Source organism: Paramacrobiotus metropolitanus, unplaced genomic scaffold, assembly GCF_019649055.1.
Source record: "Paramacrobiotus metropolitanus isolate TYO unplaced genomic scaffold, Prichtersi_v1.0 Parri_scaffold0000086, whole genome shotgun sequence".
Lineage (NCBI taxonomy): Eukaryota > Metazoa > Tardigrada > Eutardigrada > Parachela > Macrobiotidae > Paramacrobiotus > Paramacrobiotus metropolitanus.
Window position 1 is genome coordinate 42,620 of NW_026570306.1, and position 65,940 is coordinate 108,559.

At 44.6% G+C, this 65,940-nt stretch overlaps 5 protein-coding genes and 1 long non-coding RNA gene across 6 annotated transcripts in view; 4 read left to right on the forward strand and 2 right to left on the reverse strand.

The window, feature by feature from the left end:
* LOC129596136 (uncharacterized) overlaps nt 1-332 on the forward strand; it is a 682-nt gene extending 350 nt beyond the window's left edge. Inside the window, exons 3-4 of the long non-coding RNA XR_008691386.1 lie at nt 43-165; nt 224-332. This is a non-coding gene — a long non-coding RNA (uncharacterized LOC129596136). The remainder of the gene's footprint in view (nt 1-42; nt 166-223) is intronic.
* Nucleotides 333-22,056: 21,724 nt separating this feature from the next.
* On the forward strand, nt 22,057-26,427 carry LOC129596130 (N-lysine methyltransferase SMYD2-B-like). The gene is made up of 7 exons (XM_055493320.1): nt 22,057-22,366; nt 22,723-22,866; nt 23,308-23,420; nt 23,486-23,750; nt 25,315-25,428; nt 25,568-25,917; nt 25,986-26,427. Exons 1-7 carry the CDS (start codon nt 22,175-22,177, stop codon nt 26,293-26,295), a joined length of 1,488 nt encoding a protein of 495 aa, XP_055349295.1. The 5' UTR covers nt 22,057-22,174; the 3' UTR covers nt 26,296-26,427.
* Nucleotides 26,428-28,735: 2,308 nt separating this feature from the next.
* On the reverse strand, nt 28,736-32,988 carry LOC129596110 (uncharacterized). Its single transcript, XM_055493292.1, has 4 exons — nt 31,711-32,988; nt 31,382-31,475; nt 29,026-29,796; nt 28,736-28,954 (listed from the first exon to the last, which is right to left on the reverse strand). Exons 1-4 carry the CDS (start codon nt 32,690-32,692, stop codon nt 28,831-28,833), a joined length of 1,971 nt encoding a protein of 656 aa, XP_055349267.1. The 5' UTR covers nt 32,693-32,988; the 3' UTR covers nt 28,736-28,830.
* A 13-nt stretch (nt 32,989-33,001) lies between these two features.
* LOC129596111 (uncharacterized) lies at nt 33,002-46,343 on the reverse strand. The gene is made up of 3 exons (XM_055493294.1): nt 46,197-46,343; nt 37,034-37,090; nt 33,002-34,264 (listed from the first exon to the last, which is right to left on the reverse strand). The coding sequence occupies exons 2-3, from the start codon at nt 37,077-37,079 to the stop codon at nt 33,567-33,569; spliced, it is 744 nt and encodes a 247-aa protein (XP_055349269.1). The 5' UTR covers nt 37,080-37,090; nt 46,197-46,343; the 3' UTR covers nt 33,002-33,566.
* A 1,219-nt stretch (nt 46,344-47,562) lies between these two features.
* LOC129596131 (uncharacterized) lies at nt 47,563-50,724 on the forward strand. Its single transcript, XM_055493321.1, has 7 exons — nt 47,563-47,693; nt 47,883-48,045; nt 48,452-48,567; nt 48,633-48,891; nt 49,256-49,372; nt 49,445-49,800; nt 50,253-50,724. The coding sequence occupies exons 1-7, from the start codon at nt 47,680-47,682 to the stop codon at nt 50,560-50,562; spliced, it is 1,335 nt and encodes a 444-aa protein (XP_055349296.1). The 5' UTR covers nt 47,563-47,679; the 3' UTR covers nt 50,563-50,724.
* A 4,504-nt stretch (nt 50,725-55,228) lies between these two features.
* Nucleotides 55,229-56,005, forward strand: LOC129596141 (uncharacterized). The gene is made up of 2 exons (XM_055493330.1): nt 55,229-55,460; nt 55,884-56,005. The coding sequence occupies exons 1-2, from the start codon at nt 55,264-55,266 to the stop codon at nt 55,987-55,989; spliced, it is 303 nt and encodes a 100-aa protein (XP_055349305.1). The 5' UTR covers nt 55,229-55,263; the 3' UTR covers nt 55,990-56,005.
* The last annotated feature ends 9,935 nt before the right edge of the window (nt 56,006-65,940 follow it).

Consider the following 65,940-nt stretch of genomic DNA (forward strand, 5'->3'; position numbering starts at 1 on the left):
CGCTACATTGCTTAGATTAAAAGTAATTCAAAAACTTTTCAGTTGGTTCGAAATCCACGAACTCACTTACTGAAACTCCAGGGATCATATTCTGTCGCGGAGTTGGAGAAATGTCTTCACGATAAGGTGTTGAAGCTCCAGGAGTTTAAACAGACACGATGCAAGGTATGCTTACAAAGCTTAGATTAAGTTTCCTATGTTGATCTCAAATTAAATATCCCAGGTGGTTTGCTGGAGTGAAGGGAAGGTTTTGAACAGCAATGCCTTAGTAAGTGACTTGATGGAGAAAAGTTCACAGGAAGGAGGCTTAGTTAAGGTAAAAAATCTGAAGCAGTCATAGCATTCATTAACACTAATTAATTTTTGTATATTTTAGGAAATATGCGACGGCAATATGTGCGGGAATGTGGATTATATTTTCTTGCAAAGCCATCCATATGGCACAAATAACGGTTGGCAAAATTTTCTGAATAAGGTCCTTGCTGCTGAAGCGGAACTGGTGAAATGTCAAGCCAAAGTGCAAACAGCAGACGAGCAATGGTGGATGGATAATCTCATGGGGAAATTTCTTGAGGACGTTCTGCCCAAGTTTCAGGAAGAAGGCGTGCAACCGCGAATGGACCTGATACAGGAGAGGTTTTCCAGCTCGGCGTTTGTGCTGAACGATGAGCTGGTACGTCGATTCTTGGTAGAAGGATTAAAAAATGGATTGCTGCAAAAGCGATTCATTAACGGACAGTATGAGTATCATTTGAACTCTAGCGTAAAGCTGTCCCGCGGATTTGCTATTACGAATGCGGAGGAGTTGCGAGTAGCATTACTGCAAACCGCGAAGGAGCTGCAGTCGCCCGAAGGACTGGGTACTGAAGAACTGAAGATGGTGTTGAAAAATTCATGGGATATACGCCTGGAAAACTGGGAGGAGGAGGTGTTCAAGGCACACAAGCAGCTGTTACAAGAAACCGTCTTCAAGAAGTATCATGAAACAAAACCATCTAATACCAATCCTGTTACACAAGGAGGGGGTAAGTTTGCAAAATAAGATATTTCATCAAGTGTACAACGTTTATCAATTTATGGAAGAATTTTTTTACAGAAACCATGGACGCTGAATGAGCGGCGGAATTAATGGATACATGTTTGAATGGGGAGAAGTGACTTTCAGCATAGCCGTTGCCTTATGTAATTAGGATTTTTCAAAGATTAAGTCCGAAAATATGATGCGTTTATTAGAAATTCATTATTTGATACAGGAAGTCTTACATTTGTGCTTTTTTAAAGGAAGTTCCAGCGGCGTGTGCGGTGTTTGATGATTTACTAGTTTTCTGGCTTTTGTGCGTATTTCTGTATAAATCTTCAGTTTGGAAAACACTGATGCAAGTGTATAGGATTTAGACATCGAGATTATTCATTCACCAGAACGTCCAAGAAAATTGCTTGGGTTGTGAAGCATTAAATCACAGGCATGAAAAATGGGTGTTCAGTAAATTACAACTGAAATTTATTCATAATGATGATCTTGCCAACCTCGCATTCAGCGGCTTGTTTGACTTGTGAAAATAAATTATAAGCCATTTTATTTCTCTAAAATTAGAAATAGACAATTCAAAACGATGTATTGCAAAGCATTTGTAATAGAATCTATATTTCAAAAAATTCTAAATTATATTAATTTTAAAATACATCCATTTAAACCACGGACAGTTCTTGAGTTTTGCAAGTGCTTACAATGGCCAACTGTACCGGGCATGAACGCATAATCCACTATTTAGCCGATCTTTTTCTTTACGACTGTAGCGCCGCAAACGACTGTTTTCTGGTACAGTTTAAGATTATGTAATTGTTGGGAATTTTGACAAAATTTGTTATATGCCAAATTTTTTTCCAGGTGTTACATGAGTTGATGGGATTGTAATTCCTGGATGTATGTCATTGGAATAAAATATTAATAGTAAGCTGGCTAAGAACAGTTGGAAAAAAAACAACTTGATTATTTCCAATGCTTTTTATATTGTGATCTACTTTCGAGGGTTTTCGGAAAATGAAAGCGTCAACCATCGACCGCATCGAAAAACCCATTTCGAAATTATATTCCTACCTGTTTGCTCACGGTGGTGACATATGGTAAAAGCGCATCAATTATTAGCGAGGTTTAATACCGAATCACGGAGTGTTACTATTTCTTTGTGTTTTTGCTATACATCGCTTTCGTTTTCGTCATTAGAGTATTGAATTGAATTCATTGATTCACAAGTGCATTGAATTCATTCAGGAAACAGTGAAAATATCCGAATTCATGTTAATAGAATGATTTGCCAGTATATCACCACACTGTGCAATCGATCTAGGCGAGAATTTATCTCAGTTATCTGCTCTGAAATAAGTGGATTAACGGCTTTTTAAATTTTTAATTTGGTTGTTGTGTAGTAATGTAAAGTCTTAACGTAAATAGGTTAAAAATTTTGCCGCAGAGCGGAAAAGCTTTGGTTTTGCGACAGGTGTTACTTTCAGTGTTTGGGAGATGAAACGTGTATATCTCTGGTGTTTAATTCAGTTACTGCTTATTTCGGAACATAAACAGCTTTTAAAAAATCACAAGCCTCTTGCCCTAATAATTACTAGCAGGCAAACGCATTTTCTTGTCAACTTACTGCCTTCGTAATACCAGATTACTTATGAAATAAATGATAATTTTTTGTAATGTACATTCCTGTACCTAATGACCTTTCGCTCGCTGTACGTTAAAATGGCGCTTAATTGTCCTAAAACATGCTGTAATTCGAAAAGGCGTTGTTTGCTCACCGTTCTCGGCCAACTGACCTAGCATATTCACAGTATCTATTGCAATGTATCGCATGCAGGATCCCGAATATCGTAAGAATGTTTTTCTTTTGTTTATTATCAGGAATATGAAAACTGAACTTTGCACAAGTATAATTAATACCATTGAATGCAACCAATAGACACCTCATATTGCAGTTAAACCACTTAATATGGTAGTAAAACCACATTGTGGTGTTGCTTAATGAACCAAGGCTACAAGAAAAGGAAATTTGAACTAGCATATATAATTTACGCTAAGGAATGACACATGCAAATTGGACAACAATCCTAATTGATATGAAATATTTTACAACGAATTCGTTTCGTTGATCAAGTTAAATTTACAGTCGGTCTGTACATTGTAGATGGTCATAGTGGTGACATAAGGTAAAAATTCATTTGGTATAAAGAGCGCAATGGTATTAACTTATATAATAAATGTCATTTCATATTTTCATTGCAAAAACATTGAAATGAAAAATTATAAAAATGTGGACTATATGGAAACGCGTGTACTGTTGAAGCAGGCAAGAAAACTAAGTCAGTTATGTTATTTGCCAAGATATCACCACATGTATCTTGCCGCATTTCGCGGAACAACCTTACTAAACGTACTTATTGAGATGTGCAAGTATTGATGTCTTTCTTTCGGCGAATATTCATCAATGTTTTAAGGCATTTGGGTAGTTTGACTCAATCAAAACTTCTTTTCTTGCGGTAGATAACCCTGCACTAGATGTTTCTAACAATAACAACTATAAGTGGAACTTTGGATACACAACATAATATGCAACGCGTGAAATGGGCTAACTTTTAAGGTAGATGCAAGGCTGTTCAGCAAATTACATTTTCAGCTGCAAGAACGTGCTCGTACTCAATGTCACTGAAGTTATTATTTAGATTTGTTTATATTTTGATAAAAGGAACGTACGTTGCTTAATTACACTAATTTCTACGGTAATTAGTAGTAACTAATCTTATTAACAAAACCTCGTAAAATATTCCAAATATATTTACTTCCTACGTTTCAGTTTTTCATAAGTACCATCATCTGGACTCATATTCGTGGGTCACTTCTTGTTTAATCACATAAACAAGAAGCGCATCACATAAAGCCTAATTCAGCAGTTCGGTACAATCTTTCACGCTAAAACCCATAAATAACTCGTCGCAAATAACCATTATTATTGAATTTAAAGGAAAATCGAAAATTAGGAGTTCTGTAAAAAAGCACAGGCACTGTGAAATGACTTTTACACATTCACTCACAAATCCTTTCCTAAAAGGACGCGTGGCAACGCAAAAAATTATCAAACTTGCAAAAAATCCATTCTTAAACACGATTTTCAAATTCCTATCTATAAATCCGTGACTTGTCCCGGTCCTCTCTATCGCCGAAACAGTTGACGGAGACAATATCTTCATGCTCAGCTCCGCATTATGTCCATTAATCATTCCTAGTCCGGTCCGATACCATTATTGAAATGAAATTTTCAGGACCAACTTGCATTAATCTTGATCAGCTTTGTTCCTGTACGAGTTCATACATACGTCCTATTTCCGTTAAGCAGGAATGCAGTTTATCCGATGCGTGACCTATAAAAGCAGATTATTTATTAACAATCTCAAAACTGTTTGAAGATTAGCTACACAAAGCTTATCTTTAAAGTCTCCAACTCGCTAATGACCTTCCGCATCCTAGTGTTCCATATGAAGACGTTCGTCGTATTTATTAGCCCAGGGATTATCCACTGATGCAATTGCGCCTTTTACGGCGTCGTAAAAGGTACATTCATCCGTATAGAGTCGTGCAAACGTGATGATAGCAAAGCAAGTTTCCGCAGTAGGAATGGCATCCAGGTGCATGAGCGCACCAAATTTGACTTTAATCTTTGGAGCGACGTTGAGGTGAATCGTTCCGGTGATGTATATGCACAGTTTCTGCAGATCTTCCCAACTTAACGCATGGATTGTGTTCTTAAACCATTCGTATAACTTCAGATCATCAGCCGATGCGGTGTCCGAAAGGTCTTCTAAGCTGTTGACAAAATCATCCGCGTTTTTGATCACTTTATACAACAGCTCCGTTTCGATATCGAGAAAATTTCCAAGATACGGCAGCAGTTCCTGCAACCAGCGTATAATTTATTCCGAACTGCAAATTGTTATGCCGACTCCGTAATACCTGTTTTAGATTCCCCAAGAAAAAGCCTTCCGCTATTAAGTCAAGGTTATGTTTGCGCTTCCCGCACAAATCCCAGTCGACAATAAGCAGTGCTAACTCTTTCGGATGAATGTGGTAAATACTGGATTCCTGAAAAGAACTTTTTGCATATAAAGAAAAAATATGAAAAGTATACAAATGAAAGCCCTGCAATTTTACCGGGAAGTGTGTTCCTTCCTGCCAGACCAACAACTCTTCAAGCAGTACCGGATTCGTCTGACGAGACAACTTCTCGGATTCATTCAGCAGTTTATTAACTATCTTCCCGAGTCCTGGACTATTGGAATAAATTTCACAACGCTCAAGTGGAAGGTCCAAAAAATAACGCAACACCGACTTTCCCCGCCACTCAGGCCATGGACCGTGGTGAATAAACATGTGGAAAATGTATGTTCCAAAGGCTTTGAACAGTTCTCGGTTTTCTTTAGTCACGGCAGGGACGGCGGTGGGAAAAGCAACGTGTTTGTTTTCGTCGAACATCGGCACTCCCAAGTGGGTACAGAACATCATTCTGAATTCATTTCCAATTATTGAATTCCCTTCAATCCAAGGACCTTGAGCATCAATTGCTCTAAAGAAACAGTTAATCAAAATTTGAACGAAAAAGAATTCTATCCTAGCAGTAATTATATCAGTAACTACCCATCAATATTGAAGTACGTTCTCCGAAAATGATCCGTTTTATAGGTAACGCCGATGCAGTGCTTCACCCATTTTTAAAGCTGTATTTTCTTCATCAACTTTGATTTCCTTCACACGGGAAAAATCGTACTTGGTTACTGTGCCCCCGGTAACGATCGACGCAATGATTTGCCTGATTTCTGCCGGGCCACTGTTATTAACTTTTTCCGGAAAATCTTGTGCCAAAAGTTCGTCTCGAAATTTCAGGTCCGAATAATCATCAACTTCAGGAGCGTTAGAATGCTGTTTTTTTGCGGCTGCATCCATAGTAGGTGTTACAACACTGGCTTCGTTTGCGCCAAAAGCAGCTGTGGCAGACGGCATACAGTTGCCGGAAGTACAGGGTACTGGACTTTGGTCCGAGATGGTAATGACTGGAAAATCTTTTTTTGGAACCCGCATACCTTTCTGTTCGCCATCGTCGTCTTCGGAAGGAGAGGAATTAAACATTCTGTCTTGGGCCGTTGAATACGAAGAAGAAAGCCGACTGACACTCAACGGAATACTTGCCCCACAACCATCATCATCAGTATCTCCAAGAGAGTTTGATTCCTTCATGGTTTTGTAATCGTGGTCAGATTCAACATCGGACGAGCTTTCTTGCAGCAAACCTTCAAGATAAAAAAAATGAATGAAAAGGATGTTCCTGATTCATTTTCAATTGCGTAACATGTACGAAACATTTAGCTAACCGGAATTACCACAACGTCACCACACTGTTCAATGATACTGCACACACTTTTAACTAAAAATTTCAACTGTACAACCAATCAACTTACTATCGTCGAATCCACAATTTAGTGCAGACATTTTTATCCGCTCCTTCTGTAAAAAAATTGTATTTTGAACAAATGCAAGTAGAAAGTTTTTATCTTCTAACCTCACAAAATACTTTGGCCGATTTCTCGTCGAGCATAATCCGACCGCTTGTTGCCGCGATGTAGAGCCTTGCCGCTTGATCCTTCGAATTAAAATCCTGGTACCTGCAGATAATTTTGCGTAAATATTAGGAACCGTTGCTTTGGAAAGAATGATAAGTTTACTTTTCAATTTCCGGATGACCAATTCTTTTATTTCCAAAAGATAATTCGCCAAGGAATTTTGATGTCACTTTATGCTCCGGTTTACATCGACCTAGCATAGTCCATGGCACTCCCCGAAGCATCGGAAATGTCGATTGGATTTTCTCTTCGATGACCGGCGGCGTATCACGGATATCGAATGTAACGTACTGCACCAATCTCTGCGTGGCTAGATAGCGTGTAACTGCACCTTTTCGCCTAAAATTACGCTGTTTCAACGCATGCTCTCGTTCCATTACATGTTTAAATTTATTACTTACAATTTAGAATCATTGGGTGGAAGATTTCCGTCTTTTTTCGGAAACAAGTATACACGACATCGGGAATTTCGGATGAACGTACTTGCTGCGGCTTCGGTAGACTTCCGGGGCCCAGGATGGATTACTCGTTTGTAACGTCCGATGTTTGGCTGGCTTTTGTGGCGGTCTTTCTCGGTAATCCTTCCACGGTTCCAGCCATACACCGATTTTGGCAACGAAACAGAACGGCTTCCGCTGTGAGCAGACCGAATACCTTCAATCTCCTCTTGGAAATACTTTGACCTCAGCAGCGATCTTCCTAAGTTACGTCGATCTTGAAGTCGCGAATCTTTGTGAATTGGCTTTTTCTGCAATCTTGGGAACAGGCCGGACGTCATTCGCTTACCGGTGTATGACGATTCGTCGTCCGATTCAGCTCCGGTCTCCGAAGCCGGCGATTCAAATTGTTCAGCTTTTTCTCCTAAATCACTTTCCCGTCCATCTTCTTCATCAAATTCATAAATGTCTTTACCATAACTAGTTCCATCTTTTTGCGAAAAATCAAATGATTGCACTTCTGTTGCGGCAGAGAACACCGAAGATGCCACCGAAGTTTCCCGTCGTGACCCATGAGACTGCACCACATTTCGATAGCTCGCATCAGTTTCGGCACCTGAATTTACCGTCGCTACAACCCCCGACGTCAATTCTGTCCAATTCTGGATCTTGTGTGCCGGCAACCAGTGTCCGCATTCCGTTTTCGTACATTTAACCGCATCCAATCCGGTAGCAAAGGTATAGTTTCCTTCCACAGGAAACTCACATGGACACAATCTGCATCGCGCTATTTTGAATTCTTGATCGTCTCCCATAATTACGTCGCTGATCAAAATATAACAAGTTAAATTACGAAGGAACAAATAATATAATGAAAAACAAACAAAACATGAAAAAAAGACTTTTTACATTACAGCCGATCAGTTGGCTGTAATCAGACTAATTTCTAAGAAACCTGACCAACGGACAGCCGGTCAGATGATACTGTCCACAAATAATTTTTCTGAACTTGTTGAACGAATATGAACAATTGGAACAATGTAATCTCATCGCGGGAAAACTTCATTCCCCTTGCGATGCCCAAACTACAGTCCCGGACCCCAAAACTGATGCTCGCTTCGCAGCTGCAGGCGTACATTTAGCTCAGCACTGCAAGCTGCACGCGGTGCACGACTACGGACCGAGTACCGACTAACAGGAACTTCAGCTACACTATTGAAGTACCTGTATTGCTTTTTTAGGTATCCTTTTCCATATCTACTTTGAAAGCATCGTTTCTGTTTATTTATATCTGTTTTTCTTATCTTACATTCCTCAACCAGTATTATGCCACCCATTAGGGGAACCTTTAATGGATCTTACTCGCCAGCGATTGTCAGTTACAGCGGAGTTGATGATTTATCACCCATCAGCTACATTCCCATCGCCCAAGCGGGATACTCAGGTGGATTCGGGTTCTTAGGTAGACTTTATTTTGTGTGTTTATCCGATAAGTAGAATGCTTGAATTAATATTTCAATCGTTTAGACAGTCGACCAGCAGTATTTGTAAGAAAAACAGCGAAGCGCAAATGAATTGAAATGCACTGATATCGTGCTTTTACTAATAATTTTACCGGATTTTTTGCGTCTTTTTTTAATAGGTGGGCCAACCGTGTGGATCTTGTGTGTGCTCATTTTGTTCATTTGTTTTTCCGCCATCATGCTTATACATTTGGGATTCAAAATGAGGCAGGTTAAGCTTATCCTTTCAAAAAACCTTTCTGGAGAGGGAAAGCCTGAATCCTTGAATTTCGCCACCGTAAGCCATAGTTCCAATGTTTTCCCGTTCAGCTGTCTTTCTGTTGTACTGCTCATGACAATGTATTTGTTTTGCAGAGTACCATCACGACCACACCACAATCCAATGTGCTTTACCTACGAGCAAGAACTGATCTGCTGTATCTTACTTATTCTCGTACGCGCCATCATTTTGATGATATTTTTCCGGAATTTATCCGAAAAGTTAGCCAGGGCCACTTTGGAATCGTTTCTGAAATATCAGTGTGTCTGCCTAACGATCGAAAGCCAACAAGAGTTGCTTTGAAAACTTGTCAAGGTAAGACCGTTAATCGTTAGATACATACTTCTTCAGTTACAGGCTATTAAACTCCATAAAATTTCCAGTGTGTGTCATACTGAACCGTTCTGTTTCCAGATTTGTCGAGCGAGACAAAAGTCTGCAGTCTACAGCACAAAATTGCGACGCTAAAAGCGATTCCCGAGCATCCAAACATAATTTCACTCATTGGGTATGTTGATGATAGCATTGTGCCCTATTTCCTGATGGAACTTGCTGTCGGTGATTTGAAAACTATTGTATCTGCGATTTCGCCAGCGATCTTTGAATTCCAAGATGATTGGCCAGTATTCGTACAGTATGCGATTGATATTGCCACTGGTATGGATTATCTCCAACACCTGAATATAGTTCACCGCGATTTAGCAGCCAGAAACGTGCTGTTGTCTCACAATGGAAACATAAAGATTTCCGATTTCGGCCACTCCAGAAAAATTTCCGGCAAATATTACATAGGAAGCGAAGGAGAAGAACTGGCTTGGCGCTGGCGCGCTCCTGAAACCCTGGAAAGCCGTTTGTTTTCCGCATTTTCTGACACATGGGCATTTGGTATTGTGATGTGGGAAATCTTTACTTATGGTCAATTGCCTTTTTGCGATGTGGAATCTCCAACTGTTCTGTTTGATCGCCTCGTGCATGGACAATTCCCGCCGCAACCAGCATTTTGCTCGGACAGACTGTGCGTATTTTCAGCATACGTTTGTAAGTTATAATAACTACGAGTTATTTTTTAACAGATACAACGTCATGCGATCTTCGTGGCATCTCATTCCGGATCAGCGCCTCAGCTTTAGAAAAGCAATCACATTGCTGCAGTCAGCAAAAATCTGATGAAGAATGTTCAGCGATGATAGTTGTTCAGCGACGGAGTTTACTTGCAGTGATTGTTATAGATCTTCAGTTATTTCCCTCTCGTGTATTAACCAAAAATTTTTAACCTAAATTTTCTGTTGACTTTCTTCTTCCTATATAAACCGAGCAGTCGACGATGAATACGCGAAACCATTTTTTTACTTGACTTGATGCAGCGAGTTGGTTTAATTGACAGCAAACTGTAACTGTACTGAACTTGTATTATAATATACTCATCCAACTAAAAATTTGCACGAATGAAAAATATGACTCTGAACGTGTTTCTCTTTTAACAGTTCTGAATGTAAAATTATTTGTAGTCAGCGCCTCAAATGTAACCTGCTCCCCCAATGTTAGGAAAACTTACCGTTCAAGACCGAACTGTAACATTATGTCCTAATATTTACGGAAACTTGATTGTACGCATTTCTTGTCTCCATTGCAAAATTCACAAAATAGAAGTCTGAAGCAGAGATTTTAGCTAAATTTAAACGCGAAGCATAGGTGTATATGGATCCATAAAATTATAACGTGATGACATTGTGGTAAAACAATCAATTTCTAATTTTAATATTAATGAGAAAAGATTAACGTTCCAAAATCTGTTTACAGCAAAGCTAACAAATTAGCAGTGTTTTAGCATGCATTTCATCCTTTTAGTTGTTCATACAAAATAAAGCCTATCCGGTTTGCAATATCACGTAACTCAGTAGGCTTGCCGTTGCCGACTAAAAACTTAAATTTCATTGGGTTTGGCATCAGACGGTCAAATGATTCGAATCATAATTTTGTTTTCTTTTCAAGATCTTTAAAAATTAGTGAATATTACTTACATGTTTTCCTTATTCATATGCTTGAGCCATGGAAAATTTCACGGCAGACGTTGCACATTTTACGAATCATGCTGTATCTGTAATGCGGCGCATTGATCGTTTGATTTCGACAAATTCTACGGAATATGATGCTCTAGACGCATCTTTTGTGGAGCTGGATTATATGAAAAGGTAAAAGCCTTCGATTTCCTACAAAGCCTTTGATTATATCTGCGTTTTTTAGGTTCACAGCTAATGCAATTGAAAACGTGGCACAGGAATTTGTTGATCAGCTAGGGTCCCTTTATGATGCCCTAACAAATCAGATGTCCAACCTTGCGAGGATCAACCACGTCAACGAATTAGGAGATGACAACGTATTCCAGCACAGTGATTCAAGAAAAAGAAGGAAGAAAGATTGTGGTTTCTTGTGAAATTTTAACGATTTTACGGGAAGAAGGGTTCACGATCCCGCAGATTTCAAAGTTTTTAGGCATTTCAACTCGAACAACAGATCGCCGATTACAGGAGCACAATTTGACAAACATGGTCAGAAATAAGTACTTTACTATTAGTGAAAAATATACGTAGTGCGCCGAAAATTTCCTTTGTAGTACGCTGAACTGACGGACGAGGAGACGGACAACATCACAAGAGAAATTTTAACGGAATTCCCACGCTCTGGATATCGGTTTGTTCAAGCGCGCTTTCAAGTGGCTGGATTCGTAATCCAACGACGACGCATTCGATCTAGCATGGCTCGTGTGGATCCGTTTGGCATTGCCCACCGGTTTTTCCGCTTTATTCCACGTCGCCGATATTGTGTAGCTGAACCAAACGCTTTATGGCACATGGACGGAAATCATAAGCTGGTGAGATGGGGATTTTATGTTCATGGAATTATCGATGGTTTTACGAGACTTGTTGTTTCCTTAATTTGCGAAACTAATAACTGCTCCACAACCGTGCTTAAAGCCTTTCTCCAAGCCGCCGCTTTACACGGCATCCCTTCCCGAATGCGAAGTGACAAAGGCGGTAAGAAAGGCGGTATTATGAAGAATTACCACACTGTATATTCAGTGTAATGGCTTCCTGTATTTTCTACAGGTGAAAATGTGTTGGTTGGGCGCTGTATGGAGACTCTGATGGGTGAAGGTAGAGGAAGCTTTATCACTGGAAAATCCGTGCACAATCAACGAATTGAGCGGCTTTGGGTGGACCTCAGGGTACTAGCGCTGGAAAACTTTAGAGCAACCTTCTATTTTATGGAGAACAATGGGATACTAGATTTAGATAATGAATTACACATACTAGCTTTACACCTAGTTTATCTCCCCCGCATTCAAGCCAAACTGAACGATTTTCTGGCAATGTATAACAATCATAAATTGAGAACGGAACGCTCTCGGACCCCGCGGCAGGTGTTTATGCAAGGATTATTGGAAAACAAGCTACAAGGCATTCCACCGCAAAAAGTCATACGTGATGTCGGTGCACGAAATGGAGAAACCTGCAGAGAGTTTTTGCTCAGGGAAGCGGCCGGAATAAACGTTACTGATATTCGCGTGAGATATTCTGCGCAGATCGAGCATGTGATGCAAAACGTCAACCTTTTCCTTGTAGATGGAACTGATGGAATAGACTGCTACGTTAACGTCGTGCAGCACCTTTTTCATTTTGAGCATGCACTGATTTGACATTTGAAATGCCGTTATGTGGTGTAGATTGGTGTTTTTCATAAAACTTCTTGATGTCCTAACGTGTTTTCTGTTTGTAATATTTATTGCTGCTCTGTGACCATTACCGTAAATAAGCACGTGAATAGTGGTGACATGTGGGGAAAAAAATTAAACCACGAAATACATAAATTACTTTGCGTTGCAGTAAATTTAATATACAACTGCGTTTTCTTTAGCTACACGATTGTAAATTTTTATATTATGTGCAATGAAAGCACATTCCAAAAAAATACCAAAACAAAAAATCTTAACTTTTTTAAATTGCTGCATTAATTAAAACAGCTGTAGCCCTCTTTCGAACTTTCAGCTGAGCAACCCTCTACTGACCAAGAGTCGTTGTTGCAGTCTATAAAACCAATTCGATTCAGACAGCCCGGGTCAATTTCGCAGTTACTACCCACAAAATTCCAGCCACATGAAGTGTAGTTCCTTTAACTGCCTTCTGTCGGAGTCGGTGTGAACGGCATTATAACGCCATCCATAATTACAATATTATGCTGTAGAGAAAAAATACACAATCTGCTGTACTAATCGGCTTTCTTTATTTACCTCGATTTTAGCATATTCGTTTTCCAACGACAAAGCTTATAAGGAGCTTCAAATCATAAAATCCTAAAACAGCCAATTCGATCAAGAAGATAACAACAAACAAATGCATCAACTTATACACGTGTTTCCATTATAGGGTGCCAAATAAGAACTCCAGCAAATTCGGGTCGAGAAAAATTCTCAAATAAGAAAAATTATCAAAACAATATCTGACTTATTCTGATTTAGGTTTGAATGCTTTTGTCTTGGGATACTCCACGCGAGTAATCAAACCGCATTCCTTTTTGATTGGCAACAGCTTCGGTGCAGTTTGGTTTTTATAAGCGCCATCTTTTGCAAATTCTTTACAAATTTGTCTCCCAATCTTGCCCTCTTTTTCGGGTGCGTCTCCAGATAGATGTCGAACGACCCCATGCACCGTCGTAAAACTTTTCTCTTTCCCCGCTTCATAGCAAAATGGACATAAAAAGGTGGTCTTCTTTTTTATGGTTCCGTTTTCAACTTCCTCTGGTTTTTGGCCAAAAACCGGATAACTGACATTTAAGTTTTGGCAAGCCCTTGCAGGAACTTCATCCGGCATCGTCACTTTGCCCGACTCAAAAAGGTATGGCTCAGGCAAAACAAAACCTGACCGATAGATTTTGCATCCAATTTTGACAAATCTCGATCCACCGGACGAAACCTTTTGCAATCCGTTGTTTGTTTCAAGGTGATGCACTAAAAGTCCGGATTCCCGATCAATCTCCTCCTTCACGCAACCCTTACAAAAGACAACAGGAAAGTCAGCTGGGTTGTCCACTGTTAGAATTTCATACAGCTCCACGCAGTTTCGCTACATTCTTTCACTTTATATATTTACAAATTTTCTATTAAACTACATACTTTAAACATTTCCGCACATATCTCTAAAGCAGTTGCGGAATCTTCCATCTCAAGAACTTCTTTACTATGAACCGACACCTGGAATAGATCAACAAATCATCAAGTTTTAAACACACGTTCTTACATTTATCAGAAACTAAAAAAAAACTTTGTAGTCACCATTTCTTTTATTTTGTGATGGTCATGCCGTAAAGCCCACCTTCGCAATGAGCGATTTTCGAGGCATTCGTCACGATTAACATCCGGTATAGCTTCACCCCGATACTCCGAAACAGCTTTATAAAACAGATCCTCGTTCGAAAATTCGTACAATCGTGGCCAGGCGCATCCACGGAATCGCTCCAGCTGTTTCTTGTAAGCGAAGATTCCCAAAAAGTTATTCCGTTTAGGCAGTGCCAATAAGTTGTTGTTGCTGTCAACCTAATATTGCGATTCATTTGACCATAATGCGCTATTAGAAAATTTTTAAGGTTTCCGAAATGAGACCGTAAAAACTATTACCTGCTCTGCTCTGGTTGACTCAAAATAAGTAGTTTATAAAGGCCGCCCAGACTAGGATCGCAGAATTATTTCGTATCCGTAACCATCATCATTATAAACGCCAGGGTCCGCTGGAATCGGTTCTCCAATAAACTGAGATACTGCCGCGTAAAACGATGCGTCCGAATCAGAAAATCTGTAACACGGAAACAGTTCTTGACGTAGGCATACCAAATAGGTAACAAATGACTGGAAATCATTAAAATTTTCTCTTGTTAAAATCATTGGATGCTGGACTTTTATCGCGAACTAAGATTAATTCGAAGCACAAAAGCACACACATTGCTTACTGCATCACTTGATTGTTTCAAGCCATCGCGCTGTTATTTAGGAAGTAAACAACTGGCACACTGTACGCATCCAGATTCAGTTTTTGCCACCATATCACCACAAGCATGCGTCTGCTACTTAATATGAACAAGGAAATTTTTGACATAAAATTCCGTTTTTGCCACCATGTCACCGCAAGCAGGGCGCCAAAGAGAACTGCAGTACAAATCATCAAAGAATTCTGTCTGGTTCTATCGACATCAAAGTGTTTAAGAAAGTCAAACAGAAAGGCATATCAAATTTTATAAAGACAGTTTCATTTTCCTTGAAGGAATAAACTCCACATAAAATAAACACCGCGATCAGTTATATCACATTCAGCACGCCGCTTTTTCATAAGGCACACTCATACTCTAGTTTAATCAGTCACCCAAAAATCAACAGTATGACTCTACATTCTATCACAAAGCTTATAACAATTTTTTCAATACAAAAAAGACTATGCAATCCAAATCTGTTATGCTTTCAGACAAAGACTTTTCATAAGCCATCTAAAACAAACAACAAAACTCAAGAATTCCCATTCTCAACAATAATAACAACCACTACTTTGTGCGGACGTGAAGTTGCAGGTAATCTGTTTCCATAACTACACCATTTTCCAGTCGAATCCCACGCCGGGAAGCAACAGGCCACCAACTGGAAGTACACTTTTCCATCTCTTTGTACTCAGGACACGGATGTCTTTCCCGGTCTTTCGCCGTAGCTGGACTACCGTAAACGTGCCGTCCTAATCGCCAGTTCGTTTTTGATTCGGTATGGTCTACGATTTTAGTAGAACAATAAGGGCAGACAAGAGTTATCTTTTTTCGGCTTCCGTTTTTCGGTTCATTTCCCATCTCCAGATAATCGAAAATAGGATACTTTGTTTCTTTTTCCCCAGGACCAGCAAAGCTCAGACCTTCAGCACCTTCCGGGACTAACACTTCGAACAAGCACAGCTGAGGCTTAATAACACCAGCTTGATAAATGCCGTCAGTTCTCTTTAGTAATCCAAATCCTTGAGTAGAAATTGAGATTTTTCCAGTTCTGGCCTCATATGTGTCCAGAAATCGCTTTTCTAAATACTCCGCACCCGATGGAAAACATGACATGAATAAACTTATGATACAAACATGATATAGATCAACATAAAGATTTTTTAGTAAATAAAATGAACATTATGCTCCTAAAGTCAATTCTTCACCACCAAGGGATGTTTTCCTACCGAACATAATTCCTTTGATATTTCAACTGGTGCTTCTGCAGCTGGTTTCTTCGTTTCCAGTTGGCAAAAGTGTTTAGGATCAGCTAGAGACCAAAGCGCTAACCGCGTGGAACGTAAATCTGAGGAGTCTGAATCAGTTAAATCCGGGATGTCTTCCGCTATAAAAGTCGAAACAGCATCCAAAACGTCTTTCTCCGATGAATATCTTTCAGCGCATGGCCATTCATTCAATCGGTATTTTTCTACTGCCTGCTTAAACGCGTATCTCGACACAAACTCCTCCCGCGACGGCACTGCCGTTTGAAGTTCTGGATTCAAGCTTGCATTAGGTTCAACCTATATCACAAAAAATTCCCAAATATAAGCAGTCAAACGTAACCGTAACTCATACTGCGAAAACTTCAGTGAACTGGCCTCAAGGTTTACAATCACCATCGATTTCAGACTTACCGTTTTTCTAATAAACGAAGAAGCTTTCATGGAACCATAGCCCATCCGACCGGACCATTTTCTGAGCAAACTATCATAATCACTACCATCCCACGTTTCCTGAGGGTCCTCCGGGATGGGTTCTCCCAAGTAGTTTGATACTTCCCGATAAAACAATGACTCCGTAGGATAATCTGCAAAACGGGAAACGGCCTTCCCCTATGCAGTTCTAAGGCTGCTTTGAACTGTGGAAACGATTGATAATCCCTCTACGTGGGATTGTATCACCACACACTTCCATAACTGGGACATTTATGAATCTGATGTACCATCGATAATCAGACCCAAAGTAATAGCACACGAAATCAAATTAATGACAAAATCTTAAAAAGTGTTTTCTTTCCAAAAACGTACATTTAAGGAACCAAGTTTAAATTTGCAGTGAAAATCCACAATCGTATACCATTAAGGAGTAATGAGAATTCCGTTACAGTAGTTTTACTGGTATGTGGTATTGGAAGACTGGAAAGGTTGAAAATTTTCGAAGTCCCAACTCGATGCCTCAAGAAACGGAAAAAAATTTTGATCGCACTGAACGAAATTTCGAACCGATGTCAAGCCGAACTGGCGTGGTCGGCTCTCCATATAGCGGTCCTCCAAATTCAGAAAAATTTCATGTTTTGTAAAATGGTTGTATACTATCGTAGTATGCTTAAAAAAATATTTTCATCTGCCATGGTCAAGGGGGCGTAGTCAGACAGCATTTAAAAGTTTGCGTATTATCTCATGCTATGCAATGCAGTGAGCGGAGTTATTCGTAATTAGTTTTATATTGAATTTTTACTGTAGCACCGTGAACTTTTGCAGCTGTCCAGTTGTGATGTAAACCATGCCCACGTGCGGCGGCTCATGTCATTGCTGCCTGAGTACACATTTTCGAAAATTTTTTATCAGTTAGTATTGTATGTAGTAAACCGTGCAAAAAACTTCTTTTACTAATTGGCAGATATGTACTACTGCACTTCATAACAAATTTTCAAAAATATGTATTTAGGAAGCAGTGACACGAGCCGCCGCACATGGTCTTCGTTTACATCACCACTGGACAGCTGCAAAAGTTCGCGGTGCTACAGTAAAAATTCAATATAAAACTAATTACGAATAACTCCACTCACTGCATTGCATAGTCCAGTTTATTAAAGCAGGATTCTCTGTGCGAGACCGATCCCGCCTCCAAATCTGATTGGCCAGAACTAGCCTCACCTTTCTGATTGGCCAGATCTTACTGTACGGCTTTTAAGCTTTTACGGCCTTCTAAACATGGGCATTTACGCGTTTGCCTTACTAAGCTTTCGAAATCTTAGTATCTGTACTAACTTTGCCTGGCTATCCAGATAGGACCGATCAACCAGATGCCTCCTCCAGCTTTCGTCCTGACTAAGTTTTCAAAACCTTAGTACCGTAGCAAAGTTTTTTTTTATTTAGCCAATTCAATTAGATCCACCAGAACTACCAAATTTGCCAGATCAGCCTGAACTTCCAGTTCAGCCAAAACTACCAGATCAGCCGGAACAAACGAATCTGTCAGATTAGCAGCAACCATCAGATCTGCCAGAACTTTCGAATCTACCAGAGTCAGCCTGAACTAACTGATCAGCCTAGACTACTAGGTTTGCCAGTCCTACCAAATCTGCCAGGTTGGCCAGTACAACCAGAACCTTAGCAGAGCTACCAGAACCACCCGGTACCCTTTCTTCTAAGTCTTTGGTCACCGATGGCCACGCGTGCGGTACCCGCCTTATTAAGCCTATGGTCACCGAAGGCCTTTTAAGCCTTTGGTCACCGAATGGCACGCGTGCGGTACCCGCCTTTTAGCCTTTGGTCACCGAAAGCCACGCGTGCGGTACCCGCCTTATTAAGCCTTTGGTCACCGAATGCCTTTCAGGCCTTTGGTCACCGAAAGCTTTTTAGGCCTTTGGTCACCGAATGCCACGCGTTCGGTACCCGCCTTATTAGGCCTTTGGTCACCGAAGGCCTTTTAGGCCTTTGATCACGGAATGCCCCGCGTGCGGTACCTGCTTGGTTAAGCCTTTGGCCACCGAAGGCCTTTTAAACCTTTGGTCACCGATAACCTTTTAAGCTTTTGGCCACCGAAGGCCTTTTAAGCATTTGGTCACTGAAGGCCACGCGTGTGGTACCCACACTTTTGGGCTGCTTAAAACCGTAGCCGTGTCAGCGCGGCGCGTAGCGTCGCGCGTCTGCTTGATCCCGCCTCTAAACCATTCGACCGATGATGCCTCCAAACCGATCCCGCCTCCAAACCATTCGGATTGGCCAGAACCAGCCTTACCTTCTGATTGGCCTGAACCGGTCGTACAGCTTTTAGGCCTGTACAGCCTTTTTGCGTTCGTTGCTGTCAGGCAGAAGCCTTTACTTAGCTTTCGAAACCTCAGTACCTGTACGAATTTTTACCCGATTAACCAGATCTGCTGGATCCTACCTTCAGCCTAAGGCTTACTAAGGTTTCGAAACCTTAGTGTCTGTACGAACTTTTACTTGATTAGCCAGAACTACCAGATCTGCCAGAACCATCAGATCCTCCAGATCACACAGAACTACCGAATAAGCCAGATGAACCAAAACTAGCAGGTCAGCCAGACCTACATGATGAACTGGAAGAACCAGGTCTACCAGATCAGCCAAAAATACCAAATCTGCTGGATCAGCCTCAATTTAAAATCAAACAGAATCACCCGCCCCTTGAGATCAGACTGTACTACCAGTTCATTCAGAACCATCCAGAAGTGCCGTTCCAAACTTACTAACATTTTAAATGTTAGTTAGTTCTCTGGAAAGGTTTGTAAATTATACTTTGGACAGCTCAATAAATCAGCCAGAACTGCTAGAAAAACCAGAACTGCCAGATCAGCCAGAACTATCAGAACCACCAGATCAGCCAAAGCTACCAGATCTCCCAGAACCACCAGATTTTCCAAGTCAGCTGTACCACATCAGACTTTACCAGATCAAACTGTACTACCAGTTTGTCCTGAAGCATCCAGAAATGCCGTGTCCAAACCCACTACTCAGCTTTCAAAAGTTTATTAAAACCATGCTTTGGAAACCTGTGTAAGCTCAACTTTGGACAACTCAATAAACCTACTAAGCATTATAAATTTTAGTAAAACTATGCTTCGAAAAGCTTCGTGAACCTATGAAGCTCTGAAAAGCCTAACGAATCCTTCCCGCACCATAGCGCAGCCAGTAGCTTTGCGTGCGGTCCCATCCGCCCTTTTAAGCCTTTGGTAACCGAAGGTCTTTGTAGCTTTTTGTCGCAGAAAGCCTTTTAAGCCTTTTGTCACCGAAGGTTTTATAAGCTTCTGGTCACCGAAGGCTACGCGTGCGATATCCACCGTTTCAAGCCCTTAACAACCGAAGGCGGTACCCACTTTTCTAAGCCTTTGGTCACTGAAGGCCTTAGCTTTTAGTAACCGAAAACCTTTTAAGCCTTTGATCACTAATGGCCTTTTAGGCCTTCGGTCGCCTAAGGCCACGCATGCGGTATCCAGTACTATCCGCCCTTTTGAGCCTTCGGTAACCGAATTCTTTTAAGCCTTTTAACACCAAAGGCCCTTCAGGCCTTTGTCCACCGAAGGCAATTAGTCACCGACGGCCTTCTGGGCTTTTATGAACTGAAGTCTTTTTAAGCCTACGGTCACCGAAGGCCTTTCAGGCCTTTGGTCATCGAAGGGCTTTTAAGATTTTGGTCCCCGAAGGTTTTTAAAGCCTTTGGTCACCAGAAGCCTTTTAGGCCTGCGGTCAGCGTAGGCCTTTTAGGCCTTTGTTAACCGAGTATCTTTTAAGCCTTTGGTCACCGAATGCCTCGCGTGCGGTACCCGCCTTAATTTGTCTTTGGTTACCGAAGGCATTTCAAGCCTTCGGTTACCGAAGGCCACGCGTGCGGTACCCGCGTTAATTTGCCATTGGTGACAGAAGGCTTTTTAAGCCTTTGGCCACCAAACGCAACGCGTCCGGTACCTTCTTAATAAGCCTTTGGTCACCGAAGGCCTTTCATGCTTTTGGTTACCGAGGGTCTTTTAAGCCTGTGGTTACCGAATGTCACGCGTTCGGGCAGCCTTTGGGCTTTTAGGCTTTGATTACTGAAGCCTTTGGTCACCGAAGGCCACGCATGCGGTAACCGTATCTAGCCGTTGATCACCCGAGGCATCTTAAGTCTTTGGTAACCGAAGGCCTTCTAAGCCTTTGGTCACGGTGGCTATTTAAGCCTTTGGTCACTGAAGGCCTTTTAAGCCTTAGGTCACTGAAGGCCTTTTCCGAGGGTCTTGTGAATCTTTGGTCACCCAGTGCCTTTTAAGCTTTTGGTAACTGAAGTATTTTAAGCGTTCGGTTACCGAGGGTTCTTTAATTTAATTAAGCCTTTAGTCACCGAAGCCCACGCATGCGGTAGCCGTCTTATTTAGCCTTTGGCCACCGAGGGATTTTAAGCCTTTTGTCACTGATGACCTTTTAGGTCTTTGGTCACCGAAGACCACGCGTGCGGTACCCACATTTTTAAGCCGTTTAAAACCGTAAGTTACTTCAGCGCGGCGCGTAAGCGCCGCGCGTCCTGCTTGTATGTGATAATATGCAAACTTTTAAATGCTTTCTGGCCACGCCCCCTTGACCATGGCAGATGAAAATATTTTTTTAAGCATACTACGATAGTATACAGTACCATTTTACAAAATATGAAATTTTCTGAATTTGGAGGACCCCTATGTGCCCTGGTTAGTCGCTTATTTACGTTTACAAAGCATTCTTGGAGATTTTGGATTTTGTGAAGCGTTGATCGTGAAAAATCGTTGAATTCATTTCAGCCACCGATACGGTAGAACGGTAGAGATGCCAGTGTTTTGTCTTTTTGTCAGGCATGGCCATGAGTGGCTTGGTCACTTCAGTGTCGTAGCCAAAAGTGCATGGCGGTAGTGTAATTTGTTCACTCACATTATTTTATTCGGAAGCAGTCACTCAGCCATTCATTAAATGTTTAAGGAAAACTTCTCAATTACGTAAAACGAAGTAAACGAATAATAACCACCCAAAACAGCTACGATAGAAACAGTTCTTAACTTACCACAGTAGTTTCCATAAATCAAAAGAACAGCTTTCATTAACCAGATGACACAAGGGTTGGTAGTCCGTAGTACTTCAGTACGCAGTAGTACGCTTTCCATCAATCCAGCATAGCTACACTGGAAGCTGGAACACTGCATCCGGCATATCGCACAGGGCAAGCGCCACTGCTGCGCCAGATTAACAGAATTAGAAAATTCTTTGGAAACATTTAGGGGGGCGAAGGCGAGATGGCCTCCAGCTGGTTGACTAAACGTCTGTACCCAATGGGTAACGTACCCAAGGGGTTTTCTTGTATTACTTACAGTAAATGAGAAAAATTCGTAACGAAGAATTCAGTTTCCAGTTTCACCCTTGAATAAAAATTCAAATACTATACGTATTTTCACTTACCAATCTTGGTTTCTGTTTTTTTTTCTGATTTTTTCGCCTAAGCTTTTTTCCAGTTATTCTCAAGGGCTAACCACCAAACTGGAAATGGAGACCTCACTTAGCGATAGCAGCCGCAGTTATTCTAGTGGCGACCAGATCATGTCGTGCGATCCGCTGGTGTGGCTGATGTATAGTACAGGCTATAAGAAGCGCTGTGCTTATTGCTTCCAGGAAAGCCAGGAACTGCGCACCTGTTCTGGATGTCAATTGCATCGCTACTGTAATTCGGCCTGCCAGGTACACTGACTGCTGAGTAGTTTTCATGCCTGAAATCTGAAGGAATTCATGAACACTCTTGCCCATAACAAAAAAGTGGCGACATGCCAGGGGGCTTTGCTTCAGTTATTGATTATTCATACGAGTAATCCTGCCATTAATTACGAGTAATTATTCATACGAGTAATCATACGATTCATACGAGTAAACGCTGCGGGTACTTCTACAGCATAACGCAGCATTACTGCACTTAACATAAAAAAATTTAATTATTCATGCTGGCCCATTGCTGGGATAGCTGCTACCCCCCTCTCCCCGCCTTGAGAAAGCGCCGTTTATGACAGTTGTCGTTATATTGTGGGGTGGGCTTAACACAGGCCGCTGATTGGAAAGTGGAACACAAGCTGGAATGCGCCATCATGAAGAAAATCAGGAAGGGGTCGGAAAGCAGGTCTCCGGATGAAGAGGACAGCTGGTCCGTCCCTCCCGAGATCACCGCCAAGTTGGCCAATAAAATTAGGGTAAGAATTTAGTATCAGCTTGGAGTGCCTCGGTGCTGTTTGAATGATTGTTACTTTACTTTTGAGCATAGTAACTGCTAATATTATATGCACGGTCAAATATTTTTTTCTGATACTGTCTGCTGGGGTTAAATCTACGAGTACAAAGTCATGAGCATGGCGTTATAATAATTCTGTTTTATCAGTTTTTTTTAATGCCTAGCAGATTCCTTTTATATTAAATACTGTCGTATTATGTACATATTCGTACGGATTTAGGCGCTTTCCTGGCCAGATACCGCAACTTGTGGTACGTGCTAGTCAAGGCTTGAACGTGTTAAATTACGTTAAAATATTACGAAATCTGCATACCTCACTCGCTCACAGTAATCAAACGACTGTATGTGAGCTGGGTATTCTTTTAACATTTGCTCGTTGTAACTGGTTTCGATCTTCTTCCAGTTAAACGCGATGATGGACATCCCGGGAATGGGTCAAAAGTCTGTCAAAGATCTTCTACTCATGCTGCCGGCGAATCCTGCGCACCTGGACGTCGAACAAGAGATGCACTCGGTGTACAGATATGCTTTTTAACTGTATGAAATGATTACACAACAGTTCAGTAATGGTCGTGTTACAGGTTGCGCGCTATGAAGTCCAAATATTCCGTGGTAGCCGGCTTACCAGCAGCGGAATTTCTTCCCTTCTACGAAATTGTGCGCTACAACATTTTGACCATTTATGGCTCACAAGGCATGCCGATCGGCTTCGCCGTGTATCCGCCAGCACCGCCGCGACGGATGGCTCCGGTTTGCTGGGACATTAACGTGGTGCTGCACTACCGCGGACGTCGGCTGGTCATGCATGCCGTCGAAGTCATTCCCGAATATACCGGAACTGAAAATGTAAGGCTAAAGTGTCCGAACCGGAACCCAATTAGGTCAGGAAGCGCGCTTAACTATGAGGTATGAAGCATAGAGCGTTTGAGCGGGGATTGTATACAACTGACCTTGCGTTATTAAAACAATTAGATATGGACGACTTCGTACACGTTAAATTTTCCGAGGCATGTGTTTTTGCTTGTATCCACAGTATCCCGCCGTATCCAACGGTATCCTCTACATATGCCTAATGTATCCTTACAGTTTTTGACTTGTTTTTCCTTGTTGCCGTATCCCACCGTATCTCTGCAGTATCGTTTACGTATCCCAAACGAAACCCGCTAAAAGGCCTAAAAAACCTAAGAAAACATAGAAAAAACTAAGAAATTAACGGGATACACAAAGGATACATGGAAGATACACAATGGATACTGTGGGATACGCTAGCTAAAAAGATGACCACATTAACAATATTTATATATGCAATACGTAAATATGTAGTGATGTTTGAATGCGTATCGCCTTCGAAAACCACAGTATCCCACAGTATCTTTTACGTATCCTTCATGTGTCTTGCTGAATGCAGGGTTGACTTTTGAGGGTCATAAGCAATCGCAGTATCCCAACGTATCTTAACGTATCCTTACTGTATACGTCGAGTAACCGGATAATATTTTCAGGCCTCCTGGAATACATTTGAAATGCCGAGTAGATCTGCCGAGATTCGGTGGGATACTGCAATGATTAAAAAAAGTAGATAATTGGGAGGATACATAAAGGATACGTACGCTAGAGGATACTGTGGAATACGGTGGGATACCGTGGATACACGTGACAACACATGCCCGAAAAAATTTAACGTGTACTAACCGTGCCATAGGTGTAGATTGTTTTATGGTCTAACGTCCTCGCGCTACGAGACATAGCCGAAAACAGTAATGACAGCTCAAAAATATGACATCGCCGTTAAAATCAGGGACTATTGGCTGGGGTAACTTCCTGAGAGCAGTACCAAAAGATAGAAAACTGTCTGTATAAGAATCGTTAATGGACTCAGTCGCACTTTAAAGGGACTTTAAAGTTTTTGTCGCCGGACTTCTGCTCAGTTCAAGGTAAAAAACCTTTGAAGGAAGTTGTAGTCGTCCGGAAGTTTAGGTCAGTAACAAGTGAGCTCTCCATTTTCTGTACAAGTTTACAACCTCCGAGTAATGTTTTGCACAGCCTCTTGTGGCATCCGAGGATATCGTACAGTGCGACAGGTAGAACGAAATACGCATGTTTAAAGGGCTAGAGCATCCGGTCGATTCGGAAAGGAAGATGTTCGGGGCGAAACACGTCAGTTGTACATTTTCCCACTTACCGCTTTTTGTATAAATCCTTGAATGGAATGAAGCGAACTAGAAACGGTGATTTGGGGTGGTAGTACTGTATGAATCGGTTGCTCGTGCGAGTGATGATGCTCATAGTTAAGTTTGCGAACAGTCTGAACGCAGTCTGAACGGGAATGTTAGCTGGCTAGGAAACTAACAGATATTCCAGTGGTGACCATAACCATTCCAATACATAAATAAATTTGTTATCCTTGCAGCTACGATACACCGACACACGGGAGCCATTTTGCCTGACACGAGAGGCCCGTCGCGTTCGATTTGAGGAGCGTTACGGGTGTCCTTGTACGTGTCACCGATGCACGGAAGAATATGTACGGTACTTCCCAAAATTTTTTTTGGCCGCAGTGTGCGATAAAATAGTCTACATGCAATTTTTGTCGAGCATGCAAATATTGTAGTTAGCTGGAGAAACGAGTTTTGTTAAGTGACCGTTGGCACGGTTGTTCTTAGGATGGTGAAATTAATTCGTTGCGCTGCGTAACGGTCGGATGCACCAGTCGCATTCCCAGCGACAGCCGTGCACATGGACCCTGCTCGGAATGCGGCGCCATCAACAGCGACCGGCTGATGCACTTCCGTCGGTTCCTCGAGGATTTTACCTTTATTAGGGAGCACTATACGATGACCTTCCACGGAAAGAAATTTACCGATCTCTGCGAAGAAGTGGACGCAACCGGCATCCTGCAGCCGGATGCGCATTTCCGTTATATCTGCGGCTTGCAGTTATCAAGGAAATACTTCGATGAAAACCGCTTTGAAGACGGCTGGCGGGCGACGCAGGAGTTGATTGACATTGTGCGGTAAGGTTTGCGACTTCTGCTGCTGCATTTAAGTACAACAACCGCAAAAATTTTTTATCTGCCCTTAGAAAAATCCATCCAGAGTATTCGGCTTATCGTGCCAGGTTCCTGATGTCAGCGGGAAGGTCGAGCGTTGCAGCATTGTCCCAGCGACTATCGAATGAGCGAAAGCGGCTTTCGAAACCGGCTAAAAGAGCGCTGGATGCATTAGTCGGACAAGTGTGCCATCATGCCATCGAATATTGTAAGGAAGCCAAGAATATCTTAGTTAAGGTGTATGGACAGGAGTCCAAGGAGGCTCAAAAAGCCAGTGCCGTGTTTGAAGATGCGATAGTGAAATTGCACCCCATTGAGCTGGCTTTTCACCGCAAAAAGTGATTGCTGGTACTTGATTTTGCCTTTCTGTCAGATTCAACTGTTCTGTTCGTATCTGCTTTTGTAACGTTTTTGGACTTGGCTGGCTAACCAACTGAAAATAAATTTTTAATGCGTTTGTTGGATTCATTTATTTGTCGGAGGAATTTATTCACATTCTGTCAGGGAGGGATTCTGTTCGCTCACCTTAACTTACGATTCGCTGTTGTGCCTTGCTGTTTCTGGGCATTTCCTGCAGATTTCCAGCCGAGCCTTACTGGCGGCAGAATCCGTTTTTTGTGTGGCGACAGCATCGCCAATAATTTATAAAGTCCATCTTTCCGGGTTGTTCTGTTGAGGGTGTACGCGTAATTATCCAGTGTCGTGTGGCAGTTCTATGCATGCTAATATCATTTCGTTTACCTTTTGCTTTTCGAAGTAATTCGCATTCTGCTCATGGTAAGAATGAAGTGATAATAATCATTTGAACGGAATTTTTACTGCAACAAGGAAACTTAGCGCTACATTGTATACTCGTACAAACAAAAAAGCAGCAGAGAACATGGGGACAAATATAGTCCGATGGAATTTGCAACAAAAGCGAAAACTGTTTGAATGTTTCCAAATTTACAACTAAATTAACAGGCAAGGTTATTTCATATTCAGCGCAGAGTAAAGCCGTCAGAATAACTTCCACGTTAACAGCTACCGGCTCGCTATATCTTGCTGATTCTGACTGCGACCGGGTGGAGCTCCTGGAGATCCCACGACAACGCCCAGATGGGCAAGTCTAATCTTTGGGTTTGAAAATCTCACTATCAAGGCACTGGCATGGTTGGCATTAACGACATGCGAGAACCATTCAGTTTCACACTAGCGGAACGTCGCGTTGGATTTGAGAAGCGTTACCACTTTCCGTGCACTTGCCGCCGATGCACGGAAGAATATGTACGAGAGTTCAACAGCCTTATTGTTTTGCGCTTGACGCTATTCCCGATGTTTTTTGTGCTTGACGCTATTCCCGCTCGTAGGATGCCGAGATAAATCCATTACGTTGTGTAACGGTTGGATGCACGATCGAATGCCCAGCGACAGCCGTGCACATGAAGCCTGCTCGCAATGCGGCGCTATCAACAGTGACCGAATGATGCTGTTCCACCGTTTCATGCAGCAGCACGAGGCCATTATGCGCTGCCCGAAGAAGTTTGCTTATGACCCTTTGCGAAAAACTGGACGCTGTCGGAATCCTGCAGCCGGACGCGCATATCCGCTTTGTCTGCGGCTGGGAATTACCGGATATTTATTTCGAGGGGAATCGCTTTGACGAGGGCTGGCAGATGATGCAAGAAATGATTGTCTGTGCCAGGTAATTTGCTGGCAGTTACGGGATATTAAAAATTTATGACAGTCACCAAGCAGTGAATTATGCCTACCTGTCTTTAGGAAAATATACCCCAAATATGCGGCTTTTCGTGCTCTTCTCCTGATGTCAGCGGGGATGTCAGCTGTTGACGCGCTGCATCAGCGCGGACTGAATGGGATGGATCAGCTAGCGAAAACATCGAGAACAGCGCTGGAAACACTAGCCGCTCAAGTGTGCTCTGTGGTGATGGATCATTGTGAGGAGGGCAGGGATATCTTGACGGTGTTATACGGGAGGGAGTCAAAGGAGAGTGAAAGGGGCTATGCGGTGTGTGAGCAGGCGGCGGCAAAAATAAGCCTCTTTCTGCAGGCTTTCGGCGAAAGTATCCAATAATACTGGATGTGGCCTTTTTGCTAGTTTTTCGTTGCCAAAGTTGCATTACACATTGGCGAATGGTTTGTCTTGTTTGATTGTCCTAAACACTCTTACGTCGTCTTGTACAAGCAAGTGGTGATTTGCAACTGAGTTTCGATAATTTAATAGTTTCGATAATGTTTGTTTAAAGCGAAATTGTCTAATTTCCACCTTGTGTTTCTGTTTATGGATTAAGTTGGATAGGTATGGGCTCTGTGACCCTGAAGGATTTCAGTGTACTCCGTACTTAATCGTGACATGCAGCACTGGATGAGAAAAAGTGGATGTGTTTCGATTCTGTAACATGAGTACAGATGCTTGTGACAGCATCCGGACAGAGCGTTTGTCATGAAATAGATCTATTCTGCAAATGATAGTACTAGTAAGTAAATGCCATCGGCCTTCTTGTAGACTGTTAATGAAATAAACCACCATGCATGGAATAAACCAAATGTTAATCGAAAAATATAAATGCCGATGCAGGCGAAACTATGAAACTGGGGTACTTGTATTTAAAAAAAAAAACATATACGAGTAGTATTGCAGACACAATTGCATAGGGCACAATTTGCTTTTAACCCACAATCTGATGTTAGTACTTTGTATCGTGTATGTACATCTTACAGAATAGTGTAAACAAATGTCTTGCCAATTTATTTGCCAAGAAAATTCACATCGAGAGCGCTCAAGGTCTTGAAAATTTTCGGTTCTTAGTTACTAAATCCACTGTGAAACACGAAACAGAACGAACAAACTGGGAATTCAGTTGGTTCCAAAACAAATTAGTCATTATAGTAAACATTGAGCGCGGCTAATGTTAGCTTGTTCAAGCATGACAAATCCAGCTGCCGCAAGTCAATGTGGTCCCAGCACTTCGGACTGCCGTCGGGATGGACGCCGTTGAACCTATTTGACAAAAACACTCATACCGCATTCTACTAAAACCGGTTATGTGTCAATACGGCTGCAATACTCACAGCTGGAAGAAGTGGCGAATCCCTGCCCACTGCTCGGGATAGGCCAACGTGCAAACCCAGCGCGCATATACCAATGTGACCTTTTCCCGCACCTGCTGCGTCACGCCCGGGCAGCTGTCGTTGGCCGCGACAAGAAAGCGTCGACGCTGTACTGCTGCCGTTTCCGTGCTACGGAAGCGCACCAGCGGAATGCACACATCCAGGCGCTCTTCACCGTCAGCCCGCATAAACGCATTCTCATTTTCCGGCCACATTAGCCCGGTCCTGCGCAACAAAGACTGGCTGCCGGTTCCACTGGATGCGTTGTAGTTAATCAACACCATCGTCTCACAAACAGTCATCCAATGCGAGAGCCGAAGGCATTCAAACTGTCCACTCTTCTCATTCGCTCTCAGCCCCATAAAGGAACTGTACCCTGACGCGGCAGTCTCGTAGACATTTTTGGCAATGAACATGGGCAGGCGTATAGACTTGTCTTTCAGTGCATGGAAAATCGTCGACATTTTGGCACCGTAATCCCTCTCACATCCGTCACATCGATCATACCGTCTCTCGTCAGGCGTTCTTTCGTCGACCAGCGCCATCGCCCGTGTCTCATGGGAAAGGGTTCGTTCTAGCATAGTGTCGAGTTTGTACTCTGTGATAGCGCTCAAAACATAATCTATCGAGTCGTCCCAGTGTCCCGTGGCAAACAGGGAAGGGATGGTGAACATGATAATATGGTGCTTACTGATGTAATCACGCGAAATCAGCTTCCACAATGCGCACACCCTGAAATCATCCGTTTGCAGTAGGGAGTAAACACCGGCAGTCGATATTACCATTACTATTATTACGGAAGAATTTTAGGGTTAACAGCGCCGTGCATGCGGCGCGATGAACAGCGGCATACGGCGCCAGGGCCGTTAACACCGCCATGATAGCGCCATGCATACGGGTGGTTACTTATTAAGTTTAGTGGCACACGTGTTAACCTCAACTGTAATTCACCGCATCCTCTTAAACTACTAGCTCTCACTGACATTGTTGAGAAATTCAATACCCCTAACGACCACCCCCTGGTTTGCTTAGAAATGCGAGGAGGTAAACAGTTCCAATGTAAAATCCGTTTTACGTCCATTGTGGCACCCAGAAAACCAGGAAGATAATCGAATTGACGTAGGAGAGATACACTTCACTGTTTCTTGTCGTACTCTGTAGATACTACCCGTAGAGACCTTCAAATGGCCACCTATGTTAAGTCAATGGGCGACATACCTTCAAGTGGCCAGGCATTAGTTATTTGGCCCCAGAACCGATTTTCTTCCCGTTTTTTGGTACAGCAGGTTCAGCTCAACTTGTTCTTCACAGAGTACTTGAAAATTTCCAAATCGGTTGAACCGTTTTTGGTTATTTACGTTGTAAAACCAGTGACGAAACAGCAAGCCTACGAGAGCCACTACACTACGCCAGCTTATTTCACTTATCCACCACACATGTGCGGGTGCAGCAAGCACTCGCTTTATATCAGCGAATATGAGCACAGAGGCAACCGGGATCACAATAAGTCTTAAAAAAGTCATTGAAATGTACAAAAAAACAGAAACCAAAACAATAAAAATCACAAATTATTGAGCATGTGAAAAATCAGGTTAGTGAAAATAAAAATTTATAGGTTAATTAAAGATACCGGTTAAAGATCGGTGAATTGATTTGTGGAAAACGGCGAGTACAAGTATGGAAAGGGTTTTTAATAATTGTTGTCGTACTGCTAACCGGTGTCTATTAACCTGTGAATTTTTGTTTTCACTAACCCGTGATTTTTCACATGCTCAATAATTTGTGATTTTTATTGTTTTGGTTTCTGTTTTTTTTGTAAATTTTAATGACTTTTTTAAGACTTAGTGTGATCCCGGTTGCCTCTGTGCTCATATTCGCTGATATAAAGCGAGTGCTTGCTGCACCCGCACATGTGTGGTGGATAAGTGAAATAAGCTGGCGTAGTGTAGTGGCTCTCGTGGCGTGGCTTAAGCGTTTCGTCACTGGTTTTTTACAACGTAAATAACTAAAAAACGGTTCAACCGATTTGGAAATTTTCAAGTACTCTGTGAAGAACAAGTTGAGCTGAATCTGCTGTACCAAAAAACGGGAAGAAAATCGGTTCTGGGGCCAAATAACTAATGCCTGGCCACTTGAAGGTATGTCGCCCATTGACTTAACATAGGTGGCCACTTGAAGGTCTCTACGGGTAGATACATTGCTCTTTCACCGGTCACTGTGATCGTGGTCCCAGGTCCACTGATTGCCGAGGCAGCCGAGAGCTAATATGTTCCTACGCATTGCTACTGCTGTCTGCTGACAATTGTCTACAACGTACTGGCTTATCCGTAACCGAGAAACGACATCCAGACTGAGGAAGACACTGGTGAGGATCGCGGTTGGGAGGTCGAAGATGGGCATTTCGTCCAAGTCTGCAAAATACTTATTCAGCTGGTGGCAGATGCAGAAGGATAAGTAGGTAATATGTATGAAGCAAATCTAGTCTAAAACTTGTGACCTTCTAGTCTTCTACTGTATCTGTATGAAGTGGAACAGTAATTCCACCACTGCAACCTATTAGTCAACGGAAACATCAATTTGTTCTAATCTGAAATCTGAATGCCGGCATCCAGAACAGTTATTCCATCAGTACTCGTATGCACTTACCTTTTCGGAGTGCAACCGTTGTCATGCTCTTGGCCACGAACCTGCCGGTTTGTAAAGATTCTCTAAAAATTTGCACAGCCAGATAGCTTTGACAAGCTTCCTTGAGAGAACCTCCATTCCAGAACATGCTGCGCCCGGCTGAGTCACCGTGCACTTCGGCGCAGATGAAAGTCATCGTGTCGATTTCCGCTCGCACAAACACGTGACAACCGCTGTCGAACTTATAGGCGACGCTTGTATGATTAGCCCCTTCCAAGCAGTGGAAATAAAATGCATTTGGTCCAGCAATCCTTTGGAACCGACAACTGGCTTTGCACAGGTCACCAGGACCGGGTATTAACTGGCAAGCGCGAACCAGAAATTCGGGCATATAATTCACATCACGGATCAAATGTGCTTTGTCGAAAGGAATGACATGCTTTTGGTATCCGAGTCCGTTTATCCTACCCAGAAAAGATGGCTCTCCATCGGGTGCCGGAAAAGTAGTGGCTAGATGGCGCAGCGGCGCAACGCGTTGTTCAGGTGGAGTAGTTTGGTCTGCGGGATCCTGGTTGATATTAACAGTGCAGAACATGCAGTAATAACCCTTAATAAAAGTGGCAGGTCGGAAAATGAACGGTCCGCCGATTTCGTCTTGCAGGGCGACCTGCATGGGCTTTGGTGGAAATGGGTGGAGAGTGTTTAAATAAGGGAAATGATGCGGCCAGAGGTGTTTGGAGTGAATCCATTGGGCGCTGATTGTGCTGGCGTCGAAGTCAATGAAGAAATATTCGCCGTCAATATCTTGAACGTATCCCAGCCACCACTGGCCGGCGTCGCGCTGCGCCAGCACCGTGTTCCCAAAGTTCATTTGGCGCGGAACCGAGCGCAGCTCCCGATAATAGCGTAATGGTGGCATCATGTCGATGATGCGGGTTGGAAAAGATTTTAGAGCCGTTGTGGATCTCCCATACGTTATTATGTCACACCAAGGAGTCGCCATTTTTGTTAGAATTTGAAAATTTAGATACCAATGCCGGTATTAAAGGATCTCGAGCGAAGCACGGAAGATGAAATGTTGGTTTCAATTAAATGAAGTGCGGACTTGTGCAGTAAAACAAAAAATGATTGCACAAGTCTATGAAAATCGGCTTGATTTAAACAAATTAATAACTGTCCAAGAGCCAGTACCGGACCTACGCGTTGTCAGTTCTTTATTCTGCCACAGACAGGCACACAGCCGCTAAACTAATTATGATATCAGAAAGTTGAAAGAAGGCTGAAAGCAAGTTTTGGCAGTTTTGCCAAAACAGGGACACCTCTGCATGAGAACAAAATAGGGACACCTGTGTAAGCACGCCGTGCGCGTGTCACAGAAATGCGAACGGAATCGACGTGCTACCAAACGAAAGCTTTATTAAAATAGCAAATTTTAATAAAGGCAAAGTGCCCGACAAATCTAGATCATCCTCTGGATGACAGAAAGCAAAGGGAAAAACAGCATCGACCAGTCAAGATATTCTTGGCTGGGAGAAGGCAAAATCATCGAGTGAAGGCCGTGTATTTTAATACACGGTCGAATCGGCAAAAACAGACCGGAGAGACGGTGCGGCTATCCACGCAGCCCCACTATCGTGGGCGGTGGCACCGGCCTCCTAGCATGCCACGGGTGGAACTCCGAAGCTCCCGCGAGGACACACCAAATCGAAAAAAACAAACACAAAACAATGAGCAAAATGCGACCGAGTACAATTTGCGGCGCATATACTAGGTTATAAAAATCACAAAAAATTGGCGAATTTGATGAGATCCCATTCCAGAATGAATTCAGCTTGGAGAATCTCTTGTCCTCCATAGCAGCAGTTCGGCATCGTCGCTCACGCATCGTTCAGCATGTCGGTGTCAGCATCGACGGCAGCAACGTCAGAAATAGAATCGGCTGTAGCGGCTCCAGCGACTGCATGTAAAGCATCGCCTAGTACCTCCGACATCGGCAACACAGGGGGCTCAAATTGAGCCAGCACATTTTCCACTGTGTCGTGGAATATTTCGGCTTCTTCGCCATTTGGCGGAAAACGAATAAGCGGCTGTTCATTATTATCGTTCGACAAATCGGCGTCATCTAGATATTCATCTAGGTAATCATCGCGATATTGATTAAAGAACGCACGTTGGTCCTTATTCATATCGGATTCGTTCATTTTGCGTAAAACGGCCATCGTATTCCGTTTGTATTCTTCGGAATTCGGTTCGGCTTCATTTTCATAAGACTTTGTAGTCTTATAAAACTCAAATTCGGCGTCGGACATGCGGGAAATTGGTAATTTCACCAGATAATGTTCAACGAGGATATCCTTCCTCTTCGGCTCTGTACTAACAGATTTAGGTCTGTTGAATTTTCGTTTCGGCGGGGCAGCACTAACCGGCTGCGTTTCAGTAGAGATCGGCAAAGCAACACTCGCTGGTTGCTCATTCGCAACAATCGGCTGCACAGCTATTGCTGGCTGCTGTTCGACAGGAACAGTTGAGATCGGCGGCACAGGTGCGGGCACAGCTGGCAACTGCTGTGTTCTTCCTGCAACACCCGATTTAGTAGCGACTTTATTATTGTTATTAATATTCGACGGTTTTGAAACATTCTTATTTTTATTCGGCTCGGTACTCGTACCTGCGGACTTAACCGTAGTGGTATCCAACAGTGATGGAGCGGACCCGAATTTTGCCAATGGCAAATTCGGCTTCACCACTGGGATGATAATCATAGGACCACAATTTAGTGGGGGAATAATGAACGGCTATTAAATAACTAACCATCTTAATGGATAATTAATTATCGACTAATTTTACAGAAATAATATCGGCTATTACTCGGCTGTTAATTCTAGTATTAAATTATCGGCGTGACGGTCCGGGCGCATCCGCTGGATTAATCCGGCAAGTGATGCCCCGTTCCGGATCATTAACGGAAATTATACGCGGGTTGAATACCAACTCCGACACGGCTAATTCAACATAGTGATCAACGCGACTTCCCATTTCGGGACGAACCGTGCGAATATATTGCACTATTTCGTCGACAGTTGATCCCAATGGATCATTAATTTCGGCTATGGTACGGATCACCACTTCCTGCCATTGAGTGGCATCAAAAAGCGGGTAGTCTTGCAAAAACGATACATTCGGCGCTATGGTATAATATACCATTAATTGGCGATGGTTAAACTGGCGCAAAAGTCGGCCCTGTTCCCATTCGCGATTAAGCGCAACTGCTACTGCTTGCGCACTATACCGATGTCTTAACGTATCAGTAATTCTGCCTAATACCGGCTGTTGTCGAGATCTTAAAATCTGACCGATGGCGTCTGCCAGAACGGCGTGTGTCGGTTCTGGAGGCGGCGGCGGTGGTCGGACTACAGTTACACTTTTACGCTTCTTGTCCGGCGGCGGCAGACCTAAGTCTTTCACGGATACACCCGTGACGGCACTCAATCGTGTACGATTCGTATCGGCTAGTGCATAACGTGGCACGTTTAATCCAGCGATTTCCACGATTATTTCCCTACGGACTAATTCGTGGACAGCTTCCAAAATCATAGGAAACTGTTGTGCGGCAGCGACAAGTCGCATCGGCATAGTTAGCGTAATATAATTAGCTATTTCGGCAACAGACGAACCAAGTCTGTTATGGATATCGTGTATAGCGATAGTCACGGCTTCTCTAAAACTTTCCGGCGTACAAATGACCATACGCTCGTACCAACGACGGCGTAGATCAGTCGGCGAGTACATAATTGTACCCGACCAATATTGGTACACTTCGAGCATTTCTCCTCGATTAACGGCACCCTGAATAGCTAATCGGAACGTTCACGATCAGGGTTATGGCTTATCTTGCCCCGATAATACTGGAACAAGAATGTAAACGAAGCGGCTCTCTCCTTATTCTTCAGCTCTTTAAAGGCTGAAAAGGCGATGTCTAACATTGCGGACAATTCGTCTGCAGGTTCACGTGGTCCCTGCTCGAATGGCAATGACACACTAGACGGCGATGATTCTTCGGACTTATTCGACGATTTATTCGGCGATTTATCAGACAATTTATCTGGCGACGGCTTTTTAATTATTGATGTGTATTCCGGAATTTCCGGCGACGGTACACGAACAGCCGGGGAGTTATTAACATTTTCCCCCGTCTGATCCTGCATCGACTGATCCAACTGCTCTACTTCGACAGTCGGTTCATCGATTACTAATCTCGGCTCCTCTTCGTCTTCGCTACTAAAGTAGCTACGATTCAGTTGATCTCGGACTTGGGAGATTTGCCGTTGCAAATCTTCCTTATCTTGTCTCAACTTCTGTCGGCGTTCGGACTCTTGCAGAGCCGTTTCGGACGTATGATTACCAGTGTCTTCTGGAGACAACCGCGGAATTTTGTTCGGCGAAGTTTGTCCATCGCTGGACTGTTTGGGCACACGATCAGATGGTGCCACCGGCGAAGTACTTTGTAGTACTGTAGTATTCGGCATACGGGTCGGCGTACTAATTCTAACAACTCCCGGTCGTATTAAAGTACTAACAGGAAACTGCTGATCGGTCGGCGAAATAATATATCGGCCTTGTGACAGTGCGGTACCACTACTCGTAGGTCGGTAGCGCACCGTAGTATTCGGCGGGGCAACAACCATTCGCGGCTGTGCCGGCGGTATAGGACACGGTAAAATCGGTCTAACATTAATTATTCGCGGCTGCATGGACGGCGGTAGTGGGATATTCGCTGGTCCCACAATTAAGGAATGCCTTTGATCACCAATGGTGATCCGTGCTAAATTCATCGGCGGGCCACCCGGTACCACAGGCGGGTACGGAGTTATAACCGGCGTTTCGGTGAGACGAATCTCATGCGGCACAGGATAATTTAACCGGATCACACCGTGATCTGATGTCGGCTGTTCTTGCACATTTCGTGCCGGCTGAGTAGACGGAGGTTCGCTCCGTGAGACGTTTAAATTAATCGGCAATAATGGTACTGGCGCCGGTGTTGTCACCGTGCGAGCATTCGGCTGTATTACGGCTACATTTTGCGTCGGCTGAATATTAAGTTCGGCTTGAATATTTTGTGAATTTTCCGGCGATTCTTCTGGCGGAAAATTCTCGCCATCATCTTCCTGCATTCGGCTTATCAATTCATGAAGCGGATCATAATCGATAATAGTTACTGGATCGGTTTGGGCAGAACGAGAAACTCGAACTGTTCGTATTTCGACCGGCTCATCGTCTGATTGGGCATTTGCCACAACATTTAGACGGATAGTATTCGGCGGCGTACGCGGCGTTATGCCGTTACCTGATCCCGGCGGACGCTGCGGCTGACGTTGGCCTTGGCCGTCCATTCCGACTTTGCCTACAACACAGTAAGCCCGGTGAATTGTACGGCATATTAATTACATGAATAATTCAAAAATTAATTCAGTAATTAATCGACAATTATTCAACGGCAATAATCACTATTAATTCATAAGTCAATAGTGAAAATTCTCCAGATTGGAGCGGCTAATAAGTTTCGGCAAGAGATATGGACCACTTATGGTAGAAAACTAGTGGGGATTTAGATCGGCGGGAGGTACGGACCTCTCGATAGGAAAATGTGGTCGGCTATTAACATACATGTACATATCCGTTTTTATTACGGCGTACATATAATTTTAATTTAACCGGCTTTTTCCTAATATTTTTACGGCTAATAGTTTCGGCAACCACACTTTCGGGTTCCCACTGATCATCATCAGCGGCGGCTTCGACATTATTTTTATCGGTATCGTTTGTAGCTTCAACAGCTTCTACGGTATCGGCTGGTATGAACGGCTCAACGTTCACATTTAAACCATTTTCGGCAGTTTTCGGCAAAGAGATCGTACTGGTTATTCCCTTACGATCTTCCTCAGTTGTATTAAACCGTTTGAGGCGCTCGCAATTGACGATGCGAGTTTCTCCCGGCTTATCCTTATTCTCGATTTCAACGGCATTAGTATACGGGAAACCGGTAACTTCCCATCTACCTCCGAATTTTTCTCGGAAGGATTCGGTTTCGCCTTTCTTCTTCTCTCGCTTTAGAAGAACTAGTTCACCGATCTGATAATCGTCTTCTCGACGCTTTTTATTAAAACGTTCGGCCGTTTTAATAAATTCTTCTCGCATGTAAATTTCGGCTAACTCATGCGCTCGTGCTAAATTATGGCGAAATTCATCCATGTATTCAGCTATCGATGCATGTTCGGCTGGTATATTGGTCTTAGTGACCGTATCGGCTGGAATAACTTGCTCACGCCCGTACAGCATATAGTACGGCGACATGTTAGTAGTTGCGTTTTGTACGCGATTTTTAGCGGCTATTACAAACGGGAGAATGGTATCCCAATTCTTTTCCCGTCCGTCGGCGGCATACATTGCCAACGAATCGGCAATAGTTTGCATTTGGCGTTCGACTAAGCCTCTACCGATCGGATGGTAGGCAGCACCGAAATGATACTGAATCTTCAAGCGGTGATTAATCGCTTCAAGAAGCTTATTGTGGAAATGAGTTCCACGATCGGTATTCAAAATATGCGGCGTACCGTACGGCAGGAATACGTCGTGAATCAGGAAACTAGCGACAGTTTCCTTTTTTGCATTAGGAATCGGCTTAGCTATTACGAACTTAGTCAATTCGTCAATAGCAACGGCTATGTATGTACTACCTCTTGGGGTAGTCGGCAAAGGTCCTTTTAAATCGACTTGTACTCGGAACCACGGGGCTCCGATAGCTATCTGTTGTAGCTTACCCGGCGGTGCCTTCCGTTCAGTTTTACGGTGTTGGCACAAATAACAGTTGCGTACGTACTTATCGATGTCGGCAACCATGCCGTCCCAATAATAACGAAGCGCAATTGCCTGATACGTCTTTAATGGACCCAAATGTCCGCTAGCCGGTGCATCGTGCATAGCATGCATTATATCGACACGCATATGCTTCGGCACGACGAACCGTCGATCAAGGCGGCCGTCCTTTTCGGTTAATCGGTATAAAACGCCGTTCCATAACTCAAAGTATGGATCGCGTTTGATTAAGTGAGTACTTTCGGCTCGGCCCTCAAGGGCATGAATACGCTTTTCGACTACAGGATCCTTTTCCTGTTCGGCTCGATAATACTTAAAATTATCTTCGTCTTCATCATGTTCGGCTGGGTCGGTGATAGTGACGACTCGAATGGTCGGAGTACTGAACTTCCGATCTTTCATTTCGTCCCAGTCATCATCGTCAGCGGTCTCGACCGGTGGTCCGACCGGATGACGGCTTAAAGCATCGGCATTATCGCATTGTTTACCCGGCCGATACTGAATAGTCATCTTGTGACTACTCAGTTGAAGTGCCCAACGGGTAAGGCGCCCGTTCAAGCCTTCTTTCCTCGACACAGAGCGTAACAAGTTTGTTAACGCTTGATGATCGGTTTGCACATAGAAATGTGAATATTCGATAAAATGTCGGAACTTACGGCATGCAAATACTACAGCCATACATTCCAATTCGGTGATCGGATATTTACGTTCGGCGTCGGTTAAGAGTTTGCTAGCGTAAACGATGGGATGACCATCCTGATGTAGGATAGATCCTATTCCTATCGTACTAGCATCGCACTCAATAACTGTCGGCTTATTTGGATCAAATTTGACCAAAACCGGCGCGTTAATCAACGCATTTTTCAAATCGACAAACTCGGCGTCATGTTCGGCTGTCCACTTATTCTTGACATCAATTTCACCCTTCAGTAGGCCATACATGGCTCGGGTTCGGCTAGCGAAATCCTTAACGAACTTACGGTAGTAGTTGCATAAACCGAGGAAAGATCGAAGATCCTTCTCAGTTTGCGGCTTCGGATATTGTTGAATCGCGGAGATTTTCTCCGGATCGGTTTTGATTCCGGCTTTAGACACTATGTGTCCAAGGAAGTGCAACTCGGTTTCACCGACATGGCACTTGCTCGGCTTAAGCGTGAAGCCGACCTTAACAAGGCATTCACACATTAGTCGGATTTTACGAATCAAATCGTCGAAATCCTTAGCGGCTACAATTATATCGTCCAGGTACGCAAAGATATTCTCATTGCGTACTCCTACAAGAGCTTTATTCATGGTCTCTTGGAATGTTGCCGGCCCATTACACACGCCGAAAGGCATGCGTAAAAATTCGAAAAGACCGTCTTGCGTGATGAACGCAGTCTTTTCAATCGAGTCTTCGGCCATTTGTATCTGCCAGAACCCGGCATTACAATCGACACCTACATAGTATTCATTATCGGCTACGGATTGAAGCAATTCATCCGGTGACGGCAAAGGGTAATTATTCTTTTTCGTTGCGTCATTTAACTTTATATAGTTGACGCAGAAACGCGTACCGATAGTACCGTCTGGATTCTTCTTAGAAGCCAGCACAACTGGGAAGCACCAGTTGCTATTTGATCGGCGAATAATACCTTTTTCGAGCATTTCTTTAACATGCTCTTCGATTATCTCCCGACCTCGCCAAGAGGTACGGTGCGGCTTACATTTAATCGGCGGGGAATCACCCGTATCGATGTGGTGCTTTACAATTGTAACGTCACCAAAAGGTCGGCGTTTAGTAGCAAATAGATCGGGATACTCAAGGAATACTTCCTTGATCTTCGCTATTTGTTCGGCTGTCAGCTTAGAATTAATCTTAAGCGCATCAACGGCTTCTCGGATTTCTTGTTGTTCTTCCGGCGTTCGTTCGGCTAATTTAACGGAATTAATACAGATCTCATCATCTTCTATCTCTTCGTACGGTTCGAGATACCCGATGAACTGACCTTTCTTGATCGACTTTCGGCTATTATGGAAATTGAACAATCCCAGTTCAAATTTCCCATTAGCGGGTCTTACGACACCTTCAATCGGCTTAATATGCCTCTCCATGTAAACATGTGGGCTCGGCAAGAACATAAACTTATCGGTCGAAAATTCTTCGGTTGGGTCGAATCGTGCTACTACTGCAGCCATATTTATACCAGGATTGATTAGAATTTTATCGGTAGCGAACACCTTAATCGATTGGAGGCGTGGGCTACGAGAAGTAGATTCAATAGTAGGCGACTCAGGAAATTCCCAAGTCTTATCAATAGCTGTGGGGTCATCTGACTGATCAGGTTCAGCTGATTCCCTATTATTCGGCGTCGATTCAGTATTAACTACCGGCTCTACATTTGCAATGATTAGATTAGACGCGTCAAAGGATTGAATACTGGATAGAGTTTCGTTTAGGTCTGGTACTTTATCAGCTACAGTATCGGCATGATTCGGCTCGTTTGATTCGACATTCGCATTATTACATGCGACATCGTCGTTCGGTTGCAATCTACATTCTATAGTCGGCTCGTCTTTATTAAACTCCATTACGGACGCCATTGGGTGAAAATGTGCCCGAGGCGCTCGGTTAGCTTTAGTTATGCCTTCCGTTTCGGGAGGCATATTATTCGGCTTATATTTCGGCTTTAATCGGTAGGGCAGCTTGACAGCTGACTCGGGTTTTAGTTGAATCATGCCTTCTAAGTCGGCTCGCAAAACATATGGTACATTAAATTTGAAGTACTCAAATGCTTCCTTCAACTTCTCTTGTTTCTCTAACATCAAGAGATACTCGGCTGTGAAGGCAGAATCTAGGTTATTCGCAATTTGTTCGGCTTCCTTAGGACTAATGCCTGAAATCGGCGTACTGTCGTCTCCTAAGACAAGAATATCTTGTCGGGTTTTATGGAACAATTTCGTCAGTTCTTGTACTTCGGATACAAAAACTTGATACTCTTGCCATAACTTAGCAAACGACTTTCTCGGCGGCGGTAGTTTAATTTTCCTTTTACTCGTGGCTTTTGCCACGGGTATCGGAACAATTTCGGCTTTAGGGGTCGGCTCTTTAGGAATATCAACAGCATTAATAGTTGGTTCCGATGCCACGGGTATCGGAACAATTTGTTCAATAGTATTCGGCTTTATAGATTCAACAACTGTTGGTTCGACTACAATAGTGTGGATCCTACGGATCCATTGTAATTCGTTATTACGGACACCATAGTTGGCACCGGCCAAGAAGTCCTGACCTAATAGCACTTTAGTGTCGGCGACAGTCGGCTTAATATAGAAAGAATGGTTGATTAGTTCGCCAAATACTTTGACAGGTACCGTGCAGTAGTGGGTTACTAAAAATCCGCACATACCACCGATTCCTCTAATGTTTAGTGGCTTAACTAACGGTAGTTTTTCTAGTTTTAATTCGTCGACGAACTCATTCGAGATGAGTGACGTCTCGGCTCCAGTATCGATCATAACCATAACGGTTGTGCCTACAATGCGTGCCCACACCATTAACGGTGGCGCCCGCTTCGGCTCTTTAGTTGAATCGACTTTAGAATCATCAATATTGATTTCGTTAATAATCGGCTCGTTTAGTTCGGTCGGTTCGGTGATTCGGATACCACTAATAGTTATTATTTCAGTAGTATCCGGCATTTCACCAGGCAACCGGGGAGTACTGCCGGAAGTTACTCCCCGTTGTCGTTTTCCTGGCTACTTGCTGATGTCGCGTATTCATTTTGGTTCGGCGGCGGTGAACGTGACGTCGGCCTTGGACCGATCGGTCGGCCTTGGCCTTGTACACGCGGCTGTGAATTATTACGGGAACGGTTGCCATTAGGCGTGCTCGTTCCACTACCGGTTTGGCTTCGGCTCCGGAAATCCCGGGCGTACCGGCGACCTCCGGTTACCGGGTCGTGATACGACAAATAGATTGGATTTTCGGCTCGGGGCACGTCTTTAAACTGACATGCCTCAAAGTAGTGCCCACAGACATCGCACTGCTGGCAGTACTCGACTACTCGACCATTTCTCATTTCCTTCTCCAAACGTGGGGCCCGGTTAGTATTCTCAGGAATACGCCCGGCGTTCTCGGCCCACAGCTGGGAACGGTTCGACTGTTGATTATTGTTGTTATTGCCGGCTGGCCTAACATTACTGTTATTAGCATTACTTGCCGGCCTAATATTACCAGTATCGTTGCCATTATTGGCTGGTCGGTTTGGTCGACGATTCCCCCCATTAATGGGGCGCGGCGGGTTTGCAGCTGCTGCCGCATAACTCGCCGGCTTCGGCTGGGTCTGTACCGTTCGAACGGTCACAGAGTCGGCATCTTGATTCTTACGTTTACTGCCGACCGGAATCACATACTTTTTGGGATTACTCGCCGTTAAGTAGCGAATCTTCTCTAAAAATTCTTCCGGCGTACGAGGATCCATGCCCTCGATTTTGTCATGCAAAGTTGCATGCGGCTTAATGCCCTTCATTAGAAAGGTCACGAATTGATCCGGCGTACCGGCATACCCGGCCTTATCTCTCAGCGTCATCATCGCCTGAAAGAAACTCTCAAGCGATTCCTGACCTGGTCGGTACATTCGGTTCGTGAGTTCGGACAACGCATTTACAGAGCGTCTGGTATCTCCGAACCGCGCAACCAATTGGTTACGCCACTCCCGATACGTAGTCGGCTTATTTGGGGACGTGAGCAGGCCGTTGTACCAGATAACCGCCTCATCCTTCAGGCAGTAGGCCAGTTCGGCTATCTTACGCTCATCGCTTACCCATCGGTTTTCTTTTGCGGCTTGCTCGAACTTGATAAGGAAACTATCAATATCTTCCTTACTGCCATTATACGACGGCCTAGGGACTGGCTGTCGTATGGCATCGGCTAGATCGGCTTTCCTTAATGGACTATTGGTTCGACTTGTTCGTTTACTTAGCTTACGCAGTTCTTCCCGCAGGGCTTCACAAATTGCCTCTGCCTCCTTATGGGAAACCTGCTGTCGGCTGATATGTTCTACTGTCGGGGCCGGCTCCATGCGGGAGTGCATGGTTTCGGGCTGGCCAGCGCGCATTCGCGTAGGCGGCCGTTCTTCATAATCGATCTGGTTTTCGGCGGCAGCTATCATCTGCTGGTGCGTTGCCAACAGGCGGTTGTACTTTTCGGCTAATATATTAAATTCCGACCGGTATCTCTCACTCGACTCTTGCAGCATAGAGATCGAAGCGAGTCGGTCGTTGGACTCTGTACTCAACTTTCCGTTCTCTTGTATAGCTTCGAGATACTGATTACGGAAGTTGGTCGACGAATCCTTTTCGGATTTTAGTTCGGCTTGTGCTTTTTGTAGTTCGGCTTTTAGTTGATCGATCCTATTATCCCGTTGCCTAACTTGGGCAGCGAGCCCGACGGCGGCTTCGCTTGCCTTATTATGGGAGCCTTTAGCCGTTCGTAGCTGCTCCTTTAGGTCACCAAATCGGCTTTTGTATCGCAAATCGTCTTATTGCGTTTTGCGATATCTTGTTCGGCTTTTTCGTATCGGACTCTAAGGTCCGACACTTGGTTCTGCAATTCTACCACTGTATCGGTAGCTTGCATTAACAGGCTGAACCGGGGCCCTTTCTCTCCTGTCGGCTGTAACGGCTGAATCGGCGGAATTTTTAGGACCGGTGTCAAGTCCTTGCCCAAAACCTTATCGATAAGGTTCGGACTGGAATGCGCCTTCGGTCTCAACGGTACCACCGTTGTCGGCTCATCATCGTCTTCGTCCGAAGAGTCGACCGACTCCTTGGACGCTGGTTCGCTAATATTGATCAGCGATACCGACGATTCGGTCGACGTTGTCGACGCTGTTACGCTGTCGACTCGTTCGACACTCGGTTGTGTCTCTACTTCGATCATAGCCTCGTTTAGGTCTTTAGGGACCATCGGCGAGGCCGGCTGTTCTACCGCTTCAGGTACCGGTAGATCGGCTATTGGTGCTCTTTTCGGCTTTCTTTTATTGGTTTGCAGCACTTGATGTACTACTTCCTCACCACCGGCTACTATTTGTTTCGCTTTCCCGCGGGTAACATTGCGGGCTGCATTATCATTTGTTTCTACGTCTTTCAGCTGATTTCGAATTAATCGATCGGCTGTTCGTAAAAGGTTATTAGCGAACTGCTTTGCTTTGTTCACTGGTGTTCGCTCCATATCGACAGTTTTATCAAAATATAACCGGTATGTATTACGGTTGTATTCTAATAACGAATACGGTAAGTCAAACGGCAATTCATTTTCTAGTTCCCATAAATGGGTCGGCGTAAAGTCGACTAAATTGCAAAATGACTTGCGGTTGAAATGAAAAGAAAGTAGTCGGTTAATTTCGGCAATTAATTATCGAAATTAGAGAATTTAATTACTGCGTATTATGGTGTCGATGCACGACACTTGACGGCTATAGAGAGACACGGTAACGGCAGTTTCCGTGTCTGATAACAATCGGCTAAATGTACTGCAATATTATACAGTCAACCCTGGATTTGACCTTGTGAAGATCAAATATTTACGGCTCATGTATTCCGGTATTTCTACCGTATTCATATCGGCAAAATATTAAAAATGATCGGTATTTTGTCGACAATTATTCATGTAAATTGCAATGATTTACACTGCGCAATTTCGATATTGTTCATTTAAATGAATCGGCAAAATTTCGGCAAAATTATTAAATACAACACACGGTTGTATCGGAACGATATCCTACTATTTTCTCGCAATTTCTGCGATCGAATTTCTTCGGTTGCAGTCGACAATAATCGCGGAAAGAAGAAAAATTACCGGCGAAATAAGTTCGTAATTCTTATGAATTACGGTTTCGGGTTTTCGGCGCACACTCAATATTAGGGTGCAATTCGGTAACGCAAAATCGGTATTGTACGGCAACCTAAATGGTTATCGTGCACTGTGAAATTTCGACTATTGTGGATAAATTCCAATGAATTTATCCTTTTTAAATTTTAAGGAATCACGGCGATATTTATCTGCTATTGCAGGTCAAAATTTAAACGGCAGAATTGACTGAATCACGCAGATTACTGGTGCGGAATCGGTCAATAGGACGATAACACACGGTAGCTTCAATAGCTTCCGTGTACGACAGGATTTTGACAATTTGACCCTGTCAAAATATTTGAAAAATACGGCACGATTTATCTGCTAGTGCAGATTAAATTTTAACGGCAAAGTCGATTGGATCCTGCAATTAAAATTGCAGGATCGATCACACGAAAACGGTATCACACAGTAGCCCAGATGACTTCTGTGCACGACAAAATTTAAACGATTGGGGGTAAATTCTTCATGAATTTATCTTCCCAAAATATCTAAAAATTAGCGGCAGTAGTTTCCTGCAATTGCAGAGAAAATTTCGGCGATTAAATCGACTATAAAGTCGATTGGAATACGGTAATATCACACGACATTACCACGGCAGAGCAACTCCTAAAAGCTGCCATATTCGGCCAATTTATCGATAAATAAAAGCAATATTGCTTTTAAAATTTATCCGGCTAATTACTCTGAAAATTAATTCAGAGATTCTCGGCTTTTCTGCTACGGCAGATCGGCTTACCTGCTGACTGCTGAACGGAATCGGCGACGTGAGACGACGACGCTGCTGACTTGCTTCGGAATTCCACGTCCGAATGCAGGATCGTTTCTTCGCTCCCGGCTTGCTCGCAGAGGTATCCCCGATGTGTGGGCTTGCTTCTGGAGTAGGTGGGAGACGGTTATCGACGGATGCCGACGGGGGATCGTAGCAGGAACTCCGCGTTGTCGGGTAACTGCTGTTGGTATCTTTCGTCGAAACTGTACGGCCGTATCCAACGCTTCGCTGTAGGCGACGTGCTGAATCCGGTAGGCCGATACAGGGAATCTCGGCTGCGCGCGCAGTTAAATTCTGGCACTGTTAAAAGTGCAAGAAATCGGCTAATTACGGCTAACGAGGCAGAATGCCTGTTTGCCTATTAAAAGAACACTCTGCTACAGGGATGCGGAAGATCGAACCCGCAAATCTCCACCATGTAAGCACGCCGTGCGCGTGTCACAGAAATGCGAACGGAATCGACGTGCTACCAAACGAAAGCTTTATTAAAATAGCAAATTTTAATAAAGGCAAAGTGCCCGACAAATCTAGATCATCCTCTGGATGACATCTAGCAGGAAAAACAGAAAGCAAAGGGAAAAACAGCATCGACCAGTCAAGATATTCTTGGCTGGGAGAAGGCAAAATCATCGAGTGAAGGCCGTGTATTTTAATACACGGTCGAATCGGCAAAAACAGACCGGAGAGACGGTGCGGCTATCCACGCAGCCCCACTATCGTGGGCGGTGGCACCGGCCTCCTAGCACCTGTACCTGAGCAGTTTATCAAAGCCAATAGAATAGACCAATAGGTCTAATCTGTTGGCTTTGAGTGTGCGCATCCAAAAATTCGTGCAGAGCCACTGCATGCTGTGGTGCAGGCAAAGAAGAGAGAGGCTCTCTCAGCAGTGACTGCTGTTAAAATCCGGAATCCGCTTTAAACGCTTTTGTGTCATTTAGCCCAGCTAACAAAGCACGATCTTCTTGACCTCATTGCCGAATGTCGATTGCATTCTCGTACAGACTGGTGGTAGAATCCCGGGCTGAAACAATACCAAACTGTACTGGCGTTGACCGGATCTAGGCAGCAGTCTGATCAGTGGTGGCTGAATGATCGTGACAACAGTGCAATGATGCTTTATTAGAGTTCATATTCTGATTTTTGCACAGTTTTCATTTCACATCAGGAAGATGTCTTTGCCAGACAGTGTGATCTGGGGAAAATAAATTCATTCATTCATTCTGGATTTCGATTTGCCGCGGTTATTACTCGCTAACTGTGGAAATGGAGAGCTTTCTCGACGCACCAGAGGGTGGTTGTCGTTCTTTCGCTGCGGGGGATGTTATCATGTCGTGTGATCCGTTTGTGTGGGCACTGGAATCCAGCGCCTACAAAACGCACTGTGCTTTCTGTTTCTATAAGAGCGAATCTTTAAGGACGTGTGCCGGATGCCGTTTGCACCGCTACTGCAATGCTACCTGTCAGGTAAGTAACGACTCATCGATGCAGCAGCCGGGTTCCCTGTGGTTCCCTCGGGCCTCGCGAAGTGTCTGGAGCCTGCCTGACGCTGCATCTAAGAAGCTTGATATAATAAAGCCCGTTGGAATATTCTCGGAGATTGTCATACAGTCGTGTGACATGTACCACATATTGTATCCTTGAATTACTTCCTAGACCGCCGACTGGAAACTGGAGCACAAACTGGAGTGCGCAACCCTGGCCAAGATGGACACGGGAACGAAGATGGAGGCGGTCCGCCAATCGTCGGGCTGCGGGACAACTTTACAGTTTTACACCGCCCCTGGAGTTAGTCATCAAAATGGCCAACAAAGTCAGGGTAATTTTATGTAATTTATCATAATTATCTATAACAAAATTTATTTTTGAGACTTAATATCTGTTATCCTTAATCCGAATATTTAAGCGTAATTTTCCAAAACTGGCACCCATTTTCACTAAAGCAACACCATATGCCATAATTATGTAATTACTAATTTAACTATCGTCAGTATTACTCAGTAAAATAATAAATAAGCTGCTTTACTTACATTTTTTCACGATTTGTGCTTGCGTGCTGGTTTTAGGCACCAGGCCTGCCGCCCTCGATTACGGAGATTTTATGTAGAAAATCTAAAAAAAAATAACTTGAAAAAACTGCAAATCACTCATTAAACGAGACTTATCACAGTTCGAAAGATGAATAAACCAGGGGAATTTTAATTTAATAAAAAATGGCTTTCCAGCTGAACACGATGGTGAACCTCCCCGGCAAGGGAGTGCGCCCTGCGCGGGAGCTGGTGGAGATGCTGCCGCAACATCCGGCGTATCAGGACAAGAAAAGCATGCAGAAGAGGATGGGGTTGGTTTTCCTCGGCACTCTTATCTTTATCTTCTCTTTCTTGAGTGCCGTACATTTTCTCGCAGACTTCCGGACGTGGAGCCGCTCTCGGGGGTCGCTGTGCTGGATATCCTCACCTACCACGCCATTGTCGCCTGCAATACGGAGACCATCTACAATACGGTCAGCGGCACCGCACCCATTGGATTCGCCGTGTACCCGGTGAAGCCGCAGCGCCTCATGACGGCGGTGTGCTGGGATGTCAATGTCGTCATCAACTTCCGGGGACGCTGTATGGTCATCCACGCCACCGAAGACATCCCCGTGTACAACGGGATGAAGGATGTGAGTTTGCTTTCTTCACGTCCTGTAACGTACACAGGTGCAGTAGAAACGCCATGTAGTGCTTTTTCCCGTACGTTCGTAAAACTGTGAACTACAGGTATCGGTAATCTTGTACTGTGCCAACCAATTCGCTGTTACAATAAAGACTGACACACAAAAATTGTGTCATACCTGTGCAGATTACTAGGGTGATGTATCTCGAAATGCACGTGTTTTCTGTGTAGGACTGTTTGTACGACTAAAACCATGAATGACCAAGGTTATAAACGCTTTCATGCGATTTGTCTGCATTAAGGCAATGATGTAGAAATATAACAAATTCCAGTTTCGTATTACATATTTTAATTAGCAACTTTCCTTACAGCTGCGCTTCAGTAATTTGCGACAACAGTTCTTCTCGACGAGAGACGAACGTCGTGGCAATTTTGAGAAGAGTACCGGCGGACATCCGTGCACATGCCGGAAATGCACGGAGAAATATGTACGCTTCCAGCCAGAAATTCTGGCAATTCAAATTGTATCAACGATCCTGGTTAAACTCTGACGGTCGTAGGATGCTGAGATCAATATGCTGAAGTGTGTGACTGCCGGCTGCAGCAGTCGGATTCCCAGCGACCGGCGGGCGATGGAAGCATGCACGGATTGCGGCGCCGTCAACGGCGAACGGCTGAAAGAATTCCGTCGTTACATGCAGCGGTTCGCCTCCATTAAGGCCAGCTATCCCGCGCAGCCCAAGATCACCAAAGCCCAGGGGATGCTGCTGTGCGAGGAGATGGACGCGGCCGGCATCCTGCAGCCGGATGCGCATTTTCGTTTTGTCTGCGGCTGGGAACTGCCGCGCAAGTACTTCCTGGAGGACCGCTTTGAGGACGGCTGGAAGATGACACAGGAAGTGGTCGCCTGTATGCGGTAAATGTGCACTTTAATTTCATACGCATTATCCTAAAAAAAGGTGATGATGCCACATTTAACCTTGTTTGCTAGCTTAATTTTTGAACCGGTTAAGGAATTTGGCCCGGTACATACTACATAGCACCAAGAAGATCGGTTTATAATGAGACTTTTGATACACTTGAATGCATTTACGTTTTGGAATTTTGATTCACCCGTAACTTTCCAACCGGATGGCCGCGCGCTAAGGGATTTCACGCCTACGTATACAAATTCTTTGGCTATAAAATATCATAAAGCAATGCATGAATGTGTCTGGGAGTGCTCGACAGCGAAAGTTCCCTTGGATGTACATGAATTTGATGTTATGTACCGGACCAAATTACATACTTCAATTAAAGAAGAAGGATAAAAAAATGATGATACTGATAAGTGATAAAATAATCCGCTGAGCCCAGATTTATCTTTAGAAGCATCTATCCCAAGTACGAAACGTACGGCGCTGTGCTGCTGACGCTAGCTACCATGCATGCCGCCGAAGCGTTGGAAAAGCACGTGGTGGACAGAGTGAAGAAGCTGCCGAAGCCGGCAAAGAAACAGCTGGAGAAGCTATCCTCCGAAGCTTTTCGCGTCCTTATCGAATACTGTCAGGCGGCGCTGCATATCATGACGGTGGTGTATGGGGAGGAATCCGAGGAAGCCGAGATTGCCAATAATCAGCTGACTGGAGTAACCAATCAGTCGCGCAAAATCGCAGCCATGTTTCGCGCTGGTAAATAAACCCATCGATCCGGGGGTGTAGTGTTGTTCTGACAATGCTTCTACTTTTTTTTCTCAAGCGAAACCGTTGAAACGGCGAGCTAGCGTTGTTCCACTGAGTGTGCATAATTATGTAAGCACTGCTGAAGTGCCTCTCCTTTTTAACATTGTTTCCGAATCACGGTTGACAACTTGACGGGACGAATTCGTTTTTTCATTTGGCGACGTTTTCGGTGTTAATTCTGCACGAGCAATATGACCAAGTATCTGTACGTAATCAAGATATGGAGCAGTTGCCCTAGGTGGCTGCTAGTATAGGATAATTAGGATTTATGCATTTCCTATGGAAATGATCAGTTCGTTGCTTCCCTTTTCCCATATTTCTGTATTTTTTCCCTTTTGGGCAATAAACGCTTCTTTTATGGCAGACCCGTTTTCTCCCACCTCCAGTTTATCTGTTATTTCGAGGGGGGTTACCTTTCTCGTGACAACAGTTTTAATACGCCAAATAAAATTTGTCAGTAAAAGAAATGTGTTTTCGTCGAAACAGCCTCGCGGCGAAATGTTTCGGATAAACGGGGTTGCGATAAGATATCCCGCGGCGTGAAGTACTACTGGTTAAATGTCCCTCGACGAAGCGTCGGGATGCGAGATGACCTTGCGGCGAAATGTCTGCGACCAAAAGTCCTGCGACGAGTTGTCGGCGGCGAAATGTCGCGGTGCCCGTGAAATATCGCTGAATTTACTACACCCAGTGGGTGCTAGAAGATACATATTTTCAGTGTTTTGTCCCTTTATAAAGCATGCGAATTCAGTGAATTGATGCAGTACTTAACAAAAATCCAGCGCTTTAATAGCTCCAAAAATCCAATATAATTAGCTCTATTTTGTTACAAATTTGTTCAATGTGACTGGCTTGTGACTTGTGCAAATAAAGGGAGATGCTTTAATTATTTTTTCTCAATAAAGGTACAAATTACTTATTTGTAAGAAGATTTTTTTAGTAAACTTTGAGACTTTCCCATAATGCAAACCGGATTTATTCATCAGATGTCATACCTAATCATCACTAACCTGATGGCGCATTCAAGCAGCGTTACATCGGCTAATGCTAATGCATCCTACAGATCGATAGATCAAGCGCCAGATTATACAACAATTCAGGCAGAACAAGAAAAATAAGAGACACAAAAGTAAGAGATTTCTCAGAAAATTCTTAGAAGGGAGAGGGCATTCTGATCTTACGCTGGTAAACTGTACCCAATACGTACGAGTACCGCATTCAATAGGTTTCTTATTACTGACTGCACAGAAGTCAGAACGAAATACGCCATTAATAGTTAACTGAATGTAGTGACTTCGTCCATTTACCAAACTTCTTGATCTTTTTCTAGCCCATTTCACTTTTTTAGTTTATACCTTCCTGATTTCTTTCAGTTATTCTAACGAGCTGATCTCGAAACTGAAAATGGAGACAGTGTCGAGCGGTGGCAGCCGCAGTTATTCTGTTGGCGATAAGATCATGTCCTGCGAACCGCTGGTGTGGGTGATGAATACCTGCGAATACAAGACGCGATGCGCTTATTGCTTCCATGAAAGCCGGGGACTGCGCACCTGTTCTGGATGTCAACTGCATCGCTACTGTAATTCTGTCTGTCAGGTACGCTAATCGAAGATTTTTTATAGAACACTGTAATTTACAATATTACGCAACTAGATCGAAAAACAGTAACAACGAAGGGGCGACCAGCCACGGGCTCTTGCTTCGCTTTTCGATAATAACCAACAATCCTCAGCGTGCAAATTGTATACAGTACCGGGATTTTCGTCGCAGTTTGTCCGCGTATACTCCTGGGTTACAGTACAACGCACAGCATTGCATTAGAAATAAATGTAATTATATAATAGTATCGGGAGCAGCTTGGTGGCTGGTGCCCCCATATACAGCGTTGTTCAGAGAAGACTTGTAATGTGGGAGTTGACTTTACACAGACTGCGGATTGGAAAGTGGAACACAAACTGGAATGCGCCATCCTTAACAAAATCAGAAAGGGATCGGAGTCCATGTTTGCGTGGCTGGGAGGAGCGGACAGCTGGGCCGTCCCTACGGATATCGTCGCCAAGTTGGATAATAAAATTAAGGTATGACCATCTTGGAATATGTATGCGACGGTGATTATTGAATTGATTATTATTATAGTAGTAGTGATTATTATTGTGGTAGTGATTATTATTATTTATTGCAGTTATTAATATCTGCAGTATCGTTTTGGAACTCACGTATCGGACAAACCTTGTTTTTTATGATACTAGTTTTCGGTAGAAAATCTTGAAATCCATGGTTGTCGAGTTAAAAGAATTAATAGACAAGAAAATGTGGTTCAGTCATTTTTAGTGACAGTGTGTGCCATGTGCAAGCCGATTTATTTCGCGAAGTCCGTAATTCTGAGAATTTTTTATGTCGTCCTTGTATCAGCACGTTATTGTTAAAATTCAGGCAAATTCCTGCTATATTTAATACCTACTGTCGTACTTAGATAATCCTGCGTTTCATTCTCCTCACCAGCGTCTTGTATCATTAAAATTATTTCTTATGAATATTACGCGTTTTTACACATCTTAACCTGGCAGTGATGGAACGATTGTATGCTTGGTAATTGTACTTCTGGATATCTGCTGGCAGTCATTCATATCAATTTTCTTCCAGTCAAACGCGATGATGGACATCCCGGGATGCTGCCGGCCAGTCCTGCGCCAGTGGAAGTCAAACAGGAGATGCACTCAGTGTAAGCTTTTCTAGCATGTACAGATATCTGTATAGTAGTGCATTAGCGCTGCAACTTGTATGTGTACAAGTTACGCATGCATACATACAACTAACGTTAGAACCGCCTGAAAACTGGCTTGTATGTATGGGTCGTAACGTGTTTGAGCGAGCTGGTGTGCGGCACGCGTGTAGGTGCCAGCTGCCTCGCATGTACATATACAAGTGGCCAATCTGACTGCCCGTTGATCTCCAAAATTTTGAAAACTTCTCTTTCGTACATCTCTCAACGGATCTTCCCAATCGACATATCAGAAGATGAAGAATTAAATTTAAAACTTTTTGGTATCTAGCAAGTAGATATTTATGGCGAATCAAGAAAGTTATGGCCGTTTTGGTTTCTCGTAGACTTAGCATAGGCCCGTGAAAGGAGGCGGTGGCTTGCATCCTATGTTAAGTCTACGAGAAACCAAAACAGTCATAACTTTCTTGATTCGCCATAAATATCCACTTGCAAAATACCAAAAAAAGTTTTAAATTGAATTTTCCATCTTCTGATATGTCGACTGGGAAGATCCGTTGAGAAGCAAACGAAAAACGAGCGTTTGAAATTTCGAGGTTGACTGGCAGCTGGATCGGCTACTTGTATGTATGCATGCAAAGAGGTGGAGTTACAGGCATACACGTAAGGGCCTTACGTGGATGGATTTTTGGCACCGCCTTCACACACGCATACATCTAATTTGCGCGGCAGCGAATCGCCGCGGTGTGGGTTCGGTCATGACGTAACTTGTATAGATGGATCCTTACTTGTCGGCCATACAAGTAACCAACGCACATGGTCTAGTATATGCAGTACGACCAACCAGTGTTCAGTAATGATCGAATTATAGGTTGCGCCCTGTGAAGTCCAAATATTCTCTGGTGGCCGGCGTACCAGCATCGGAATTTCTGCCCTTCTACGAAATTGCCCGTTACAACATTCTGACCATATACGATTCGCAAACCGCGCCGATCGGCTTAGCCGTGTATCCGCGAACACCACCGCGACGGATGATTCCAGTGTGCTGGGACATCAACGTGGTGCTGCACTACCGCGGACGTCGGCTAGTCATGCATGCCGTAGAAGACATTCCAGAATATACCGGAACTGAAAACGTAAGCCGCATACAGTACTGAAAACCGTGTAAGACAGTTCTGCAGTCTTCGAGATGTAACAGGCTAACAGCATAAGCAGCGGCAACCCTCCAGGGTAAATTCTCTCCATCCTTCGTTTCGCATTATCTGTATGAACACAAATATTCCGAGATCTGCATAGCCGATTCGGGTAAAATAAATTTAATCTAGTGCAATTCATGCCGAAGACTTTGGCAAGAGATATGAATTCTTGATGGGCGCTTCTGTGCTCAAGTGTCCGAACGGCAACCCCCGACCGAAGTGTGATAGAACCTGAAGCGGAAAACGAATTGTAAAAATGGGTACAAGGGCTACTCGTGCGACCTAGCTTGCTCATACTGCGTCCAGTCTGAAAGGACAATAGTCGGCTAACAAATTTAACAGACTTAATAACATTCTTGAATTTTTTATGTTCGCAGCTACACACGGGAACCATTCTGTCTGACACGAGACGCACGTCGCGTTCGCTTTGAGGAGCGTTATGGATATCCGTGCACCTGTCGTCGATGCACGGCAGAATATGTACGTAGAGGCGGTACAAAATATTCCTATTTTTTTGCCGAGCATACTTAAATAGCCACTTTGAGAAATGGGCTTTTTTAACTGACCGTGAGTGCGGTTTTTCTCAGGATGGAGAGATCAATCCGTTACGCTGCGTAACGGTAGGCTGCTCGAATCGCATTCCCAGCGACCGTCGGGCACAACGACCCTGTTCGGAATGTGGCGCCATGAACAGTGACCGGCTGATGAAGTTCCGCCGGTTAGTCGAGGATTTCACCGTCATGAGGGAGCGCTACACGATGGCCTTCCACGGGAAGAAATTTACGGATTTCTGCGAAAAACTGGATGCTACCGGCATCCTGCAGCCGGATGCGCATTTCCGTTATGTCTGCGGCTTGCAGTTACCAAGGAAATACTATGATGAAAACCGTTTCGAAGAAGGCTGGCAGGCGACACAGGAGCTGATTGGCATTGTGCGGTAAGTTTGCGGCTTTTGATCTGGAATTTACATATAACAGTTCGCGTTGCAGCGATATAAGGTTAAGGCTTCTGTTCTGGGAACTGTTAGTTCTTCTATAGAGCTATAAAAATTATTCTGCTTGTTCTAGTCATTGGATTTTTAGCAAATGAATTCATTTGAATTTTCTGAAGTTAAACCTTGTACAGTAGCTTCCTTATACTTGACTAGCCGGAAGCCCAGATATGTGACCGTTGTATTGGCAGCCTGTTTAAGTATAAGATCTTTCGAAGTACTCGTACAGAACGAATCTGATTAAGAGGGTATCAATAACTTTACCTTTTAACCTGCGAAAGGATAGGTACATATTTTGATTGTTTTTTAAATATTTTTTCAACTGTGAAGTAGTGAGCGTAATAAAACTCTGTTATTAATTGCCGTTAGAAAAATCCATCCAAAGTATTCGTCGTTTCGTGCTCGTTTACTGATGTCAGAGGGAATGTCGGCCGTTACGGCACTGCACCAGCGAGTGCTGAACGGGATAAATTAGCTGTCGAAACCGGCAAAAAAAGAGCTGGAAACTTTGGCCACACAAGTGTGTCATGACGCCATCGAATACTGTGAGGAAGCCAAGGGCATTTTGGCTAAGGTGTTTGGAAAGGCCTCCAATGAGGCTCAAGCGGGCTACAGCGTGTTGGATCAGGTGGAAGCGAAAATACGCCCTATTAAGCAGGCTTTTCGCGGCAGAAAGTAATGGACGGTACTGGATTCGCCTTTCTGTTTTTGTTCCGTTTTGATGAATGGCTGACTGGTATAATGCAATATCTGTAACTTGTTATTGCATCGATTGTTTAGCCTGTAGCCGGGCTAATTTATCAATATTTTAAAAACCATTAAAAACACTAGAGGGCTGCTCATGAAAACAAGGAAAAAGTAAAAAAACAACGAAGTTACCAGACTGGAAAGACAAATGATAAAGCCTCGTCAGTATGTCTGGGAACACGCCCCGCTGTGCGGGTGTAAATGTCAGCTAGGGTTGTATTGTACAGGGGTGCCGCGCCAAGTTCGGACAGTTGTATAAAATGAATTTTAAAATAGTTGTATTGATAGTTTTGCTTTTACTTTCTTAACATTGTTTGTGTAACTTTTTATTACGAATCTAGAACTGTCAAAACCAGTACGTTCTGAAATGCCAGTAGCGAGCCAAGCAGGGATTTAGGGGATGGGGTGGTTGTCGGATTTTGGGCGCTTATATCTGTCCCTCTAAACAATTCACCGACAGATATTATTTCGTGGGTGTTTTTGCAAACTATTAAGGGAACCAGAAGGTGTTCGTTACAAGTTGGAAAAAAATCGTGCTCCACCCGTGCCCGCGGTAGCCACGAAATAAGGTGTCTTTCCCGTAGACTTGTATGTTATAACGCTCCTTAGGAACAATAGGGTTGCCCAGCGCACATGATGTGGAAACCTCGAATTAATATTTTCCATGCATGACACATGGATAACATCATACAAATTTGACGTTTTGACTGAAATCAATTGCGCAAGCGGGGAGGTGGTTGAGCCGAACAAGTGGAACAAAAAAACGTCAAAGCTGGAGATAAAAAAAGTTGTAGCTGCTGTTTGAACTACTGGGAACGGAATATCCCGGGCCTGTTGTGAGGATAAAAGAACTTAAATTGACGTTCAGGGTTTCTAGAACAAGATTTTTCCAAAAACATTCACATAAGGCACCCTGCGACTGTACGGCGAGCAAGGCAGAGGAGGTCACCCTCCAGTTTTCGGGTGTCTGCAGTCAGACTGCAAAGGTCACGAACGCCTGATTGAAATCGTCTGGGAGATAGACTGATTTGCAGAAGGACTTAATGACAAACAGTTTAGAGCTATTGCTTTTAGACTACAACATCGACAGAATTGTTAGCAAATTTTTAAAGGGGCAAAAGCAAACAAGTTCGATGGCTCGAACCACTTTTTTCATTTGGTCTGTTCTAGTTTTTCTTCTACTATAATCCAAAGCACGTTCTCAGTAGGGAAACCTGGAGTGCAAAAGATGTTGGACACACGCAGGGATCATATTAGCATTTGATAAGTTTTTGTTTGGTGGTGGATGATTTATGGGAAATTTTTAGAAAAACTGTCCGAACTTGGCGCGGCACCCCTGTATATTGTAAACACGTTGGCGTGTTTGGCAATCCTGGTAAGTATCAATGTATTATGGAACTGGGAGAAGTCGTTGCAATTGTCCCACCCGCGGGAATGATCACAAGATAAGAATTCTGCTCTTTGATATTTTCCCAAGGGTCAAATATATTAACGAGTATATGGTTTTGTCCTTTGCTGCAGTGTACTGAGAGAACCAAATTTTTACATTCTCATGATCATCGCATGCCTGAAACCTGGAGGTAAAATCATATGTTCATAAAAGCTTGTACAGATGGCTATATATGAGTAGCCTTCTCCTCCCGCCTTCTCCTTTGCCTCCGCCTTCTAGCCAGTAACCTTCTCCTTCGCCTTCTCCTTTTAAGTTTTACGCCTTTTCCTTCTCCTTCCCCTTCCCATTTTTAGGCATTCGCCTTCAGGCAATTTGACAATTAACCCACTTGCTGTGGGAACAATATTGGGCTAAGAATACAGTACTGGTACTGCATTTTAACAGGAGAACCTCACATGCTATTTAGGCGTTTACCTGAATAGATGTACACAGTATGTATGCATAATTTGTACACGGACAAATCACGCATATGCACTTGGGATTACTTTGCAGTTTGCATTATGCATTAAGATGTTAGCTTTATTTATAACGTGTAGGAAGAAGGGCCATCCGCTAAACGCCGCAATAATTCAGACCTGAATCCTAACGAGTTATTTCATTATTTATTCGCCTACTGGAACGGAGTGTGGGAGTTAGTTGGGAGACAGCAAGGTGTATAACCGTCAAAACCAAACCGTACCTCACCATGGCTTTGATAACGATCAGGAGAGAACTGAAAACACATTCGTTATCTTTTTGCCGAACAATAACAGCAAAAAACAGTGAAACGGTCTGCCGCGTAATCTATTGTCATCACTCGGTTGCACTGGAGCATCATATATATTTGAAAAGTTGAAAGTAATAAATAAAACCTTGTTATGCCAGCTAGAGCGCAGTGCACATTATTGTTCACAAAACAGTACCACTGACATAGACAAGGATATTGCACATGTTTCAACATTTACCGGACCCGGAATTATTGGTATATGTCCATTGAATCCGCAACGTGTAAGATTTACATGCGGTTAGCATTCTTAATTTTCTACAGTTCACATTATCAGTTTTTCTGTTAGTTACCGCAAAGAAGAAACCTATGTTAGAGGCACGACAGCCTGCGTGATAGATACGCCACTTTGCGTATGCGTATCACCGCACACATGCTGATTCGCCCTCTCTCGTACGTACGTGAGTGGCTGCACTGCACTCTCCGCCTAGCGGATCTACCGCGGGCGCACTCACTGAGCATACTTGCTCTCTCGTTCCTCTCACTCGCAGTATGACTCAGCGCCTATACGCTCGCGTTGGATACGAGCCCAGTCTGCGCAGCACATTCGACATGTCTGGACGCACGACGTTGCCGCCAGCGCTCTTTCTCTCTCTACATTTCATTACGCGCTAGAACTCGCTCGCAGCAACATGGCTTGTTGATTTCATGCCAGACATTGGCGTCTTTGTTCTTTTCTCTCCCGCAATCACGCGGTATTTGCTCCCTTTATTTGTCAATAAAGATCACTGTGAGCTCCCTGCGCTTGCCTGTTATATGGTAAGCAGATCGTCTGGTTTTCTGTCCACCGGATCCTTTGAGGAGACGGTAAAGGCATAATTTGGCGGAGAACTCGAGGAACCCACGGTTGAAAGTCAGATCGACTGCGAACGCAGCCTCTGCTTTCACCTAGCCTCACTGTCTCGCGATTGTGGTAGCAACAGGTTGATCGCAAAAGCGATCCCTTCCACTCTCGCATTGCCCTATCTCTCGTCTCTTCCACACAAGAAGAGCGACTCGGCTGGCTGCCCCAGACGGACGAATGGGAAAATCCCCACTTCCCACTGAAGGATCAGGCTCAGACGACAGCCTGCAGCGCGCAAACGGATCGTTTCTGCAAACGGGGACCTTCGCCTTGAACGGCGACCCGCAACTTTAACGGATTTCGACCTCCCAACGGCGGATCACCGACCTCCACGGACACCAGTAACACACCGGTAAAGTCCTGGTTACAGGTCGATATAGGTCGATTCTAGATAGAATTTCTAGATTCTAACGGCTAAATTTAATTTCTAACAAAGAAATTTAAATTTTCTACGGTTAAAAGTTCATTTTTGTCGGAGAAACCGACCTTGAAATTACTTTTACCGACCTAACGGACCACTCTGGCTAACCGACCAGAGGTCGGTCATTGTCTTACTTTTCACTTTTGACGGACTTTTCACCGTCAGAAAAATTCCTAATATTTTAAAACTTATTTCTGACGGATCAAAAATTAAAAATTCGACCAAATAACATTTTTGGCCGACCTAAAAATAATTTGTTTTTCTGCGAAAAATAAGCGAGAAAATTCTCGAACTTCCTTGTGACGTCAGAACGTTCGATTTCAGTACTTTAGCGTTAGCCAATCAGCGTGCAGGGGAAACTTCCCATACGCTTAACATAGGCGTGAGTCATCATTTCTTGAATTTTGCACGCGGCTCGCTATTCGTGACGTAAGCAGCGAAGTGCAAGACCACTTAACCCTGTGACGTCATACTGGTCAGCGCAGTAGTATAGGACGTACGTTACCGTATTACTATATCATACTGTACTGTACCATAGTACTGTATAGTAACCTTGTGTACTGAGTCACACACAGACGAGTCAACAACAACAACAACATCAAGTCGGACCATCCTGACCCTCGGAAGTTCCTGAACCAGAAGACGTTCCTGATTCTATTGAACATCCCCACAGAAGGGAATGTTCAATTCACTGCATACAAGCAGCAAATCTTGTTCGGTTCCACTTTAATCGACCTTACCCGACAACAATGTCGTACCCGAAGAAGAATGAATACGCCCGGGATTTCAACACCGATTACTCCCGGCGCTTGACCTCAAACGCACCGTACTCACTGCGGCATGCTGGTCGGGATGGAAGTCAGCCGTCATCAACGGACTCGGTGAAGTCAGCCCAGGCACGGGAGAAGCGTAACGAGCGGATCCTCCTCGCCGATTCCAACCCGACCTCCGATGACAGCTTCGAGGACGCTCACGACAAGACGTTCCTCGAGCCCCAAGCTGACTCAGCAGCCCCGTCCCACCCGACCGGGGGGGAATCGGAGAAGCTGCAGGCTGAGACGACATTGTCTCATGCCGAGTCGGAGCACCCACATGGTGTACCGACCTCATCGGACCCAACTGAAGGAACTCAACTGAGCTCACAGAAAGCTCAGGAGTCGGTTACGATTACGACAGTCACCGACATTGGACGCAAATCACCCAACCAGACGGATGATCTGAAGAGGTCGACCTCGCCCAACGTGGGCAGAGCGACATCACCGACCTTGAAGGTCGGTCAACAAAAACCGACCTCGGAGGTTGGTTATCCTCAACTAGGAGGCAAGGAAGGTCAATCGTCACCAACTAAGGACGTTGGCCAACCAATACCGATTAAGGAAGTTGGTAATATCCAACCGACAAGAGAAGTCGGAAGGATTTCACCGACCAACTGGGTCGGACAACTTCCACCGACCAAGGTCGGTCAACAGCAACCGACCTCGAAGGTCGGTCAACGGCAACCGACCTCGAAGGTCGGTCAACATCAACAAAGGATGGAGGTCGGACAACAATCTCCGACCAAGGAAATCGGTAAAGTCCAACCGACAACAGAAGTCGGAAGGATTTCACCGACCAACCGGGTCGGACAACTTCCACCGACCAAGGTCGGTCAACAGCAACCGACCTCGAAGGTCGGTCAGCATCAACAGAAGATTGAGGTCGGACAACAATCTCCGACCAAAGAAATCGGTAAAGTCCAACCGACAACAGAAGTCGGAAGGATCACTCCGACCAATAAGGATGGAAGTCCATCGACCAACCAGGTCGGACCTCATCCGACCACACAAGTCGGAACTGAGGTCGGACAACTTCCACCGACCTTGAAGGTCGGACAACAGCAGGTCGATTACGTACAACCGACCTCCCTGAAACAGAAACCAGTGGATAACAGGTCGGATACGGAAGTCCAGCCGACCAAACTAACGGTCAGAACGGGAGAAACGGAGGCGCCGCCACGAAGCAGCCCGCGCCTAACTGGATCACCGACCTACTTACCTGCACCCAACGAAAAGGTCAGTTCACCGCCCAAGCGAACTTCACCAACTGGAAGTGAGTCGACTCGGGTAATGGGAACCTTACCAATGGTGAGATCGACCAAGTCGATAACAGGTCGACAGGTCGACCGACCGCCAAAATTCAAACTCGGCGGGTCGGAAAGTGAACGAACACCTTCACCGACCGATGAAGTCTTTGGGACGACCACCACAAAAGTGGTTCGCCCGGATAGCAGGGATGGATTCTTCCGAACGCCGATGACACCCCACTTGGGTAATCATAGGTACCAAGCAAGCACGCTTGAGTACACGGCACGAAAGTGGATTGCATCCACACCTCCAGAAAGGATTGACTATATCAACCGACTCCGGGAACGATGTCGCCAACCGATTACACAAACCGTGTTGGCTGACCAAATCGTCAACTCCGCGGAAGGTACGATGTCGCAGTCGGCAAACGCCCATAAACTCGAACGAATGAGATGGGAAAAGGAACTCGCCGAGGCTAACAAAGTCATATCCGACCAACAACGGCGGATTGACCAGCTCGAGTGTCACCTCAAGAGGTCCGACAACCCATGTCGATACGACTTCGAAGAGGTCGATAAACTTAAAGGCACACTGGAGCGGTCCGTGGAATCGGTCTTTGAACTAAAAAGACGACTCGCCACCGTGGAAAAAGACCTAGCTGATACACAAACTGCACTGGTCGAATCGGAACTGGCGGCGAGAGCATTCCACCAACAGTTGAATCAGACCAACGAGGAAGCTAAGGTTTACCGAAACGAGGTCGACAGATACGTAGTCGAACTCAAGCAGGCCGACAATGAGGTCGACCAACTGGCCGACCAGGTCCATGCACTTAACGATGTGCTGAAGGAGGAACAGAAGCTCCGAGCACAGCTGGAATACAGTCTGGCGGAAGCTCAGAAAGTGAACGAAGCGCAACGGAACCGCATCGCTCACCTCGAAGCCCGTGAAAACGAACTCTATACCTACGGAGAAAACGCGGACAAATGTATCGACGACCTGAATTGGTACATCGATGGGATGGATACGGAGGCACGGTGCCTCCAGGAAAAAACGAAACACCTGGACCGAACCAGGGTAGAACCTCCATCCTACAGGACGTCGATGGCAATGGACTACTATCCGTCGCAGACTGTTCGGAACATCCTGTGGGATATCCAACCTAAGGAGTCCGAGAAGAAGGAACCGACCTACTTCGTGGGAGCGGTTACGAACAACCCGCTCTCCGGAACTCCTCAGCAACAGCCTTTACCGCATCATCCAGAACCGGAACACAACACGTCGACTGCGGCACCACATGTGCCAACGTCGAATGTTCCGACAACAACAACGGCTGGTACCTACACAAGTACCACGTATGCAACGCACACAACGATGCATGCGCCAGCGCCCACCGCGTCCCACCCGAACGGACCACGGGGAACGGAACGTGATACAGGACGGCGACTGGAAGGACGAACAGGCTCTCGTCCCAACATGGATGACTTCGGACTCTTAACTATACGCGACTCAGATTATCAGAGAGCCCGGGTGGGGTCATACACCAATGATCCTCCCCAAGGACATAACCGACAACCCGATTCGGAACACTTCGCTGATAATCCGGAACAGTCCGACCGAGCGCCTCGGTATCGACCCACAGAAGGTCGAGTACCACCAAGGAGGCCGCAAACAAATCAGTTTGGACGGGTCAACGATAACCCGGCCGGATTCTTCCAGCAGCCAACACGGCCCCCTCGAGCAACAGCACCTCAGCCGGATCGTCAACCGGCTGGATATCCGGACCAACAAGGTCGGGAATATCCGGATCAACAGAACCACGGATATCCTGATAACAGAAATCAGGAATATCCAGACCAACAAGGTCGTGGCAACCCGAATCAAGGTCGGGAACTAAACCCCGCTTCACCGACCGCCATGAATGCACAACAAGCACTCCAGGAGACGATGATTCGCGTATGTGCTCGCGGACGCAAACAGAAATTGCCTGAATTCGACGGTGACCACAACAAAATCGAAGGGTGGCTCAAACAAATCCGCCGATTCCACGCGGAAGCACAAGCATGGCATGAATCCGACCACACATTCATGACGGACCTAGTCTCGCGACTCGAAGGCCAGGCCGCCCAATGGCACCGGGACACTGCCGGTGCAGAACCAGACGGAGCATGGCCGGTCAACCTATGGTTGGCAAAGTTCGAAGAACGATTCGCGGACAAAAACAAGGAGATCAACGCATTGACAGCGATGGCCAGACGAAAGTACCGCTTCGGTCAAGAGACACCGGAACAGTACTATGACGCCATGATGAACATTAAGTCACGATCTCAGACCATAACCGACCAAGTGGCACTTCACCACTTGAAGGAAAACATCCTGGAACCCAAACTAAGGGAAGCCCTGGATATCCGAATGCCGACAACACCGACCGAACTTCGTGACTACATACGGCAGTTCGTCAACGGCAAGGAGATGTACGAGGTGGTAAGGGGATCACGGGACACCGACTACGCCCGAGTCCGCGCCACGATTCCAGTGCAGACTCAAGCCCCACCACAGCCGGTAGCGCAACCGATCGCATACCAGCCGTACATGATGCCGGGATATCATACTCCGACGTATCGACAACTGGCTCCCCCGCCAATGACGCTACCAGCGCAACTTGCGCCGGCTCAGCAACCGACCTGGGCAAGTATGGCGGCCATGAACCTGAACGCATCTCCATCTGGGACCGGTGCCCCGGTTAACAACAATTACGGAGGTCCTGGTCCTGGCTTTGGCGGTAACCAGAACAACGGAAGTTCTGGTTATAACCAAAACCCAAACCAGGGATACTCCGCATACGGCCAGAATCCCACACAAGGATTTGGCGGCGGAGGTTACGGTCGCGGAAGAGGAAGTGGTGGCGGAAATCGCGGCCGCGGTAACTTCAACCGCAGCGGAGACGGAAACCAACAGGGTAACCGATCTCCCCAAGCACAACAGAGTGCTTGGCAGTTCGCTACCTACGCGGACAAGATGGAACAGCTGTTACTCCAATGGACATTGGCGAACAGCTTCACCTGTCACTACTGCAAGTTTGGCAACCATGACCAAACACGCTGCGCGTTTGCGGGAACTCGAGTACAGGACAACCCGAATCGCCGCTGGTACGAGGATTGGCACGTACGATACTTATCCGGCCAACCACTCGGATCGGCAAACCCGCACTTGGCACTGATCGTGCCACCCACTCGCCAGCGCCAACAAGGAGGAGGTCAACAGGGATCTTCGGGACAGCGGCAACAGTTACCGCCACACCGGCCTTTCGGCTTTCCGCCGCCCAACAACGGGTCGGCTTGGGGTAACTCCCCGGGAAACGCCTAAGGTCGATGAGCTCCGGTGACTCATTCGACCTCCAACATCCCACCGAACCACCGGACAAGGATAACCCGACTAACCAGCCGCTTACCTCCCGGAACGAACTGATCCTCACTCCGTTACAAGAACGGATAATTTCAGTCCTAAACGCATTAGGACTGGAATGGAACAGCACGGAAAACGAATTCCTTGCTGCGTTGTCAGCCTCCACAGAGGAGGCGGCAACCGCCAGAACTATGGCAGCAAGACTAGGTATATTCGTCAACAATGGCGAAATCGAGCTTCGGACCGGAACGCAAGAATTGCCCGGACCGGCCGACCCAGCGCCTCAACTTGGCACTGGAACGTCGGAGGTCGGAACGCAGGAATTGCCCGACCTACGCAGCACAAACAATGCGACTGCGCCGCCCGCCGCAGAAAGCGACGCAGGACGGACCGGCCACGGAGGTTGGACCGGATTGCCGATGAGAAGAAACTCAACCGAGCAGCCCAGACAAGGGCTAAGACGCGGAGGACCGGGACGCCGATTCACGCAAAGGGGCAACAGAAACTACCCTACTGTATCATCCGCACGTACAACGGATAGATACGCTGCAACAATGGCAGCTATCGATCTGACCGAAGAACCGGGAGGATTCGAGGAATGGGGCTCATTCCCCTTGGAAGTACAGGTACCAGTTTACTCTCGGCCGGGAGAGGCGGACCTCTTCCAACAACAACAGGAGCAACCAGCTAGAACGGTAGCTGGATCTCAGACGTTCCTCAACCTCGATTATGT

Bases quoted from the DNA above. Each gene is read 5' to 3' on its own strand.
- LOC129596130 (XM_055493320.1), top strand. From the start codon at position 22,175: ATGGAGACCTCACTTAGCGATAGCAGCCGCAGTTATTCTAGTGGCGAC. The intron at 23,421-23,485 runs GTACAGATATGC...GTCGTGTTACAG, and splicing joins GAACAAGAGATGCACTCGGT to GTTGCGCGCTATGAAGTCCA. The intron at 23,751-25,314 runs GTAAGGCTAAAG...TTATCCTTGCAG, and splicing joins AATATACCGGAACTGAAAAT to CTACGATACACCGACACACG.
- LOC129596110 (XM_055493292.1), bottom strand. From the start codon at position 32,692: ATGGCGACTCCTTGGTGTGACATAATAACGTATGGGAGATCCACAACG. The intron at 31,476-31,710 runs GTAAGTGCATAC...AGTATTTTGCAG, and splicing joins AACGGTTGCACTCCGAAAAG to ACTTGGACGAAATGCCCATC. The intron at 29,797-31,381 runs GTACGTTGTAGA...GGATGATTTCAG, and splicing joins TCTCGGTTACGGATAAGCCA to GGTGTGCGCATTGTGGAAGC.
- LOC129596111 (XM_055493294.1), bottom strand. From the start codon at position 37,079: ATGGACGGCCAAGGCCAACGTCAGCCGCAGCGTCCGCCGGGATCAG. The intron at 34,265-37,033 runs GTAACGGCATAA...CGGGTGTTGCAG, and splicing joins GCAGCGTCCGCCGGGATCAG to GAAGAACACAGCAGTTGCCA.
- LOC129596131 (XM_055493321.1), top strand. The intron at 48,046-48,451 runs GTAATTTTATGT...ATGGCTTTCCAG, and splicing joins AAATGGCCAACAAAGTCAGG to CTGAACACGATGGTGAACCT. The intron at 49,373-49,444 runs GTACGCTTCCAG...TGACGGTCGTAG, and splicing joins GGAAATGCACGGAGAAATAT to GATGCTGAGATCAATATGCT.
- LOC129596141 (XM_055493330.1), top strand. From the start codon at position 55,264: ATGAGGGAGCGCTACACGATGGCCTTCCACGGGAAGAAATTTACGGAT. The intron at 55,461-55,883 runs GTAAGTTTGCGG...AATTGCCGTTAG, and splicing joins GAGCTGATTGGCATTGTGCG to AAAAATCCATCCAAAGTATT.